Source organism: Peromyscus eremicus, chromosome 3 (assembly GCF_949786415.1).
Source record: "Peromyscus eremicus chromosome 3, PerEre_H2_v1, whole genome shotgun sequence".
NCBI lineage: Eukaryota > Metazoa > Chordata > Mammalia > Rodentia > Cricetidae > Peromyscus > Peromyscus eremicus.
In genome coordinates, this window is record NC_081418.1 from 149,747,691 (window position 1) to 149,819,779 (window position 72,089).

Consider the following 72,089-nt stretch of genomic DNA (forward strand, 5'->3'; position numbering starts at 1 on the left):
CACCACCAACTCTGGGAAAGCAGTGAATCTATGCCTCTATCAAACAGCATGTAGTCCAGAAATCTTTTTTTTTTTTTTGGCCTGTACTAGCATAAGCTAAATCCACCATGCAGCATGCTCCATGGCTTGAAGACACCTCAGTGTACCATAGCAGGATTCCACTATGCTATCTATGCTCAAGCTTGAATGCCACAGTGTCTCTGTCCTGTGGCCTTCATGAGAGACATGAACTAGAAAGCTGCAATTGGCTCCATTTTAGAGCCCTTTTTGTTAAAGCTTTCTCAGATTTTAGGTGAAAATTCTGCCCCATGTTGGAACACCATATGTAACTGGAAGCTTTCTTGTTTCCCACCCAGTCCCACAGACACTCAGTCCCAAGTAAACACATAGAGGCTTATATTAATTACAAGCTGCATGATCTATGGCTCAGAATCATTATTAACTAGCTCTTATAGCTTAATCCAACCCATTTCTATTAACCTATGTTTTGCCATTCTCATACGTCTCATATGCATTATTCATTAATTAGGTCTCCACACATCTGATAAATGGAAAATAAGGCCACCAAGAGTGAAGCATGAAGAATAAGCATCATCATGTCAATATATCTGTTGCTTTCCATACCTGCTGTAATGTGGGCAGTGGGGCAAATTTGTTAGTTATTGTATGTATTCAGCACTGTGAATGCTTTCCTCTGGCTCTTAAGATATGCATCATGAAAAAGAAGGTGCTTTTCCAAATGCTGGTGACAACTGATACATTTCCACCCAAATTAATCATTCTAGGAATCAGCACTCTATGTCTTCACTAATGGGACAGGTTCTCCCCATCCTTTATGCAATCATTTAAATACCAAAAACCAACACATGGTGGACTCAGTTCCATCCTCGTGAATACAGGGCTCTACTTATCATTAATCTTGTTTTTTATTTATGCATAATTCTTGACAAAATGTTTTTAATCATGTTTTATTTGTACTAAGGAAAAAAATCAAAGCACAAATTAAATTGAAAGAATAATGCCTAAAATTTTGTTCTTCCTGCTGAATTGGCCCAGATACAAGTACTTAAGATCTAGGAAGCTTTTCTTTGGTTCCTATGGTAGTGTACTCAACCATGCTAACAAACACATACTATGGAATATTAACATATCAAATTGAATTCCAAGCCATGAAATACCAGACACAATTATTGCCTCTCCCTTACTTTTCCATTTATTTTTCCAGCTTCTGTGTTTTTTAACATTGACTTAACTTCTTGTAACATTGGTTACATTGGAATTACAGCTAAACCAGTGACAAATTATTATGTATTTTGTTAGCTTTAGAAACATAACAATGTTAAATGGGAAACTGATTCACCTGCAGGCCTTCCTGCTTCTTCTCTCACTCCATATTATCTGTTGTGCTATGATCAAACCCTGATGAGAATAAAGCTCAGAAATAATATCCCATGTCGCCAGGCTTCCACCATGAGGAAACACCCATGAATTCCAATGCCTGTGTTTTCTGACTGTTTTTCCTACTAGTAAGTATCAGGAAACACCTGTGCTCTTACAGTGAATGACTACTTCCTTATCAAGAGGTGAGTCCTAGGTGCTGGGTATATGCATGTGAGCACAGGTACCTGGGAGGTCAGAGGCATCAGATCACCTAGAGCTTGGGTCACAGGTAGTTGTGAGTCTCTTGATGTGGGTGGTAGGAACCAAACTCAGACCCTGAGCAAGAGCAGCACATGCTCTTAACTGCTGAACTCTCTCTATCCCCATGAAACTTTCCTTTTATAAGACACATTCATTAATTCAGAAAATCGTAACAACATGAAGGTAACTACAGAAAACTCATCAGTTAGGTTATCTACTTTCTCTTTGCTGTTGTTTGTATTTGGACAATCCCTCAATGGCCAATGTGTTAAAATCTTAGTCTTCAGCAAGGTGCTGTTGGAAGGTGGTTGAGGCATTAAGAGGTGGGGCCTAGAAGGAGGAAGTTGGGTCCATGGTGGTAAGCCCTTGGAAGAGATACTTGGCTCCTAGCCCCTTCCATTCCTCTATTTTTGATTCCTAGCCTAAGTGAAGTCAGCAAATCCCTTCCTGTGAATTTCTTCCCCAATGTGCTGCATAGCACAGGTCCAAAGCAGCAGGGCTGAGTGATCATGGCAGGAGACCTCTGGAGCAAAATAAGGCTTTCCTTCTTGGAAGTGGATTGGCCTTAGTTTAAGTAACAGAAACTGTCAACTTAACTCTCCCATGAACATTCTGGCTCCCTTGAAGAGCTTTTAAGATTGTGGCTGCCTGCATTCTGCTCTAGCAGGTAGATGTTCTTTCTCACTTTACTATGCATAAATAACCACAGGATATTGACCTCCACCCCTCACCTTTCCTTTCTTCATCCTCCCCATCTTTAGGGATTTATGCCATTTTTATGTTTTGGACTTTCATTACCAAGGAAAGAAAAATGAGGAACAGAAAGAAAGAATTTTGATCATGCTATTATCGTGAACCATGGCTCTACAACAACACACAGGCTTGTTGTTCCTTAAAATCTCTTTATTCTTTATCATCCACAAAATAAGATGAGTTCGGTATCAGTTACTTTTCACTGTTGTGATAAAACCCCACAAAGCAACCTGTAGAAGAAAGAGTTTATTTTTGCTTATGATTCCAGAGGGATGGAAGTCCCTCATGGCAAGGAGGCATGACAGCCAGTAGCAGCCATGGTGACTGGGGCAGGAAGCTGAGATTTCACATCCTAAACCAAAGCACAAAGCAGAGAGTGAAGTGGAAGTAGGTGAGGCTTTTAACTCTCCCAACCCAGCCCAGTGACTCACTCCCTTGGTTAAGGATGCACCGCTAATTCTCTCCAAGCAGAGTTATCAACTGGAATCCAAATGTCCAAATTCCTGAGCCTAGGAGGAGCACTTCTTATTCAAACCACAACTTGATTTTGTTTTTAATGTGTACCTTTTATATTATTAATTCCAATTTTACAGCATAAGTCACTCTTTAAAACTTTATAAATTTTATCTGTTTATTTATTTGTTTGTTTGCTTACTTGTTTGCAGGTTGGGCATACACCACAGTACAGAAGTAGATGGAAAAAAACAACTTTTACCATGTTTGTCCCAGGGATCAAATCCATCTTATCAGGCTTGGTGGCAAACACCCCCTTCCATGGAGCCATCTAGCTGCCCCCTTTTCAAAGGTTTTACTCTAAGATTATTTTGAAAATTAATAGATATGTACTCTAAGGATACATGAGTAAAATGAACACTGGGCCAAAGAGTCTACCTAAATATGAGAAGTATTCTTTTGAGAACATCTGACACTTTATACATCCTTTATTTTATTTTATTATCCAGGGCTTCACACATACCATGCAAGCATTGTACCACTGACACACAAACCCATCTCTACAAAGGTCTTTGAAAGGACTGGCTTTCTCATATACTTGTTTTTAAGAATGAATTTCATGACGAGCTTTGAATTACTAGGGAAAAAAGTTCCAACCATTTTTGCTACATGGATTTTAAAAACCTAATTAAATTTGTCAGTGCTCTAAGTGATCAAATGTGTGGCTTGAGTAATGAAGACGGGATTGAAAACAACAGATGACACATTAATGAGAAGACTAATTTTGGAAGCATCATGTCTAGAATAAAAAAAAGAGTTAACAACTCCTATATAGATAAAGAGGTATTCAGGTATCTTACACAAAGAAAGAATAAATTTGAACAATGTAACACAATCAAGATGCAAATATTTAGCTCTAAATACCTCCAATATTGAAGCATAAATTCAATGAAATTGAATAGCGTTTGAAGAATGGGGAAGTTTTAAAGCTTTTTGAAGATAGGTGAGAAATACACATTTGCTTTGATTAAGTTAAAAAAGAAAATGCTGTTTGTAAATGAAGACAGCTTTAAAGTTCAGTGTGTGTGTGTGTGTGTGTGGGGGGGGGGCTCACCATAGTCTTCCCTGGGAAAATTTTAAGTGCTACACCAATGTTTTAAAAATGCTATCAGTAAATATTTTTACCATGATTAAAAATAATTTTTGAGGTCCTTAAGGATAAGAAAAGAGTTCCTATAGTACTTCTCACAATTCAAAAGAACCAAATGCACACTCTGTCATGGACTTGTGCAGGCCAATAGAAAATTCATTACAGTTTAGTTTTCAATTCTCCGTCATTCTCAACCTCAGGACTTCTGTGCACATCCATGCACTCATTTTCCTTCTCTGTGAGCTTCATCTCTGCAAGTTCAGTTTCTGAAGAGTCAATGTCCTCAGGGAGTTGGCGCTTTCTCATGAGTATTACAATGAAGAATGCTGGAAGATAGCTTAATCCTCTTAGTGCTACAGGCAAGCCAATGTAAATGTTCCTATGGAAAACAACTGATCTGTATTAAATCTTAACATGTTCAGTGAAAGCTAATTTTGTATATTCTTACAGATCATTTATTCTTCAAAGAAAAACACCAGGTGATTATTTTGCCCATATACTTTATATACTCTATTTTGTTGAGTTATTAGGTCTTTATTAGAATGTCAAAAATTTTCAACATAAAAGCTTAAATGTATTTTCTTCGTTTTGGTGATGGCTAGTTTCCATTGTCAACTTGATTGGATTTAAGATCATTATAGAAAGATATCTCTGGGTGTGTCCATGAGCATGCTTTCATAAATGTTTAGCTGAGGATGAAGTCCCATAATACCATGCACTGGGCTTCTAGCCCTCAGTGCTTCCTGACAGAACAGGCAAGGTGATGAGCTTCCTCACTCTCCTCCACCATACCTCCTCTGCCATTATCTCACACTAAGCCACTATGCTTCCCCTGCCATTATTACTTGTTTGTTTGTTTTTTTTAAATACTGAGATGATAACACCACACATCAGGTTAAGAGAACTCTTCTCTTTTGTTTGCTCAAATTTTGATCACACATGCATAAAATATCATAAAGTCACCTTTCAAGATTTATCTACTACTAAGAATTTGTATGCTGTGTTATACCAACAGATTTGCATGACATTAAAATCCTTGTATATCTAAAAAAAGTTCTGTTAGTAATTTTAATATATTAGTAGTTTTAATTTGTTAATTTCCATGCATAATTTTGCATGTATAGTGATCTTTTTATTATTTTAACTATGTATGTGTGTTGGGTCTCTGTGTGGATATGTGTTCAGGAGTCCTGGATACCTTGAAGATATTGCAACAAGAAGCTTTGAGCTGCACAATATGGGTTATGGGAATTGAACTCATGTGCTCTGCAAGAGAAATACATGCTCTTAACCCCTGAATCATCTCTTTAGCCCAAAATTATTTTGGGTTGCTGAACTTGTCTAGTTTAATCATGAAGACTGTAGAAACTTCATGAAATGTAATTTCTGAGAGTAACTTTTATACTATTCTAAGCATCTATTCTTTGTAAATTTGATAAAATGTGCCTTAAGGTTTCTGAATTTAATGTGTTTGGGAAACAGGTGTTTTGACAAGTACATTTTTGAATGACTATGAAAGCATTCTTTCATGTTCTCAATATTTATAGAAAAATCTGGTGTGATGCATAGTTCTGTCAACTTCATACAATCTAGAAACTCCTGGGAAGGAAGTTTCAGTGGATGCCTGTGTGGATTTTATTGGCCTGATGTTGATGTAACATTGATTACATTAATTGAGGTGAAAAGTCCCATCCCTTAGTGGGTGGCACCATTCCTTAGACAGTAAACCCTGGACCACAAAAGAATAGAGAAAATGATCATGCCTACTTCTGTAGTGGGAAAATATAAAAATAGTATATATGTGTAGATGCTTAAGACTTTAGCTATAACAGCCTGGAAAAACCATTGAAATTTTTTTACTAGAGGGATAATAGAGTAAAAAATATCTCAGGTATTTTTCTCTCACCACAATAAAAGAACCTGACAAAAATAAATTTAAAGGAAGAGGGAGTCAATTTGGCACACAATTCCAGGTTACATTCTACCATTGTTGGATATCAAGTCAACTGGAACTTTAACTCACACAGACACACTGACAGAAGAAACTGAATCCTTCTACACTGTTACTATGGACACATCAGGCTGGGAATGGTGTCTCAGCCAGTCACTTGAGGACAAGACAATGGCCACCATTTTTCTCTCCCAGAATTTTTCAGTATACTACTCACTCAGAAACAGAGGAATGGTTCTTGCCTACAGCTTTTTTGTTGTTGTTGAAGTGGTATAGGAACAAGTAGGAACACAGTGCAGTCTGTAGCAAACACAGTTTCTCTGTAGGCTTTTTTGGGCCTGCTGCCCTCAAAGGCCAGCAAGGAAACAGCTTAAGTCTGGCTCAAGATCAGCCTAACAAGACCCCTGGGTTTGGGTCAGCAGGGAACCCACAATTCTTTCCTATACTGTTAGTGACAGGGGCCTGTGTAGCACTGAGAGTGGTGGGAACCATGCAGGTAACTGCTTTTAGTCTAAACAGCAACATGAAAGCACACAACTGGATGGACCCAGATCTCAGAGGCCAGGCCCCCTGCTCTGCTGGTTCTTGAGGTTAATGGTTTCGGTTGTGTGTATGTGTGACAACATCCTCCCCCTCTGTGAAACTCTCAGCCGGTTTGTACCACAACCGCTCTACTGAGCCAGGTAATGTCCATGAGGCAGCCGACCACTAAGAACAGTGGAGCACCTATGGGTTCCCAGAGATGAGACCGTCAGTCAAATTCAGGGAGCAGCCCCTTCTCGAGGAGGCCCCTGGCAACAGCACCTGGCGTGCTGTTAAACTGCAAGGGCCGTCCACAGACTTGGGTTCTTATTATATCAGGCTGCAAGCATGAGAGGGCTGTGACCTTCCCAGGAGCTAGAACATCAGAATCCATGCTGCCTGAATGTGCTGAGACTGCCATACTGACCCCTGCAGAAGGGAGGAGTCCTTCTCTCTATTCATGGGTATGGGTATTTGTTACCACCTACTGCAAAATTGTCCCTAGTCTCTGGATTGTGCTGTCTGGTTTATCTCCAGTGTTCTTCCATGCTAGCTTGGCTCAAGATGTAGTTCTCCCCGTACTGATCCCTTTCTGAAGTACTTTGAAGGGTTAGGTTAGGAAGCCCATTCACACTTAAATGTATCAAGTACTTTAGAAATAATGGGAAAATATCAAAATATATAAATAAGGAAGTCATACCACTCATGTGCATTCTGAAAATGAAACCAAATATCATCATATCACTCAAGAAAATGTTAGGTATGAATGGGTGATTTTATGCACTAAAAGCACAGGTCACAAAAATTATCATTACCTGAATTCATTTATATCATACATCCTGCATGCCCCTGGCTCACCACATTTCATAATTCCCCAGTATAAACAGGTTCTGTCTACCAAGGCACCAAAGTAAATAGGTGCTGGAATGCCAGCTGCAGTGAGGAGAGAAAGAAAAACATTGAAAGGAAGAAAGGAAAGAGAGAAATGTGTTATTTTATTTGGAAGTACTTCAATATCCCTATTAAAAAATATAAAAATTATACAACAAAGTCTCTACATTTACTTTTAAGAATTATAAGTTAATGTAAAGTTTCTCAATCAAAACAAATGAAAATTATATATAAGATGCTAAGAAAATATCTATTGGGTCCATAACTGTGAACCTCATGTATTTTCTGAAATAACTTGTGCTGGTTTTTTTTTACATCTAACTAACAGAAACATTTTCCATCTTATTTTATTCCTGAATCTACTAAAATATCAAAGGCTTAATTAAATTTAGGTGTACTCTTTAAAGACAAGTGGAAACATTTATCATCTCTGCAGTTACCTCATTATCAGACTAATTACAAGTTGCCATTTCCAAACGCAAAGGCTTCTGAACTGGAGTTCAGGGTTATGTGGGCAGAGCACATGTATGTTAAAGATGCTACACAGTTGTTGGAACTTCCGGTGTGGACAGTTGGAATAGTACAGATCAAAACACAAACTATCTTTCTTTTGTATTGATTATGCATTGCCCCATCCCTGTATCTTACCTTACATCCATGTAACTATCACATGAAGCCTCTGTGGGATGTATTGACTGAACAGGTCTCTATCCTCCACTCACCAAAACACTAAGAATGCCATTAGATAGCATCTGTGCCTACAGAGCAGAAATCCATACTTTGCTGTAACCAACCTACTAGATATATTTGAGAAGTGCCATTTTCATGACTTCCTTTGTTCTCCAACTAAAAACATTACTAATTGTCACCATGTTGGAACTTGCTATTTGGATGACCTGAGTCTGTGTTCCCATCATGGTGACTCATGTTTGATTTCAAATGAAACCCTCTTTTGCCCTTTAAGGTTAGGGTTGTGTTTGGGTTAACAATATAATTGCTATGTTTTTCTTCCAAAAATATTAATTGGCTTACTAAACACTTGATATTGATCTGATATGTTGGGGAAATTGTTCATACCAAATACTCTCATGCAAAAGGCATGCAATCCAACTCCAAGGGATTTTTCTTCAGACTTGATACACCTGAGAAATACATATACATAAATAAAATTATGTCATGCAAACCCATATCTGTCCTAGCATCCTTCCAATGACAGTCATAGTTCATGATCCTAATTGTTAAGCTTTCCATCCTGGAGAGAGGATAATACAGCTCTACTATTAAGCACACACAGGGGAAGGAGACTATGGGCTTCTGAAAGCCGTCCTTTGACCTCCACACATCTAAAGTGTTAAAGGAGTGGAGCCCTTTAACAGTTAGATATTAGCTGCTAACCTAGATGAATAATTTTCTGGTTACCATGGTTATCACCATACTGTACCCAAAATAATGGACCCAAAGCTTTGAAACCACAAACCAAATAAATCTTTCTTCTCTTAAGTTGTTTGCCAGGCACTTTGCCATGTTGATAAAAAATCTAACACATGTTACATAAAAATTCAAGATATAGTAAAGGTGACCCCACATATAAACAGAGAAAGACTACATCATGTAGGCTATGACATTAAGAGAAAGCCTTTGTTATATAGAGTTAACAGTTTTAGACACTTATCTTTCTTGTACTGCCTACAAAATTAGACAAGATGGTTTTGAGAATTACATACAAAAGGGAGGCTTATGAAACAGGATAAAACCTGAAAAAATATTCTTAAATTAGGAATACAGAAGCCCTTTTAAAACATGGTCTTTCCCCACCAAATGCACCCTTGGATAATAAATGCAACTGTTGAGACTACATTTTGGAAATGATTCCATGAAAGAGTTCAAGAAAACACAACATACTAGAAGAGTAATAATAGTGTGCAAACAGTAGGACTGTGTCATCAATCATTTACATTGCAATCATCAATTCAGCAAAATGGAGCAAAGAAATATGAGAAAAATAATCTGAACATACCTTAACTCCATTACATCAAGAAATCACACATTAGGGCCTACAAGATAGCTCAGTGGGTAAAATTGCTTGCCACCAAGATTGACAAACTAAGTGTTCAATTCCTAGAACCTACATGGTGGCAAGAGAATCAACTCCTGCAAGACGTCCTCTCATTTCAATGTGCATCACACACACACACACACACACACACACACACACAGAATGCTTTTAAAAATCATACATTAAAACATCAACAAGCCACATTTTTTACACCCAACTGAAGAGTCAACTTCAGAAAGTACAATAAATGAGAATGTGAGTGAGACTTGGAAGTAGGAATAGGTGTGCAATAACATGCGAGTATCTCTTGAGAATGTTTGGAGGTTCCGCCAGAATAGTTGAGCTACTCGTAAACTCTTTATTTATGACCATCTCCTTCTAGATGAAAAATTTGTCCTTATCAATTGAGCATGCAGCTTTGGAATAGAGGCACCTAGAGTATTGAGAGAGAAAGGAGACACAGTGTAGCCACATCAACTGAATCAACCTGAAATGTGATGGGTTGACAGATGTCACAGTCAAATCTCCATTACTTGCAAGAACAAGTCTTAAGAACTAGCAACACTTGGTGCCTCTATCTGTCTATAAACCTACGAACTAAAACAAGGGATATATCACATCTATGTTTATGTGAATATAAAAATATAACATCTTACCATGGAAGATGAATATATAAGAACATGTATCTAGCCTATTCCACTGAATATCAATGGTGGGTAGAAGTAGAGGAAAGGAAGAACCAAGGGCAAGAAATGGAAAGGCAAGGAAGAGAGGTGAGGGGAGAGAGAAATAGGGAAGGGAAGAGGAGAGGAGAGGAGAGGAGAGGAGAGGAGAGGAGAGGAGAGGAGAAGAGAGGAGAGGAGGGGAGAGGAGAGGCATCAGGAGAGAAGAGGAGGAAAGTGAAGGAGAAGGAATGCGGAAAGGTATTTGGAGAAGCAGGATAAGGGTATGGAAAGGGAATGTGGGCAAGGGAACAAAAATGTACAGTTCCCCATAAGGGAGAAGTGAGAACCTTGGTTCAGTCTATGAGGGTAAAATGTTATGAATTACACATCATAGTTAGCTCAACTTTGCTTTTGAATTCCAATGAGACAAGAAAAGGAGTGTTGAACAGTTTTCTGATTGCTAGACTGGAAAGAATACTTGTAAAAAACAACAACAACAACAAAAAATTTGCAACTTTGTAATGGGTAGCTATTGTAGTCATGACCTTGATGCACCGCCCCTAGTGAGGTAGTAGGTAACTGTTACACCTGCTTATGACCTTGAAGAACATGCCCCTGGGGTGTGGCTGCTCAGGAGACTTAAGACCTAGGATACATGTACACGGTGGGTACTCTCTTCACTCCCTTGTTGTGTTGAATGCTGGGACTGACTAGGCAGATCTTGGAAGATCAGTGTGGGACACAGCTTGGCTTTCCCAGACCCTGCCATAAATACCTGTGCTATAATGAGTTACCCCTATTAATTTCCTTGTTCATTAAATAGACTCAGTAGATTTCTTGCCCCACTCAGCGGATATCTAGTACCCCATGTGGAAGCGTTGGTGGGCCATCCATGGGTTTTTACCCATGCAGATAGCTTCCCATCGATCCCTGCCCACAGGCTCCGTGAGTAGCCTGTGTGATCTGCCACATACTGGCAGCTCAGATGCCTGCTTTCTAACCATGCTCATCCCACTCCCTCTCCCCTCCCTCCCTCCCAAGTTGCATGTCTATGTCCCACGCACCATGACAGACAGACTTGCATCCATTCCCTAATTTGGGCTATTCCATGCATACGAGAGCTTACATGCTGCCTCCAGTCTGCATCACTTGCTCCCCATGGCTCATTCGAACTAGCACTAGCTGGAGTTCAAAAACCACATGCCCCATTGGGTCCCATACATGCTGCTGAGTACCTAAACAGCTCCCAGAGTAGACAGTTTATGCTGTTGCATTCTTTATTACTCGTGCTGCTTACACTTGTTGCGTGTGAATGTGAGAGTGAAGGAGTGCACCTCCATGACAGGTTGAGCCCCTGCCCTGCAGCTCTACTGGACTGCCACATGCAGTCTTCCCTGCCGCTCCCACAGGTGCCTGTATGCCCCAGTTGAGTTTGGCATGCTTCACTGCACAGCCAGTTGTGGTGGTGCACACCAGTAGGATTTGTTCAGTAGCTGTTTAAGCCCAATACAGGTCAAGGTCTTCAGAACACACTTCAGGACTTACTTCAGTGCTGCGTCTATGACACCTGCTAGCCAAATAGTGCTCAAAACCCATTGCAAGAACTGACACACCAGCTCTCAAGGACTTCATCTAAGGTAAAATTACTTGATAATTTTATACCTTAAACTGATTAATAAACAAGTTAATAAAGGTTTTATTCACAAATTTTGAATATTTCTCAAAAAATGGCAGAAAATATCACATCTCAGGAATTTAAAAACTGTCTTGTTTACATTATGAATGAAAATTTTACAGGACATATACGACCTTCCTGGAATGTATACCGATGTTCACTATAATGGCAATTAGCACAGTGATTTACATCATATCATTGAAAAAATGGCTTAACAATAACAGCAAAAATGGGACATTAATGGGACTGATGCAGGCCTTACAAGGTAGTAACAAAGACTTAAATAAAGGGATTCTTGCTTTGGAATCTGCTAACTTACCACAAGAACTTCAGTCCATTAATAATAACTAGATGACCAGATTTAATTCTATTGATAATAAATATGAATACATAATGGATGAAATAATAACTATTCAGAGCAATTTTAATGCTATTCAGATACTTTATAAGGAGGAAAGATAATTGCTAATTGATAGAATAAAGTCTATGGAATCCTATGTTTCAGAAGAACATAAAAAATTGTACGATCCCATGAAATCTCTAGAATCCTTTACAACAGAGGAGGTTCAAATGCTGCAACAGGTGGTAGTTAATGGATTTCTAGCTCTGGAGGAGTCTCTCAGCAAAGATAAAAAAGACACTAATAAGCAGAAAGGCAAGGTCATACAAGTCATAAAATCACCAGGTGGCATTTATAAAATGGCCTATCCTGTCATTTAGGTAGGCCAACCTAAGACAGGCACAGTCCAAATGCTCAGGGGGTCCCTGAAGTGGGGGACAACAAGATTAGCGGAAAGAACTCTAACTCCCACTAGCAGCTGCAAAATAAAAAAAAAATGGGTGATATGAGGCAGGTAAGGCAGAAGTACTGGGCCATGCCTTAAGCAAACAGTGACCTGTGACATGCACAGAGAGCACTCTCGCCAAAGGAAACCTGACCCATAAATTCCAAACCAAAAGGTGATAATGTGCAGCCCAGAGCCAACCAAGAAATGCCACAGCAGCTAGAAGCAAAAGCCTGCCAAAAACCATATATATATATATAAACTTCAGCACTTTGTTTAATAAAGGAGAGATTGCTTGAAAAGCTCCTGGAGTCTGTGTCGTTGACTCTGTGCCTACTCACCCCCTCCCCCCAGGTATCAGAGACAGTGAGATTCCAGCTACAGAGTCAGCAACAATTATGGATATTTGTAATTGTTTAGGGTGGTTAGTTACAAGTTGGTATTGGCAATGGTCAAGAAAAAGCTGAACAAAGGAGTTTAGATTCAGGTTTCTTGTTTTCTAAAGGAAAGAAAGAGGATATAGATATGATAGGACAAATTATTGAATCTACTCTGAAAAGAAAACAAGTGGGATATAGGTATGATAAGATAAAAAGATAGAATATTAAATGTACTTTTTAAAAGCAACTACTTGTTTTAAATATTTTACATTGATATGGATCTTTGTATATTGATACAAAGTTCAGATTAATTTTGTTAGAATATACTGTACATATATTTTTAACCTTGTTCAAAGTATTGTACCTATACAACTCTATTTAACAATATAATGCAAATTTCTAGTCCTTAAAAGTTATTATTACAAACTAATTAGGATATAAAGAAGTGGAAGTTAGTAGTTAGTCATTACAATCAATCTTGCAGTCATGTTAGGTATGTTTTCAAGGTCAAACAGAGATATATTTTAGATAAACAGGTTGTCTTCAAACACTTCAGAAATCTACAGAATATGGCATTTAAGATGTTTTAATAATACAGGTTCTTTGTTATTTTTTATGAAAATGAGATATGTCTGCTCTGTGCAGCACCAATCTACTTCAGAGAAGATGATGGGCATAGAAGAAAGTCTATATGGAGTTTACTATCTTTGTGGCAAAAGTTAGCCACTGGGCAAGAAAAGGCCCTTATCTTAACTGCTGACAGTATGCTGCCCAAATGGGAGAAGCAGGATACAAGAAAGGACTGTTGAACTTTGTGAAGACAAAGTAGGACAGCCCTTCAGAAAATCCTGCTTCACAGATAAGTCTGTCAGATATGCTACACCTGTAGGCTGAAGATGGATGCCCCAATATTACAGACAAACCTTGGGTGACTGTCCAGGTAGCCAGCTGTTTCTGTCATTTCTTGCACTTTTTGGAAGTTGCTTGCTTGCACTTCCTCATTATTCAAGTAATATTATTTCCTCCTCCAGTCTCTGATAGAGTTGAATACTTTATAGTTACAGTTATAGTTTTCCTTGTTACCAGATTCAGAAAAGAGATTCACCAAAAAGGTGCAAAATATATAAGGTTGAGAGACATTAAAAGATAATTTTGGTAATGAAAGTTAAAATAGGAATTGAATTAGGTACAAACTTTTGGACTCACCAAGATAGGATAAAAATGGAATATTTTCTCTGACTTTGTCAATTGTTAATGGACTAGACATTGTTGATGTATTTACTGCCTGTATATATTGTATATGGTTATTGTACTTATTGTATATAGTTTTTATTATATTAGTTATAATTTTTATTTTAGACAATAAAGGGGAAATGTGGTGATATTTTCTTTGTGTTCTAAGCTTGCCTGAAGGTCAGAGTACAGAGCTAAGCCACTATTTATCCATCGAGGCCAGGCAGTGGTGGCACACACCTTTAATCCCAGCATTGAGGAAGAGGAAGCAGGAAGATCAGGAGATTAAGGCCATCCTGGACTACACAAGATTTAATCTGTCTAAAAGAGAGCAGAGCTAAGTGGTGGTGGTAACTCACACCTTTAATTCCGTCACTAAGGAGGTGGAGACAGGAATATAAGGCAGGTAGAGACAGACTCTCAGCTCTCTTTCAGGATGAGGATTTCATAGATTTAAGAACTAGTGGCTGGCTGTTCTGTTTCTCTGATCATTCCAATTTCACCCTGATATCTGACTCCAGATTTTTATTAATAAGACCAATTAGGATTCATGCTACACATAAGGGGAGAAGATTGAAAAAGACAGGAAGAAAAGTTCCAGAAAACTTTAAATTACTGTTAAATTAAGCAATGCTCAGTATAAGAGTCTTGATAAAGGTATCTCAGATCATTGAAGTTCTGGGAACCATGACTTCAAGGGCCTTTCTTGGGAAAAGGAGTTTTAATAAGAGACCAAAAAAAAAATCTAAATGGCATTGGTGGGATGCTCTTTGTGTAAAAGTGCTTAACACAAAGTCTATATGACCCAAGCTTAATTCCCAGAACCCAGGAACATATGTAAGAGTAAATAAAATTTAAAAAGCCCAATTCAGTGGCATGCATCTATAATCCCAGCATTCCCATAGTGAAATATGAAAAAACAGAATTGTTTGGGAACTTGAAGGATAGTTGTGCTGAAGTACACAGCCAGCGTGGCAGCAGAAATAAGAGAGACCCTGCCTCAAAAACAAGGGAAACAGAGAGAACTGATTCCTCAATATTGTCTTCTGATCTTCCTGTGTTCTTAGTAGCACACAGGAACCCACACCACACCAGACACACACACACACACACACACACACACACACACACACACACACACACTCACACACACACACATGTATACTCACATATGCACACACTAAGAAGGAAAGAGAGAAAGGTAAATGAATGAATTACTTATACCTCAGAAGAACCATATACCCAGGTATGGCTGCTAGGGAGAAGATGAAACAGCCAATTATTGACACGATGAAATAGTACTGCAGCTTGATAGTACATTCAGGGCCTTTTTCACACAGCCCAAGGACTGCAGATGAGTTTCCTGAAGACTGAATGCAGCTGCAATTTTGAAACACCTGTCAACAAAAGTGTCTGTTTAAGGAAGAATAATATTGGACATAAACCTTCAGTATTTTCTACACAGCCAGTTAGATCAAAATAGAGAGTGTTGGGGCCAATAATATGACTCCAAGGAAGAGCACTCATCTAGCATGAATGAGGACCAAGTTGGAATACAAATATCATAAATTTTAAATACTAAGAGAGTAAGGTGAAGTTTCTTTTTCCCCTTTATTTCCATCTCTTTTTTTTAGTACCTCAGAATTCTATCATAAAATATAAAGGGGGAGATTTTCTAAAAATTAGTGGTTTTATTCCTAAATACTTGAAGTGAATTTGCAAAAATTTAATTATACTGAATGCACACTTAATTTTTGTATTTATTTGCTTGTTTGTTTCTTCTTGTATGTGTGTGTGCATATGTGTACATTTATGTGTGTGTGTGTGCCTATATATGTGTGTGTCTATGGGTGGACATAAGTATGCCATGGCATACATGTAGAAGTCAGGGGATAAGTTATGAGAGTTAGTTCTCTTTGTAGCAGGAATCTTAAATGGTCTTATTAATAAAAACAAACCTGGAGCCAGATATAGGGGTGAATGCTGGAAGATCAGAGAAGCAGAACAGGCCACAGCTTTCTCACCTGGCCAACTTCTCAGCTGATCCTATTTCCTCAGACTGGAAGCCTCTGTGTCCTCACCCGAATAGATCTCAGCTGAACTACTTCTCGAAAGCCTGAAGCTTAACCAGCCAGTTCCTGGTTTTCATGCCTTATATTCCTTTCTGCTTTCTGCCATCACTTCCTGGGATTAAGGGCTTACTTCATGGGATTAAAGGCATGAGTCACCATGCCTGACTGTTTCCAGTGTGGCCTTGAACCCACAGAGATCCAGATGGAGCTCTGCCTCCAGAAGACTAGAATTAAAGGTGTGAGTGCCACTATTTTCTGGCCTCTATGTCTGTCTAGTGGCTGTTCTGTTCTCTGACTTCAGATAAATTTATTAGAGTGCACAATATTTTGGGGAACACAATACCAGCACATCTCTTCTTCTCTCATGTGGGTCTCTAGGATGTGGTTCTAGTAGTAATATTTAGTGACAAACACCTTTACCCACTGAGCCAAATTTCTAGCCTGCACATAATTTTTAAAAATTAAATAAATACTGCTTTGTTTTGTTTTTACCCTCATAATAAGTACTAAAACAGCATGTGTTGCAGAATGCTGATGGAATAGTTAGGTGCTTACTAATAGTCATGTCCCCTAGAAAATGAGTTTATTTTAACAATAAAATAAAACAAGTCAAATCTTGTTTGAATTGTTATGTTTCTGAGTACGAATAAGAATTAAAATTTATATCTCATTTTGATTACCAACAAACTCTGTATTATAACATGTTTAAGGCAAGGAAAATGCTTAACTATTTCTTGCTAAACTATCATGAGGAGATGGCACAGTCTATAAAGTCCTGCACGAGCATGAGGACCCAAGTTCAGGTCCCAGCACACATGAGAAAGATGCACGTGTGGAGGATGTGCTCACAACACTGGTGCTCTGAAGATGGGAGTAGTGACTCCCTGGGGATCACTTGCCAGGCAGCCTAACAGAATCGGCAAATTCCAGGCCATGAGGTTCTGTCTCAAAAGCACAAAGTGGGCGGGACCTGAGAGTCAACAGCCAAGGTTGTCTTCTGACCTCCATGTGCACATGCACCTGCATACACACAAGCGCATTCACCCATAATAAATGAATAAGTAATGGAAAGAAGCTCACAATATGAAAAGATAAGTTTTCTGCCTGCCTCAACTATACAGCTAGTTGGAGGTCAGCCTGAGTTTCATGAGATCCTATCACAGAAAGGGCAGATTTTTTTAGAGTTTTAATTTTAACATTTATTTATGTATATGCTTCTCTGTCTGTGTGCATTCAAACATGTGCATGTGGGGTGCCTGAGGAAGGCAGAAGAAAGTATTAGATGGCCTGGAGCTGGAATTGGGAGATGCTCCATGTTGGTGTTCAGAACCAAAGAGTTCTACTGAAAGACTAGCTAGTGCCCTTAATAACTAAGCTAGCTCTCCAACTCATGCTGAGAATTTTAACTCCATTAACTTGATAATAATCTCAACTGCTTTGAAATTACAAAATAATTCTCAGACTCTGTCAAGGTTTTACACAATATCTAGGAACTGCAAGGTCAAATATAATGCATATACAAAATAAAGTGAGTGGTCCACAAAAATATATTAATTTATTTTAAGCATGCACTAATTTTTGCTTTTTAGCAGATATAGGCTTAGATCATAGCACATATTAGTGCGGCCCAGAAAACATCAGCTCAGATCACTGAAAGGGTTTTACCATGTTGATTCCTGTTCCTACAGACTTCTCACAGCCTGCAATGCAGGCTGACATGTATGCTAGGCCATTGTCTCCACACACTGGATCCCACGTTTTAGTTAAGCAGTTACACCTTGTGTTGCAGTCAGCAAGGACCTTATTCTCTGCATACAAAGGCTGCTGGATTCTGAAATGATTTTAAACAATGTTAGGGATACTGAAAAGCTACCCAAGCACCACTTTATTTTCTTCTCTTCTCTTCATCTCATCATACACACACACACACAGACACACACACACACACACACACACACACACACAGACACACACACACACACAGACACACCCACACATACACACACACACACAGACACACACACACACACACACACATATACACATACACACACAGACACACATACACACACACACACACACACACACATACATATACATACACATACAAAGAGAGACAGAGACGGAGAGAGAAACATTTCAGAAATCATCCAAATATCAATGTGTGGTCTCTGTACTATGCTTTGGGCACACAAGTTATCTGCTCTGGTGGTCACATAACTGCTTTTTCAATTACTTCAGAAACAAACATTAAGTGACTACCACATAGAAAAATAATATGAAGCTAAAAATGAAGATGGTAATCTTTCATTGATCTACATGATGGGAAATAATGAAAGAGGGCCAGGAACAAAATCTGCATTTCCATTGCTAAGATAGATGCTTCATTTAGCCTAGAAAACAGAGTGGTTTGCGTAACCAGACATGCTGTTCTGAGATATACTGTACCAAGGACAAGCTTTAAATGGGTTCTGGGGATCTGAACTCAGGTCCTTATACCTGATCAGCAAACACCTTACCACTGAGTCATTTCCCCAGGACTTCTAAAGGACCTTCCATGTATATGTTTTATTTTATTTTAACTGATTAGATGATTCTGTAACTGTGCCTTAAACTAAGTTTTAAATTTCACATGGTAATACAGAGTATGACCAGGCAACTCTTAAAATACAAAGTCTAATACTACAGAGTATATGAGATGTAACTATCCTGTATACTAAATTCAACTATGCTTAATTTGTGCCCATTTTAGAAACCTATGAAAGTTTGTTGGCCTGTATAGCTACCTTCTAAAGCTATCTGGAATATAAAATAAATAGATAATTTAAGCTACAAAGTTCTAGGCTATTTTCTTTATTATACATTAAATCAGACCACCAATATGTAGAGAGTCATAAATTTACTTTTTGGTGGTCCTCAGGACTCCACAGCTTGTGTGGGCTGGTATTGGATAGGTAGGTAGAAGAAAAATACAAGATAACCATAGATGACTGCCGTTAGTTGTAATAAATGATCTAGTCATACACAACACTTGAAGAAAATGGAATAGCAATTGTAAAAATATTATGATCCTCCTTAGGTAATAACATACCGTTCATGTTCGTAAGATGCAGTTAAGCCAGCAACTGGGAAATTGTCACAGGTCCACATAAAGTTTAAGGGAAATAAAAGGTACTCAGTCAAGGATAGGCAGAATGCTATGTATGCAGCTTTCTTGACAGTAATCTTGAACTTTTTCATAATCAATCCACCAATTAAATATCCAATGCATATTGGAGGTAAGCTATAAAGACCTATAAATGCAAATTAAATAGTATTTATAAAGACAGAAGAAAAATAATTATGTTATCAACTTTTTAAATACATTTTACTTAAGTTATTTAGCTCTAATATACATTGATCCTAACCCCTACTCACTCACATATTTCAATTGCCCTGTAATGTCACTGTAAAAGGACAATTAGCATTAGTTAATTATTTGAAGCAAGTTATAAACACCTTATAACCAACACACACACACATTAGATATCCATGTACTGCTTTCCACTATATTTATTGTAAATTTGACTCAGTCCCAGGTAATTTTGAAGGTCACGGCTGAATCCATGCTTATCAAATGAAACACATTCTGTGCATTGTTTATGTTGCCGCAAATTCTTCCTTCTTGACTGTACTTCCCCAGCCAAAAAAATCAAAGTAAAAAAAAAAAAGGGAAGAGAAAATCCTGGCTAGGTTGCATCCATACAACACCAGCCCCAGCCTTGGAATAATTTATCCATCCTTTATAGCTCCATGTTATTGCATTTAATTTTATAAATCTGAGGGTAGGGGCTAGGATTTGGACTTTCAGAGAACTCTAGATAATGTGGATGCTGGCAGCCTATGATTGTCAGTTTTCAAGAGTAAATGAACCAAGGAAAAATCCAAAGTTGGGTAGGATCCTGGGTTTTGTGATCTAACAAGAAAAGCAGAGTGTGGCTGCACCAACTCCTCAGATCACCAAGGAATCAAGCAAATGAATGAGGAATAATTAGTAAGGCAAGAATTGAAGCCCAGAAGTAAAATTTGAAAGTAAGATACAGAATCCCAGTGAGATAACTCTGCATTCCTCTTTGAATTAACATATTGCCTATCTGACAAGGGATTGTTATGAACATCACCAAATATTTCCATAACAATGATAACTTTCATTCTGGTTAGAGAGAGAACAGAGAGGGTATTTCTGGCCTCTTCCTTTCCCTATCCATTCTTGATTTCCCTGGAGACTAGAAAGAAGAAATTTACAAATATGCTAACAGATTTCAATTTCCTTGTAATTTCCTAGTCAGATTATCATACTGTTTAGTAAGTCCTTGGGGATACTGTTTATCATGTCCTTGTGGAAGGGAGAAGTGCTACTAAAGAAATAATGAGACTTCATACCTATGAGAAAGATTATCTCTGCAGTTGATTTTCCATACTGCTGTTCCAGGTATTTAGGCATGAAGGTAAATGAAATGATAAATGCATTAACCTGGAGCACACTTATAAGGCTGAAAAGAATGTAAATTGGATTGCAGAAGAGGCTCTTCATGAAAGGCAAGAAATCTGAAACAAGAGAGTGTTGAGACAATCAAGATAACCTGGCATTTTGTGTCCAGTGTTCTGAAATCTTCTCACAGATTCTGGGTGTAACACAAACGCATTTGATAAATCTTTACCCCTTGGGGCTAATGTCCTATATCATTGTTTAAGTAGCTTTTGGAAGTTAGTGATACAACTGGCTATATAAGAATCAGAACCCAATTGCCATCAAGCAAAACTATAAGGAGTTGGAACCACATCTATGACCACACAATTTCATTTCTTTTTCTCCTTTCTTTCTATTAATATCCTATATTCACTACAGAGTGACTAGTCTGTTCTCTGGATTCTGCAAAAGACTCTCTTTGATGAAATTTAAGTTCAGACACTGATGTTATCACTCCTTTGTCCAAGAACAGACAAGCTAAAAACTTAGGAAGGTTCCAGGAATCATGCTGCGGCTCAGCGAACCAAAGTATCACCACAGCACTTCACAACAGAACATTAGAAGCACATAGTGGTATTTTTAAACATCTCAACACAAAGATCTCACTGTGAGGAATGATGACTCATTTGGTGTTTAACAACCACCTTCTGACTAACTTAACCAGAATATCTTCCTGTTTAAAAAAACCGAGAGTTAAGTTTGTAGCCCATTTCTAGTAAATGGATTAGATCTCACAGAAGATAATGAACTTCACACTTAATTGTTACTTTGCTTTCCCTGTCTTCATTTTTCTGTCTTGATTTTCTAATTTTATACTATCCTTAATAAATTGTCTAAATTTTTTTTGAGAGTAAAGTATCAAGAAGAAATCACTTAGAAGTATAGTTAGAGCAAGTTAATAAAAAGAAGTGAACTCTAGTGGCCAAATCCACCTTTAGGAATGAGAGGGTTGCAGTCAGAATTCCCAGGAGCTTTTGAACTCACCCATATTTGCTGACATCTCTGTTCTCTTAAACGAATCTCCACAATTCACATTGATTTTATTTATGTCTTTACTATGCTAAGCTCTAACTTAGTTTTGAAAATCAGGTTGACCTGGCAGACCACACAGTCTCACATAACAATCAGTGTTAGCCCTTTCAAGAGAATCATTAACATGATCATGAGTCTAAGAATGTTGAAGCCTCTGAACTGGCTCCCAGTGTGACTGGCTCCCAGTGTGACTGCTCCCCAGCTATGGTCAATAATGTTTTAGGGAGATGTGTGATTATTCAGTGTGCAATGGTGTTAGAGGTTATGAGTGGAGGAAGAAATAGAGATATCATCAATAAAGTACTCCCCACAGTAGTCTGTACCAGAACAGCACAGAAACCTGAAAATATAATTTGCTGTTATACTTATTTTACATGTAAAGAAATAGCCCCTTCCTATCCTCCAAGTATACACTTTAAAAATTCCAGAGCTCCCTTGGTGGTGCACGCCTTTAATCCCAGCACTTGGGAGGCAGAGGCAGGTGGATCTCTGTGAGTTCAAGGCCAGCCTGGGCTACAGAGTAAGTTCCAGGAAAGGCACCAAAACTACACAGAGAAACCCTGTCTCAAAAAGCCAAAAAAAAAAAAAAAAAAAAAGAAAGAAAGAAAGAAAGAAAGAAAGAAAGAAAGAAAGAAAGAAAGAAAGAAAGAATTCCAGAGCTCAAGCCACATCCCCTTTGCACTAACTCAAATCTCCTGAGAATACTACAGGGGTCACCACACACACAACAGTAAAATTAGTGCCAAGGTTTAAGAACAGGCAGTCTTGAATACTCAGCTTCCCACCTTAGTCTCCCACAGAAGCGTTACTACTCTGCATCTTAGGTTAATAACATTCCTGCTTGTTTCACAACAGTCTATTTCTTAGGGAACAGTTCTCCTGTAAACTATCACATTATGTTACCTCTTATGTTTTCTCTTCCAGCCTTAACTTCGAGATGCTCATTGCTAAACTGATATTTTTATTATCAAACTACACTGTTGCCTTAGTGCGGATATTTCTCTCCCATTAACTTTAGCTTGAATTTCTGGTTATTCATGTTTTTTTAACTTGAACTAATATTTTGTATAAAATAGGCTTTTCAAAACAGATGAGGAAATTATATTTGGTTATTGAGTGTCCAGATTGACTTGAACTTTTCATAAATTCTAATCAAAGATAAGCTGGTTACAAATTACATCAATTGCTCCCAAGTAGTAACTTTGGAAGGAGTTTAACACATCTGAGTAGGGACCATTAGTATCTTAACTCAGCACAGCATGACAAACACTCCACTAACTTCAGACCCATCTAAACCAAATACAGGGTTTAAAGTTTTCCTGTTTGCCTTTAGTGATTCCACGTTTTTCCTTCTTGGCTTTTGCTCGATGTTTCTCTTCTCTGTCACTTTTAGTCACATCCACATTAACCTTTAGTCTTTCCTTTGGGAGTGTTTTAGGGAAAAAGAAAAAGGGAATGCTGGTCAGGACATTCACTCCTGCACAGATCAAAAAGCCAATCCACCAAGCACCGACCCAGCGTGTGTCAGTGGGAGTTATGGTCAGGTCATCTGTGAAGAAATACAGACATTTTATTAGCTTGCACCATTCCTTCCTGTGCAAACTGCAGAAAATTATTAAGGGTCCTAAGCCATCTAAACACAAAATTTGTATATTATTGTAAACTATTCCCTTGCTTGTTCTTGTTTGGGCTGTATACTGTGGTCCCAGCCTCTGCTTCCTAAATGCTAAGATTGCCGGTATCTGCCACCCTGCTGGGAGAATTCAGACCTTTAGAGAAAGTGTCTGAGGTTAATCAATTGGGTGAAATTAAAATTAACTAAGAAGAATAGGTTCTGGATTACTACATGGCATAATAGTTAAAGCTTCGTTTTAAAAAGACAGAAAAAGGATTTGAGACATATTTAAGGAACTGGGCTTAACCTGATGTAGTCATAACTCAAAACATCACAGTGGGTGAGGAAGGGGACTGGAGAGATAGCTCAGTGGCTAAGAGTTATTGCTGCTCTTGCAGAGGTCCTGAGTTCTCTTCCCGGCACCCCCATGGAAACTACTACTGTCTGCAACCCTGATTTTTAGAACATCTGAAATCCTCTTCTGACCTCAGCAGGCACTTACACACAATGCATACACACACACAGACATACACATATACATGAATTAAGATAATAAAACATCACATGGTACCCAATTATTTTTTTGTTTTGTGTATTCATTAAGAAAATTAACTAATTTGACCTAGCGGTATGTGTTGATATATTGCCAGTGGCCATGTCAGAGGGGCTGTAGACAGGAATGGATCTTATAGAATATAGCCCAGAGGATGACAAAGCTTCTTGTGTGCATCCTGGAGAGGCAGAGCCACTGGAGGACTGTCTCCAGAATACCCCTTGCTTCTGCCATGCTTCCTTCTGCTTGTTGCTGCCATGTTCCTGCTGTATGAGGCATGGTGTGATTACTATGTGAAGGGATCCCACTGTATCTAGTATAGTGTGATTATTTCTTGGGAAAATCCCACTCCTCACTGGGTAATTTACTTGTAGATCATAATGAAGATGATTTTTCTAAGAGCAATGATGCTTAGTTGAGTTAATGATTTAATTGGACTTTCCAAGCCTAAAAGATACAGGTGGTTAGGACAGTTAGTAAAGATGATTAGGGACATGATTTATGTTACTCTGCTAATTGCTCCAATAAGAGATACTAAAAAGGCAAATATAGGCAAAAAGTCACCTTCCCCAAATATGAGATTTACAGAGGATAGAACAAGGAAGTTTCATGTATTATAGGGCCATGATTTCTAACTGTGAAAAAACAGGCTGATGATTAAAGAATTATGTCCCTATACCCAATGTTAGGCCTGAGTTCCATGGTCATGTAACTTAAATAATTAATCACAGGCCCCAGTATTTGAAAAAACAAAATTGTGAAAGGAAATTAAATGACCCTATTATGTATAAAGAAAAATAAATGCTTAGCTGACCACGCATTTAAAGTTTCTCAGGAATATAAATGTGCTCTGCTGAAACTGCAAATAGCTCCCTGCCAGGACAAAAGGAACTGGCTGAATTATATTTAGCTTGCTTAAAACTTTGTTAATTGGTAATAAAAGAGTCATGGCTTTAGGATGAAGATGTTATGGTGGGAAAATTAATACAAAGGAAAATGTTTAACTGCTTGTGGGCTTCTAAGGAAAACATGTAACTTGTGATCTTAATACCATTTCTTCTTATGTAAAGATTTTAATTTCTTCTTGGAAAATACGTAACGTGGTTGTGAGGTAATCTTTTCTTGCACAGATATCTTTTTATTAGAGGAATAAGAGGACTAAGAAAAAATAAGAGATAGGAGAAGGAAAGATGTAGAAGGAAAAGTATCAGGAAGGAACAGAAGTGAACTGTCAGGGAAGAAGCAAATGGATAACACCAGCAAAGACGCAGAAGGATAACAGCTCGGAAGAGGAAGAGAAAAACAACAGCGTAAACGAACATAACAGAAAAGGACAGGGTAAGAACAGTCAGCAGATAGAAAAATAAAATGAGGAATTAAGCTTTGGCCCTCAGAGCCCATCTGTCCAGTAGTTCATCCACTCTGTCTCCTCTCCAGTTTCTCTGGCCTGCTGGGGGATGGGCCCCTTGGCAGCAATATATTTTCCAGCAGTGAATGGGTATTTCTGTCTGTCATGTAAAACTTTTTAACTGGTGCTTATCACATAACAGAAAGATCTGTTTCATTTTCCTCAGTGACTGCCTCATTGAGAAAAACCTGTGTGAGTAAATCTTTGAGACCAAAGGTGTGGCTGAACTGTGCTGGGAGAACGGTGGATTTTTGATCAGAAGGTGACATTTTATCCTTACTTCTGCTCCTCTTAGGTCTGCAGTCTGTAAGTGGTGATAGTATGCCTAAACGATAATTAAAGGAGGCAGTGGTATAACAGTCTGGAGCATTCTCCTATACTCTGGAGACTGGACTGTATAAATACAATGTATTTTACCTGTATTCACAGACCCAGTGTCTACATAAATGGTTGCACAGAAGGATGCCAATAAAAGTCCAATCAAAGGGCCAACAATCTTTCCTGTCTCCAAAATTCCTAGAAGTAAACAAAGACAGGAAGTTACACAACCACACAAAGATTTGCTTGCACAAAAAAAGCCTTTAGATTGAATTGTTTTTAATCTTAGAGTTCTTTTCTATCCTTTGCAGAGCTGGGTATCAATTTCAGTAGGCTAGGCAAGTGCTCTATAACTGAGCTACACCCCACTACCACTACCTCAGATATTCTTATATATTCAACATATAAAAAATTAAGCTTGTTATGCATATTATATGTACATATATATGTTACGTGTACATATGTGTCACATGTACATACATTTGCTTCTATAAATATTGAGAAAGAATTTCCCATTGTTTCAATATGGAATAACCCCCAGAAGTTCATGTATTACAGACTTGTTTCCCAGGGGATACCACGGGAGTCTGAATGAACCCTTCTGATGCAGGGCATGGTGGTGGGTATTCAGGTCATCTGGAGTAGAACCATAGCCCCTTCGGCATTCTGCTTTGCTTCCCAGTCATAAGATGAATGGTTTCACTCCACCCATCCTTCCACCATAATGAGCTGCCTCATGACAGGCCTCCAAACCACACAGTCCAGTGACATAGACCAAAACCTCCAAAGCAGCTTGTCTGGAGCTACCATTTAATTCCTCCATTGAACAATCTTATAACCAATGGTTCCATACCACTCTGCTTACCGTTCTGGAAACCACAATGTGTCCAAATCAATAACTAATTTCTACCCTCTCAGAACTTGCTATGCCAGTAATTATGCCAAGTCTGATTTTCAAACTTACCAATATATAAAGGGGAGTTTTCAGATTTGGCAAAATCTTCTATATAGGAAATACCCAAGGGCATGATTGGTGTTTCACCAATTCCACGGATAAGATTTCCTATCATTACATATATCCACATTAAGGATTTAATTTCTTTTATGCACTCTACATTAAAACAAGAGAAAATTGAATGAGCATTTTGACAATCAATTGTTACTGACACTTAATTCAAAATTTTCTTTAAGTGTTTCTGGGTCACAAGCCCATGATGACCATCAAGTAACTTATATAACTATGCTGGCTGTGAATCTGTGAATCATTCCTACTGTGTATTTGAAAGAATAATTAGCAATGGAGTGAAGTGCTGTGGTGGAGCCAATTACCACTTGGGTGAAAGAGAAGATGCTATAGATAGACACCTCTTCAGTGTGACAATACATTGGTTGTGAGAACTTACACCATTGAAATAGGCAAAAAGTAAAAACTAGGACTTTACCCTCACCTCCAGGGACTCAGTTTTCCATCAACCAGTGAACCCAGTTAGTTAATATGTGTACCACCTCACTCCTTTATAACTCTGAGGAAGGAAAAGGAAAAAGGAGCATGCACATATGTGCATGTGTATCTGACAATTCATGCTGTACTGACACAACACAGAGAAGATTAATGGAAGTTTGAATTCCTGACAGCTTCAATTACTTTGTAGAAACTAAATATTTAACTGAATAGTACAAAATAGTAAACATACACTTTTTCTATAGATTCCATCTTTTACTATCAACCAGCAGATTGAATAGCAGATAATCAGAGGAATAACACAAACTAGGCCAAATGGACTTGAAAGGCAAAAGGAGGCATCTTTGAAGGTTTATATGTACCTCCCAAGTTTGTTCTAAGCTAAATGAACTTCCACTCCCTAGGGAAGCTTGACATTGTGTTACCAGGGAAGTTAAGGACAATGTACCCTGAACTCTGGACTGGACAGGGGTTGCTCATAAATGTCCTAAGCACTACTGGGTCATGAGGTCTAATTCTTATTTACTCCTGGTTAAAGCAAACCCAGTTTCCATCTCTAGGAATTCAGTTTCTTATCTTCTATCAACATGATGATTTCTGTCTACAGATCACAGGGAGACTCTCAAACCTCTTCTAAGGCAGAACTGAACATATCAGACACTGGGAAGAATCAAATCCTTTGCTGGTGCTCTGCACATGGGGAGATTTTAACTTATCCACCAAAATGCAAAGAGCACAAGGGGAGGTTTTTCAAAGGTCAGTGCAGGAGGTGAGAACAGGCTAGTATTGAGGCCACTGTTTCTGGTTGCTTTGCTTAGAGGGTTTCTGTGGCTCAGAGCTTCAGAGATGGCTGTTCTTTGACTCTCAAGTTACTTTGATCTCCACTGACTCCCTAAGAATAGTGGCAGTCCAAGTCTTGGAGATTGCTGTAATTTCTTTGGCATGGATCTTGCATAAGATGGAGATGTTCTGGCCTGAGGTGATTCTGCTGAGAGAATTCCAAACTATGAGTTCAGGAAATGTGTTGGGCTGTTAGCATATGTGGCTTTAAAAATACTTTTAAAAATATGGATGCAAATGTGTGTACCTTCATGTGCATATGTGCACCTTATGTGTCCAGTTGCCCAAGAGGGCCAGAAGAGGGCACCCAATTCCCCAGAACTGGAATGACAGGGGGTTGTGAGCAACCTGATGTCAGTGCTGGGAACCAATCAGGCCCTCTGTAAGAATGTTGTGGTGCTCTGAGTGGAAATATCCCCCAGAGGTTCCAATATTAAATAGTTAGTCTCCAGGTGATGGTGCTATTTGGAGAGGTGGAGGAAGACTGTCACTGGAGATGAGCTTCAAGAGCTTGAAGCCTCACTCTACTTCCAGTTTGCTCTTTCTGCCTCATGCTTATAGTTGAGATGTGAGCTCCTAATTTCCTGCTCCTGCTGCCGTCCTCCCCGGCATGATTGATCCTCACTCCTCTAGAACAGCCATTCTCAACCTGTGGGTCACATCTCTTTTGGGGGTCATATGACCCTTTCACAGGGGTCACCTAAGACCATCTGAAAACATAGATATACACTATGATACATAACAGTAGCAAAATTACAGCTATGAAGGAGCAACAAAAACAATTTTATGATTGGGGGTCACCACAATATGAGGAACTGTATTAAAGGTTTCCAGCATTAGGAAGATTGAGAATCATTGCTCTAGAATCATAAGCACAAATATATTCTTTTGTGTATAAGTTCCCATGGCCATGGTATTGTATTAAAAGAAAAGTAATGAATATATGCAATAAGTAATTTTTCACATCTGGCTGTGTCTATGAGTTCATGTACAGAGCTCTACAAGTCCCCATGGCTTTGATCCAATCATTGACTTGATTTGTTCATGGAGTCATATTATCTGTTGATAGAGTGATAAGACTGGCAGTGTTGAGAAGTACTGAAAGGTAGGAGGTGGGCCTAATTGGAGCAAGTGGGACATGGGGGTGGCATGTCCAGAGGAGCTATATCTTACCATTTCCTGTATCTCATTTTCTATTCTTCCTGCACAAAAAGGAAGTGAAGAACAGCATCACTCAACACTCATGTCATCATGATATTCTATCCATAAACGTGGAGCCAAATGACCATGGCTGAACCCTCTAAAACAGTGAGTAAAAACAAACCTTTCCTCCCTTGAGTTGTTCTTTGGAGTCTTGATCAGAGTGATGGGAAAATTGCTAATACAGCATATGAAGGGCAGGAGCCAGGACCACAGTGCCTGGGCCCATAGAAAGTCAGGAAAGCACCACTATTTGGTTGAAATGTAAAGTAATGCCAAAGAGTGAAAAGGAGACCAATAGAGAAGTTCCTGGGTAATCAAGCAATTCTGAACTGACATAGTTATGTGCCTTCCCATGGTACATCAAGTGCACAGCACAGATCTGGGAATGTTTCTTTCTGTCTGTAATTCTTATTTGTATAATCATTGTGATGGTTATTTTTTGTCAACTTGAGACAAATCTAGACATACCTGAGAAGAAAGGATCTCAATTGTCTATGTGACATTTTCTTCTTGGCCAATTGATGTAAGGTTGAACAGACCACTTTGGATGGTACTATCCCTGATTAGCTGGGACTAGACTGTATAAGAGGTAGCTGAGCGAGCCAGAGGAGCTTTGCGACATTCCTCAGTGGTCTCTGCTTTGGTCTGTACCTCTAGGTTCCTACTTTGGCTTCCCTCATGGTGGACTACAATTTAAAAGCTAGATAACTCTTTCCTTCCTGAGTTAGTTGTAGTCAGTGTTTTATTACAGCAACAGAAAACCAAACTAGACTAATCACATAGATCTCATCATGAGTCTAAATCCATCCTTCTAAGCCATTTTCCCTTGTGGGACTAAATTCAGCAATGGTGCTGGAGTGGATATCTTTGGCTTATTTTTAAAACACCCACTTTAGGAAACAAAGGAGTCTTAATAAGTATAGTCAAACTCAGGAGGCAGAGCACTCTGTTATTAGATAACTTCCTTTCCTGAAGAGGGAATTAAAGTTTGTCCATTTGTCTTACATGCCTACTAAACCCAGTGTCATATTCAAAGCCCTTAATAAAAGTGTATTCTGTGGCCCAGTCTTGAGCAGAAAGCAATAAGAAGCATTAGTCAACCTTTTGGGTCTGTCATTGGTGTTAAAGTCTTGGTTCTGTCTCCCGAACACAAGAAGCTGTTTGAGGACAAGTTGCTTGCAGGTGAAATTGTTTTTTCATATTCATATCTGTGTGGACACAGGAAACATTGCTGTGAGGAACTGAGTGCAATGAGAGCATCTGTAGATTACTGACTCCTGTTTCCTGAACACATAACATCCAGAGTCTGTGCAGACACATTTCCACAGGAGTCGTTGTCATCATCATAAACCCTATTGCAAGGCCAGCAAGATGACTTAGCAGGTAAAGTACTTGCTGTACAAGCCTGATGACCTGACTTCAATCCTGGAAATCACATAAGATGGAAAGAGAGGAATGACTCCATAAAGTTGTTTTCTGATCGCTACACTTGAACACACACACACACACACACACACACACACACACACACACACACTAAACAAACAAACAAACAAACAAATAAATGAAAATAAATAAATAAATAAGTAGAAACAGAAATCTGTATCTTTAAGCTGGACATGTAGTTCTAGGGCTAAACTCCATAAACAGGTTATGGGAGTCCGTGCCTGTCACCTTAGCACTTTGGAGGTGGAGATAGGAGCATCAGAAGCTCAAGGTCACCCTCAGCTACGCAGCTATTTTGAGACCAGAGTGGGCTTTACAATAGCCTATCTCAAATAACAACAAAATAAACAAACAAAAAACAAAACCCCTCAAAATTTAAAAAACCTGAATGAATGAAAATAAGTAATAAATCATCAAAAGAACTCAATAATCACCAAAAATGTGCCCCTTCTTTACAGTTAGCTCTCATCTCTACATGTAGGTGACATGGCTTTCAGTTCTCTAAAATCAACTTCCTATGATATCTAAATGAATATTTCCTAGAAATCATTGGTGTGAGACAGAACAAAAACAAGAAAGAAAAAGAGACTCACTAAAGTAGAACTGAGAAGACAAAATTTTTAGAAAGACACAAAACAACACAACAAATCAAGACACCTGCTCTGTATTCTCTGAGCTGTGGTCCTATCCTTCTTTCTGAGAATTCAAACAATCAATCTCCTGTGTGTTCATTAACTCCAGCAGAAGAAAAAGTCCACATGTCCTAACAAGAGATGACATTACCCATCATCTGACCATGCAGTGTCATGGGGACAAATGTGCTAATAAACTGTGGTCATTTAACTCGATCAAATAGCCAAGGATCAGCTTGTCCTAGAAAGAAAATGACAGAATGCAACAGTAGAGGAGAATGTGTCAGGTAAGTCCCTCTCCATTGTAGGCATGCTGGATTTCACTTATTTATTTATTTGTTTCTTTCTTTCTTTATTTCTAAGTGTTTTTTTTTTAAGAGAGACAACCAGAGAAAACCATGGGCTGCTGAATTGTCCATGAATAGGGAGGTACGCTTCCCCAAATTCTAATTTCTATGCTGCATACTATAACACAGAAGTAAGGATTACTTCCTCTTAGAACAACTGACTGATGTCCCCACATAGTTTGCCAGTGAAGTGTGGACAAGAGCCTATGTCTCTCTTCTCATGACCCAGTGAGGATAGATCAGCTTCAAAGAATTATCACTCTTTGAAGAAGGTAGGAAAACATAATAATTGTCAAATATTTCTTAACATTAACATGAATAGAATAGAAAGTAAAAAATAATTTTAAAATTCCATTCACATATTTTCAGTTCCCTGCAAAAACACAGAGGCTAAAATATCCTTCCTTTCGTTTATTATCCACTTAAAATTTGGTTGTCTACTCAAGGTCCATTTATTCCCCAAATGACAATAAAATGGCAGAAAAAAGGTATCAAAATAGAAAAGAGGAATGGCCATTTCCTCACAAATAAAGACATTTAGATATGAAGATGTAACTTAATTGGTACATTGGTGCCTGGCAAATACCAATCCTGGGTTTGAACCTGAGCACGAAATAAAAGCAAGTATCCTAGCACTCAGGAGATAGAGACAAGAGGATCAGAGTTCATGATTATCCTTAACTACAGAGTAAATTCAAAGCCAGCCTGAGCTACAGGAGACTTGATTTCAAAAAATAAAGAAAGAAACAAACAAAAACAAAAGTCTTGTGAGATACCAGGTGCCTCCATGTGTACAGGTGCTTGTGTACAAGCCTGACAACCTAGATTGCATTCCAGGACCTACAGAGTGGGCAGAGAGAACGTACTCCTGAGAGTTGTTTCCTGACCTCACACAAAAGCACACACACTCCACCACCACAACAGATACAACAAAATAGATAAAAATAAAAAACTGTAAATAAGAGATTGAAAGTGTGGGCAACTTAAACTCAATCAAATCTTGAGATTGGGATGTGGATGTCAGAATGACCACCGAATCAGAAGGTAAGGGGAATATAACCATCATGCTTCAGGTACCAACAGGGTATGTTCCAGGTCTCCACTGAAAGCTGCATGATGAAGCTCCCAATTCAGGGCCTGGCTGGACACACAAAGCAAAATCTAAAGTGTGGGTTTAAGTGCACATAAGGAATAGGTAGATCCTCAGACTCATCCTCCATCTCTCCAAGTGGAAATGCTCACAGACAGGAGAGGAGCCAAACTGGTACAATGAGGACACAGGACAAAAAGGAGGAACACTAGGTTGTAAAACTCCACACACTAAAAGATGATGTTCTCATTCCTTTCTGGATGGTAGTCAGTTTCTACCTCTTTAGCAAGTGCAGAGAATTCCTACCTAGGATCACAAGTTACACATATTTCTGAGATAGCTCAAAATCAGCTAGTCCAGCTCAGTCACCACCCAGTGCAGCTCAATTACCACCCAGCCTAGCTTAGTTACTGTCCAGTCCAGCTCAATCATCAGCCAGTCCAGCTTACTCACCATCAGTCCAGCTTAGTCATCAGCCAGTCCGGATAATTCACAAGCCAGTCCAGCTTAATCACCATCCAGTCCAGCTTAATCACCATCCAGTCCAGCTCATTTACCATCCAGTCCAGATAAATCACCAGCCATTCCAGCTTAATCACCACCGGTCCAGCTCATTTACCATCCAGTTCAGATAAATCACCAACCAGTCCAGATTAACCACCAGCCACTCCAGCTCAATCACCAGCCAGTCCTGTCTCAACCACCTGTTGACTCATCCTACTGAAAAAGCCAAAAGACTCCCATTAACCAAGTCTATACTTGTATACAGAATTTCTAGTTAGCTTTCTGTTGTTATTCTTTCTTATATGTGAACAAATAACCAAGTGTCATCTACAGGGGACACTCTATTATAGTAAGTCAAAGACAAATAATAGGTACACTCGAAGGGGCCAGAGACATGCAGACAGATGAAGAGAGTCACACAGGAAAAGACATTGAATTCAAAAATAACAAGATGTCCCCTCAGAAGAGATATTTGAGGTAGAGAGGAGTTCTTGAAAATAAAAATTCAGAAATATGCTAATACCAGTTACAAGCCCATTGAAGAGCCTGGATGACAAAGATAAATCTCCCAGGAAGTACCCAAGATATGAGAAGACATCAAGTTAGAATGATGGCAAGATATGAATGAAATCTAGGATGCCAGTGCTCAAATAGGAGCTGAAGAAGAGGGTGAGAAGGAAGAAGGTATCTTCAAGGAGAAGAGGAAAAAAAGTACAAAAACTTTACAGACTGTCCTGACTGAAGGCACCCGATGGAGGTGCAAAGATCATAAACCAATTGTCATCAATGTCAGACAGTGGAGCTAAAAGAGAAACCAGTCACAGGAGTTAGAACACTAATTCTAATTCCAAAACACACAAACTTTGAGGCAATGTCTCCAAAGGCTGTAGGGATTTTTTTTTCTGTACAGAAAGAAGTGAGGGAGAGTAAAGAGGGAAACAGAGTAGGATGCTCTTTCAGTGACTGTGTAAGAGCAAGAAAGAGGTGAAACAAGGTAGTTGTGGGGGCTCATCCTTGTAGTACCAACACTTGGAGGGCTGAAACAGGAGGATCACCAAGACTTTGAGGACAGCCTGAGCTACATAGTGAATTCCAGCCCGGGCTATATAGCAAGACCCTGTCACAAAAACAAATCAGGACTGGAGAGATGGCTCAGTGGTTAGTAGCCCTTGTTCTTGAAGAGGATCTGGGTTCATTTTCTAGCACCTACATGGTAGCAGACAACCATCTCTAACTCCACTTTCTGGGGAAATGACACCCTTCTGATCTCTGTGGGCCCCAGCCGCACACATGGTTCACATGTATACATGCAGGGAAAACACTGACACACATCAAATTGATGAAAGATTTTAAAAACAAAAGGAAAGACAGAAGAAGAAAATAATGAAGAAGAGTAGGGGGAGGAAGGAGGAAGAAGAAGAGGAGGGAAGAAGTCAGACAAATTCATAAGGAAAGAATGACGGGGAATTACAAGGAAATGGCACTGAGCTGGCCTAGAGGTTTGCAGTTCAGAGGCAGGTGGAGAAGAGCAGACACCAGCGAGAGGCACGCCCCGGACAACCATGCAGCCCTAACCTGTACTGAGGGATGTTCACCCTGCCAGTCTGTGAGGGCTAGGGAGACAGTGAGAGACTCAGAGAGTCAATCTAATGGGGACATGAGCTAAGTATTCAGTCTAGATAAAGAATTGAGCTCCATAACAAAGAATAGCATGACTCTGTGGTAGATAACACTATTTTTATATCATTTAATATTAAAGTATCAAAAATTAACAAGACACACAGGCAAAAAGAAGAAAGAACTGAAACTCTCTTCAGAAAGCAGAAAAGAGAGTAAGAGACAGCATAATTTAACTTTTATAATTTACTGTGTAAGACAATCTGGTAAGCATGAAAATAAAAATCAATATTCACATTGGTCTATCTCTTGCCAACCTGTGATTATGTCAAACAGTAGACCCCTTGTAACTGGAGTGTCTAATAACCCTGATGAAGGACTCAGCACAAGCTTTGGCAGATTCAGAGAATCTGTTCAGGTGTCTCAACTTCATGAAAGCAATGTCTCAAATTCCCACTTCACAATTGACTGGATTGGACCTTAAAAAACAGACCCCATGTTACAACATACACAAATCATACAGGCAGAGCAGAGACCATGTCTTCTAAATTCCATATTAGCATTCTGTACCTTGTGTGAGCATTGCTACTTCCAGGGAAGAAATTCTGAGCCTCATTTCCTTTAGGGAAAATATTGAACCTAAAATTTAATCAAAGACTGGAGTACTCACCGGCCCATCAGGAAATGAGGTAGCGATATTAAGAAACACCCGAGGCCCATAACTGCACATCCAACACCAATCACAATAGGTCTGTGCAATTTTGTTCCAAAATAACTCACGAATATAACCAACAAAAGGTTTCCTAGGAGAGGAGAATGAGAATGTTTGTTTCAGTAAAGTAATAGCAGATCTTAGTCAACAGCCTCTCCAGCATTTGGACTCTAGAGTAAATTTTTAACAACTACCTTAAGGATACAGGATGGGTGCTTGGGAGCTTTGGGCATTGTTTAATATATATATATATATAAATTTAATATATATATATATATATCAATATATATAATATATATATATCAATTGTGACCCTGAGGGAGGGTTCTGCTCCATTTTTGGAGAATATTAAGGGCTTTTTCGGGATTATCCAGCCCTTGGGAATGGATACAAAAGCAGGTGTCAGCCTACACATCACCTCTGACCTCTCCTCTCATGTCTGCTCTATGCAGAGTCAAATGGATTCATGGTTTTTAACTTAATAATTAAAAACCCCTTTATACTCAACATGGCCAGGCTGGATATCTGCTTCTATTGTCACATCTTCCTTAGACCAGGTAATAGTGTTAACAGAGAGAAAGTCAGAGTCCTAACCCTCCAACTGGGACTTAGGTCTAGATTGCAGGAGTCCATCTCTGTGGTTTAGGAGAAAGCTTAGGTTTAAAGAAACTCAGTGGGAAACACTATTCTGACAGAGAGGCCTTTGATAAAGATGTTAAGAGATGAAAGAGCCAGTGTGGCCTGGTGGCACAGACCTGTTACAGGGAGGATAAGAGAAGACTACAAGATCAAAGTCAGCCTGGTCCGCAGAGTGCATTCAAGACCAGCCTGGGCATCTTACTGAGAACTTCCTCAAAATAAAGAGTAAATAAAGGGGCTGGAGATAGAGTGATAGAACGTTTGCCTCATGTGTGGGAGGCCCTAGGCCCAATCATCAGTATTATTTACAGAAAGAAAAGGGGAACTGAAATAAGCAAATATAAGTAAGCTTTCCACAAAATACATATTTTTAGTTTAATGAAGAATATTTACCCTGCTTATACTGTACATAAAGGAAAGATCAGAAAATTCAAACACACTTCTTTAATGACAGCAAATCTCTCAGTGATCTTAAATATTTCAAAGATATTTGAAGACTGTTTTTCTTCCAATTCTATTTCTCTCTAGTCTGCTTTCTATGTAGAAGAGATGGTGCATTATTTTGAATGGTATGTGCCCCACCTCTGCATGCTTATTACCCCATCTCTCTCCTAAGTCCCTGTCATTGAGGTCATCATTCAGAAGGTAATGTCTCAGGATACTCATTGTTTGAAGTCTCTGGGTATATTTCTAATCTATTGCTGCACAACAAGAACACACAGAATCTTGTCTGAAATCGCTATTGTTTGAGAGAAAAAGCATCCCTTCCTCATATTAGGCTTAGATTGCCTTTTACATTGACTTTTACATGGCTGTGTCCCTCAAATAATTGGTAGGAAGGTGTTGGGAGAGAGGTAAGGTGTTTTCCAGGCTAGGAGAATGTTGCTTGCAAAACTACCTGGGTAAAAGCCTACTGAATGCTGCATTCACTGGCCAATGTGAATTACTTCTTCTCACAAATATTTCAATATAAGACTTCCCCTTAAGTCACCTGGCACAGCCAGTAGTGGTATTGTTACTATTTTTTACTTTAAATAGGACTTTTTAACCTTTAGTTTAAAACCCACAGAGTTCACAGAAATTAGAGTTTTCCATGGACTTGAGTGAGAATTATTTTAAATTATCATTAACTGGGCATTTGTGTTTCTGTTCATGGTAGTGTAGGAAGCAGTAGTGATATGAGGAGCCATGATTCTGTCACCAATAGACATATAAATGGTGGCTTCTGACATTGTGGTTGTTGTAAAGGGCCATGCAACCAATAATTACTTGAAAATCAGATGTAGATAATTTTTGCCTTATTAAAAAGCACAAATATTCCTTCCAAACAAGATGTTTAAATGTTCTGATAATTATACTTCAGTGTAACTGCATTCCTTTTTACCTATATAGTTTCCTTTTGAACAGCTAAAGTATTATCCAGAAATCAGATGTCATTGAGTTTTCAGTATGAGTCCTCAGCATAGAAAGGTCAATACCCTCTTCCAATCCCATACCTGCTCACTGCCACCTGAGGAATAAAAGACACACTCCAGAACAAGCCACAGTCTTTACACATTTCTCATCCCTGCAACATCTCTCCAGGATCATGTTCTAACACATTTCACCTTCCCATAATACAGGGCTGGCTACATCCCCTTACACACCATTTGATGGTTCATCCTCCATACAAATCTCCCCTTCACATTTACCTGTCCACTTCTCCACCTGGAAAAACTTTACTTCTTCAGGAGACTGACCTCCCTAGCACAATGTGTTCTGTAAGACCTTGGATAACCAATGGGCTGCACTTGCTGCATCTAACACACAAGAACATGACTGAATCTGTGAAAGGTCTATGGAAGGCGTTCATCCTGACTGCACTGTGAAGTCCAAGGACACAGGGGGCAGAGCAAGCACTAAGGAGATTGATCCTGAAGACAGGAGGGAGCATCCTCAGTGTGGGTTCGCTACTTCACAGTCCTGGTTCTCTATTCTGTTTGGATTAAATACATTAAAGACAATTTCACCTTGAAGGAAGTAAATAAGAAGAATAAGAGGCTTCCAGGTCACTTTGTCTAAAGAGGGCATCTTTCCCTCCTTCACCCTTTATACTCTCATATCCCAGTTCTTTACACAAATTCAGGGGCTAAAGTTCATTCACTCTTCTTAGCAATTGTGTCTGACACAATTCAAACACAGGAAAGCACCCTCATCTTACAAGTGACTAGGAGTGGAGAGCTGCCAACCTCACCGACACAGTGGGGGAAGAGAAGCGCTTGCTCCCTTCTTCAGTTTCTCCAGGCTCCTACAGCAACCTTGTAAAATGCCAAAGAAAAGCCCTGAGCTTCTCTTTTGATTCAACAAATGATAGAATTAGATATTAACACTCTAAATCTTATGTCAGTTGTCAGAAAAAAAAGGGACCATATCAGGGTATATGGCAAAAATTAGGTGCTATCCTGGGGATATTTAAATAATGGTTTCTTCACACCCAAGCTAAGCTATTCAATCACATCAGGAAGCATGTAACTCAGTTAAATCAAATAGTCTAAGGCAGGAAATGAGGAGAGAATGTTAATATATAATAATAAGTAAATATAAAAATAACTCACCAATTTCAAAGCTCCCATTGATCAATCCAACTATAGATGTGGGGATATTGAATTGTCTCTCTATTTGTGTGAGCATGGAATTCATGTAAGCTCCTGATAGTGATTTGGCTACATATGCCATTGTTAATGAAAACAGAAACACCTAGGAAGAAAAACGTTTCAGAAAAAGTGAGGACTTTGTTTTCTAATTATATATCTTCTATCTACTGACAAAAAGGCCTCTACCATGAAATATAGGATTGTATGCAACTTAAACAGACCTTGAACATGGAAGAAGCCTTAAAGTGTAATCTCTGCTCTATCACTGTCCTAACTCTGGTGTAGTGGTATTTGTTCCACCCATGACCTTGGTCTATAGGGCCCAAAGGAGGTGGTGCTTCTTGCCCTTGTACATGACCTCTTAAAAAGAGATGAGAGAGGGACCATGTCGTCCTGAGAGAGGTGGCTCAGAGGTTAAGGACACTGACTAATGCTCCAGAGGAACCAAGTTCAATTCCCAGGTCGTTGGGAGTCCGATCATGCCAGGATAAATAAATAAAAGGAAGAAGGGACCACATGACCCCTCTCATCTCTTCTTAAGAGGTCATGTGCAAGGGCAAGAAGCACTGCCTCCTTCAGGCCCTATAGCCCAAGGCCATGGGTGGAGCAAATACCACTACACTCTGGAAAAGCAGGGTTAGAATAGCTGGTTAGCAGTGATGAGTTTTGTGGGTGGATATGGTTTTGCTCATGTATCAGTGTACCTTATTCACACAGAAAGACATGGAGTTATTCTATGTAAGATGCAGCTATTGACGGCTATATACTATTTATGCAGGACAAATGTTGTCCACTTTACGGAAGGGAAGTAACAGAACACAGAATTACACCATGGCATTATTTCTGCAGCAAGCCTACTATGTTCCATCTGCAGGAATGACTGGTTTCTGGATATCTTTGGTCAGTTCAACACCTTGACTTCTTTATGTTCTTGAGAACAAGCTACATTCTCACTGCTGGAGGCAATATGACCTGTTTTATTTTTCTTCCTGGGGCAATATGCCCTATAACCCTTTATCTCAGTAGTCCAAGTTGTGTTCATGGCATGTAAACACAGGTCAGAACATTTTGGGGGTCTCTTGGGTTCAGGATGAAATGTGGCTGTGTCCTGATAATACTCCTCCCTACCTGCCTTTTACTAATGAACTCACTTGGAGTGATATAGTAAACAAGATCCCTGTTTCCCTTATCTTCCAGTAGCTGGTTGATGGCAAATGTCATCATCCCAGCTTCTGGAACTTCTGTGTTATCTCTTCTGAAATAATAGGTAAATTATACTGTGTTAGATGAGTATTTACTGCTTGGAATATTTTGTCATAAGAACCAATTAATATGGATTAACCTATGCAGAAAAGTACACAAAAAATAAATAAAATGGCAAATGTGAACACCAAGTTCCATATAGCTTAAAAGTATTCTAGAAGTTTGTCTTTTGACACTAAATGGCATTAGCAGAGATGTTCTCTCTTCCCACTACAGATCTTTCATAGGGTGTGATTGACACTTGATAATTTAAACATAAGTTTTATAACTCAGGTCCTATACTTAAGCACACAGTCTATTAAATTTTTAAAAATTAAACTTTGGAAGATCATTTATTCAATTTGTTTTTGAAGAAGAAATCTAAGCAGGTACTGAGCACACTACTCCTTCTCTAAAGCATTTGGTTCTGGGGAGAAAGTGAAAGAAACCAGTGTCCATGCTGATTCAGGTCCACTGCTCCCCAACATCTGTATTTACAAACCCAGTCCTGCTGACTGTTCACCTCAGCACTCTAGAGTCTGAAGCAAACTCCTTTAAAGCAGACTTTTCATTCTTCCTAAGGGAGCTCTCTTTTTTCTTTTTTTCTTTCATCCTTTCTTTTTTTGTGTATGTGTGTGCATGTTAGTGTAGGATGAGTTTATGTGTGAATATGCACATGGAGAGACAGAAGACAGCCACAGGTGTAATATCTCAAGATTTATACATTTTTTTAATAACAAGGATTCTCACCTGCCTAGAATTAGCCCAGGAGGCAAAGCTGGGTGTCTGTGAGCACCAAGTATCTGCTGACTCCATGTCCCCCACACTGGGATTGTAGTTAGTGTCACTATGCCTAGTTTCTATGTAGGCTTGGGAACTGAACTCAGTCCTCCTGCTTCCATGGCAAGTATTTTACTGATTGAGATATCTCCTGCCCCCTTGAGAAATTTTCCATTCTTTTCTTTAGTAAATTTTATTAACTGAATTTACTCATTGGTGATTTCATACATACATGGCATCTCTGATTATTACTTTCTTCCTCTCTTCTCCCCCTCTCTTCCCCATCAACACCTTAGTTCCTACAAGTTCTTTTCCAAGGTTCATGAGTTTTGGTTTAGGTTTTTTTTTTGTTCCATGTAGCTTAACTGGGCCATCTGTGTAGGCACTGGGTTAGAACTAACCAGTGGTGCCTGGTGAAGTCATCAGTGCATGCATGACTGAAGGTCATTAAGACCATCATTCCCCCTGTCCTGGGACACTTTTCTTAAAAATTATATTTCTAAACTTAAGAAGCAGGAGCTTCAGTCTGGCACTGTAGAGAATTTGACCACCCTAACATTTTAAATAGTTCTAAATTCAGAGCAGTCTAATTTATTTTTAAACAATTACTTCTAAATTTTGACTTGTAAACTCATGGTTTTAACATTTTCCCATAACATCCACACCAATATCTACTATTGCTAAACTCCAAAGTATCTGTGGTGGTTTGAATAGGAATGGTCCCTATAAACTCAGATTTGAATGCTTGGCCACGAGGTAGTGGCACTATTAGGAGCTGTGGCCTTGTTGGAGGAAGTGGGTCAATGAGGGTGGGCTTTCAGGTTTCAGAAGCTCTAGCCAGGTCCGGTGTCACTCTCTTCCTGCTGCCTGCCAATCTGCATGTAGAACTCTTGGGTCCTTCTCTAGAACCACATCTCCCTTGGGCCCCCATACTTCCCACCATTACAATTATGAACTAAACTTCTGAACCTGGAAGCCAGCCCCAATTAAATGTTTCCCTTTATGAATTGCAGTGGTCATGGTGTCTCTTCACAGCAATAGAAACCCTAATAAGACAGTAACCACAGACAAACTTTGAGAAGTAGTATTCATAATGATAGATGATGATATTTCTCAATAAATGCTATTAATGTTAGTAACTAATAATCATTATACTAAGCTTTGAAGTTGAAGATGTGGCTCAGCAGTTAAGATCACTGGCTGCTCTTGCTGTGGACCTGGGTTCAGTTCCTAGCACCCACATTGTGGTTTATAAGCACCTGTAACTCCAGTTCCAGGTTATCCAACACCTTCTTCTGGCCTTTAAGGACACCAGACATACAAGTGGTGTACCAATATACATGAGGGTAAAATGTCCCTATACATACAATAAAACATAAATTTAAAGTAATTAACATATTTTACAGTGGAGAAGGAGGTATAGATCAGTGATAGAGGAGCTGTGTGTGTGAGCATCTGGGTCTAATCGATCATACCACCAGTATAGGATGGCACTGAAGGGTAAGAACTCACGCACATACCAAGACAGACACACACATACAGATACACATAACACACACACACACACACACACACACACACACACACACACACACACACACACACATGAGTCTCAGAATGATATTTTTATCTAACATGTAGGGCTACCATTACCCTTTTCAGATGAAATACACTTAAGTATACACAATCTGCACCAACTGTACAAAGTGACACATCTAGTATGCATCTGGCAAAGGTCATGAATCAGGGGACCTGGGCTCCTCAGAATAATGTGATAACTTGAGAGGGTTGGTTTTCAATAATTCATGCATCACTACAGGTAAAAACACTTTCCAGGGCTGTGTCTGAGGCCTCCTTATCTTTTACATTAATGAATGGAGTCCACTACATGTGACTAAGGTAAAGGAGCTTGTGATGGGATGACTGAGGAGGCAGAAGCTTAGAGAGGAACCTATGAAGGACCAGTGCTCAGATTCCTTGGGTTAATACAAGTTCACATTTGGTGATGCAAAGATGACTTTGGAACTAATAGAAGGACAATTATCTCTAAACTACTGAAAACCACCAAAACAGTGAACAGAGTAGACATTTTTCTTACAAAACAATGATTGTAGTATTGCCAAACCTTGAAGAAAATATTTGTCTGACTAGATCATGAAGTCAACATAGCACTTCTGTTGGGGAACTATTTCCCAGATATTACCCCTGACCTTCTGTCAAGAACCCCTGATGGCTGAGTACTAGGTAGACCTCTGAGCTCAGACTAAATTGTAACACAACATAATACACACCTAAAACACTTTAAACCCCATCCTCCATTAAGACCCTCTAAATCAATGATTCTCAACTGTCCTAATGCTGTGCACTTTAGTACAGTTCTTCATGTTCTGTTGATTCCAACCGTAAAATTATTTTTATTTGCTAATTCAAAACTGTAATTTTCCTACTGTTAGGAATTGTAACGTGAAGATCTCTGTTTTCCAATGGTCTTAAGTGACCCCTGTGAAAGAGTCTTCAACCCCCTAAAGGGTCATGACTCACAGATTGAGAATCTCTCCTCTAAATTAGTCTGATAAATCTTCCTGGATGAATAATCCTGGTTAGACATCCATTAATTATAAAACCAACTTCTTTACATCAATAAATTAACAACACATTAGGCAAAATGGCTTTTATGTTGGAAAATTTCATATAAGCTGAGCAACATTACAAGGACTTTCAATGCTTGTTTTAAAAGATTCTCATGCATACATCTAAATAATACATACCTTCATCGTGGAAAAGCATCCTCCCCCATGGGTTACAACCCTTTTCTTGGTTTCTCCCATGTTCTTCTGATTGTTTCCAGATGTTTTTGCTTACCGCTGTCTTTTCCAAAAAAATCAAACAGTTATTAAATAAATTATATACTGAACTGTAATGAGCCATTCTCATAAAAGGGGAAAAAAAACCTTTCTTAGGTGTCTTAGTCATGCTTTCTCTTGCTGTGATAAAATACCAGGACCAAAAGCAACTTAGAGGGGAAAGGGTTTATTTTAGCTCACAGTTCTACCTCACAGTTTGTCACTGATGAAAGTCAGGGAAGGAATTCATGGCAGCAACCTGGATGTAGGAGCAGATGCCAGGGTCATGGAGGAATGTTGCTTATTGCTTTGTTCCTCATACCTTGTTCAGCCTGCTTTCTTAAACAACTCAGGACTGCCTACCTAGGGATGGTCCCACCCACAGTGAGCTGGGCCCTCCCATATCAAATTTTAACTGAGAAAATGCAATCAGGCTATCTCTTGGGACATTTTCTCAATCGAGGTTCCTTCCTCCCAAATGATCCTAGCCTATGTCAAGCACAACTGTGGAGGTGGATCAGCGGATAACAAGTTCGGTTCCTAAGTTTGAGGATCTCAATTTGAATTTTTAGCAACCAAGTAAAACCAGGACTTCCTCTGCACCTACCTATAACCCCAACACTGGGAGGACCTAGACAGCAGAATCACTGCAGCATGCCAACCTAGCACTCTAACCAAATGAACAACAGACAAGTTCAGTGAGTAGACTTCATTAAAAAACCTAATGTGGAGCATTCTAGAGGAAGACATTCAGCATTGACTTGTGGTCTCCATAATATGCACACCTGTATATGTGCACCTGCACCTGCACACATACTTATGTATATACACAAACCATACATACATATTCACTACATACACACACAGGCTCTCACACACAAAATCTCTTGAATAGGAACAATTTAACCAATACCTTGAATATTATAAAATGTTTCTAGGAAGATTTTTATCCTGACTAACCTAGAAAATAATTCCATAGGGGAAGATTGGTTTGTTTGATTTCTATTGAAAAATGGTGATATTAAAGCTAGCCTCAGAGCTTATTAGGCTCTGACCTCAGGCTAATGACAACATGATTAAAATAAAGCTTTTCAATTCTTTAGCAAAGCAAATTAGATCCAGGTGATGCCCTTTGAACTCACTTGAAGGCTGCAGCCTTTAAGAACTCAAAGACATCCACTGTGTTTGTTCTCAATCTCTGCCTCACTGAGCTCACAAAGGCCCTTTAACCAGGCTTCCTTCTTGAGGTCTTTGCATTCCAAGACTTCCCTGGAGTCTCAAGAGGATAAACAATTTCTGGGGTACTGTTGACTCACATAACCTGGGGAGAAAATAACCTAAGTAAAAACAACAAATAAATCTATGATCTGGGGACAAATTTAAAACTTCCAGATTTAAAAATGTAAGGTTTAGGGAAAGACCAGACACCTAAATAGACATCCATACATGGTTATTTATGACCTACATATTATGTATGGACAAACATATATCTCTATGTATAGGTGTTAAACAGATACAAGTATTTATATGCAACACAGAAAGGTTATTTGAACTCTATTCAACTGTACTAGCCTCATCAAACTATTTTGTGTCTTGAAAGTAGGTATTTTCATCACTATCTAAGTATTTTAATTTTATATTTATTCTAAAAAATCTATTTCAGCATACCAGTATTATTTCTCAGCACTATCCACAGCACTAATTTATGAATATCCTCTGATTAACATTCGTTCAACATGTAATTTAGAATAGTTCTAAGTTTATAAAACACTTAATCCATTTACCAGAGTTTCAAATTCCAGTCACAACTGAGGGATTATGTATGACCTTAGTTCTATTTACTACCTTGCAGTTACAGTGAATACTTATTAAACACCTACTATGAGCATGAAGCATCAAGACTGAACAAAGAACAAGATAATCTTGCTGTTTTATAGAGAAGTGAAATTGTTTGAGACACCTCACTCACCAGAGAAAGTTGCTTGTTTCAAATCCCTACGAACATAATCTTTTTCTGGGAAAGATATAATTTCTTTAAAATAAATAAAGGTACACTGGGATAAAATGGGGCCTTGTACATTGAGGTACAACTTCCATATTGTGGAAATAAGGAAGAAAATTCATAAAATATGGATGAAAATAATAGTGACTGTCTTGGTTTTGAACAGACCTAAGTATGAAACCTCTGAGACTCAAGGCTCCCACATAAAACTTCAAGTCACTTAACTTCCTGAGAGGACCTAATACTGATTTTGGAAAGAATGGTAGAACGGAGCAATTTCCAGTAGAGAGAAAACTCATGATTTAAATTGACACCAAATATAGATGAAACATCAACCTCTCAACTCTCCTCATCTGCTTCTCTTTTCCTCATCTGTAGCAAATCTCTCAGCAGCCTTTTCTTTCTTCTCTTTCTCCTTGTACATTTCTGAGCCTGGGATGGTTTCCCTACCCACCACTAAGAGAACTTATTCTTCTCTCATATCAAAGCTGTCTTCACTTTCCTTAGTGGCTTAAAATATAACCATCGTCAATATCTACTTTTCATTTTTTAGCCAAGTGAAACTGGAGTTAACATCCAGAAGATCACTGGATGGTTCTTCCCATACACACTAAGTGATCATCTGAGTAGTTTTTACCACCACCTTGAAGATTTCTTTCAAAACACTTTTACTATGTCAGAGCAGTTTTACAAACAAGTGTCTTGACTGTAAATAAAGCCTATAAATCCAAGCACTTGAAAACAGATTCAATGTTACTAAACTAACCTGCACCTTCCTCTAATGTGCCAACACTTTCTGTGAAAAACATTATATCTTTTCAGATGCATTTTAAATATGTCCACTGAGGAGAAGAGACAAAGCAACATCTGTCATTGATTCAACAAATCCTTTGTAACCCAATGCTGAATCATGTCACATTCCCTTGCTGAGCACTTTGAACCTAAATGAGAAATGAGCACAGAGTAAGTGGCAGCCACATGAATAGTGTCCCTTTGTTAGCACGGCATTGTTTAAACAATGACTTCTGTTCCCAGGATCACACAGTATCACAGACAAATGTACATCAGTCATCAATGCTCATGAAAACAGGACATTACACTTTCATTAAGGAGACAACACTCTCACATCTCCCCCTCTTTTGCATCCACATGAGGAGTGGGAACATACCATTCTCATTCTCGAGCAAGAGTCCACAACTCTGAACCATTTACATTGTTTGTGTTATTGTAAAGATGTATGATGGAACGTCAGCTCTCTCAAACTTTTTAAGAATACAGTGCAGAATTTCTAAGTAGTTAGGTGAGAATACTACAAAGCAAATCTCTAGAACAGTAACTACCTTGCAGTATTGGCACTCTAGACACACTGAGCAGAAACCCTGGAGGGGGGACCCTTTGGTTGATGGTCCTTAACAACATCTCAATCACAGGAGAATACAACTCTTTACAAAGTCAAGAAACACACTCACTCATGCTCAGTAACCACACAGTTTGTGATTATCAGAAAATGCATGCTGTTCATTCCACCTTACTCTGTATTATTGAATTAATGAAACAAAGGCTTTGCTTTACCATGGCCAAGCGAATAATACATACATGAAGAAGCCTGAGGAGACGATCCTCTACCTGGTGAGGGAAAGCAAAAGTCTTATGAAAGCACCTTTCCCCAGAATCCTCAATTTGCCTGCAACTGCTAGAGACAGCCTATTGGGTGCTGGCCAGCTGAAACACTTTCAACCAATACCAAGCCAAGAAAGGACATGTGTAGCTGAAGTTTTCCTGGTCCTGCCTGGCTCACAGTCAGGAGGTCAGGACAAATCTCTCACCTGCCAGTACCGAAGCCACTCAGACTCAACCATGTAAACACACAGAGACTTATATTGCTTACAAACTGTATGGCCGTGGCAGGCTTCTTGCTAATTGTTCTTATATCTTAAATTAACCCATTTCTATTAATCTATAGGTTGCCACGTGGCTCGTGGCTTACTGGTATCTTAACATGTTGCTTCTCATCACAGCGGCTGGCAGCATCTCTGACTCAGCCTTTCTGTTACCAGAATTCTCTTCTCTCCTTGTCCTGCCTATACCTCCTGCCTGGCTACTGGTCAGTCAGTATTTTATTTATACAGAGGGATATCCATAGCAGACATGGAGAATCAACAATGGCTTGTTTGATTCCTAGAAAATTGTTTTACTTTGGTCAGATTTTTCCAGTCAAAAATAAAAGGAAACAATACTGAATTCCAATTATTGTCTGACATATTTAGGTACACTTTTATATCCTACATTCAAGGTACCTGGAATTTGCTGCTCTTGGGAGAATTTAACCAGACATCAAGAACACTACCCATTCCTGTGGTTTCACCATGCAAAACAAGACTGGAACCTGGACAAAACCCTTACCAGAAATCTAGTCAGTTTGCGACTTAGGATGTGTTCTCAGTCTAGAGTGAGAAGAAGAATTGGAAATTTGAAACATAAGTTATGCCTATAATGGAGCCAGCTCTGAACGTCATCAATGTTGCTTCCTGTACCAAACATATCTAGAGAATGAAGGGGTGATTGCAGGAAGTCCAGTTCCCACACTTGAGACACTAGCTTTGACCTAGTTCTCACCAGGCAGCATTAAGCTCTCTAATGCATAGTCCTGTGGAACCTAGTGCTTTCCACTTAAAGCAGGAAACAGGCCAAGCCAGTGTGGAGAGTGCTCAATATTTGTTTATTTCCACATCACATTTTTATTGATTCTTTGGGAGTTTCACATTATGTACCCCAATCACAATCCCTTACCAGTCCTCCCATGTCCACACCCTCTCTTATGATACCTCCAAAAAGAAGTAAAAAGCAAGAATAAGAAAAAAGTTCACTTTGTGTAATATATATAATAGTATAATAGTACTTACACTCAGTGGAGCATGGTCAAATTTGTAGTAGCCTACCCCTTAAATAGAACTGAGTCCTTCCCCTCCCACACCTCCAACAGAATCTAGCAATTGTGCAGAGCTACTCTTCAGCATTCCCATCACACTTTTAAGAGTTCCTTTTGGCGCTTCCTATCTAAGCTGCTGCAGCTTTAGGGGGTTAGGGTTTGTCACAGAAGCCTTCCATGTCTCTCCCTCTCAACTGTGCATCTGCAGTCATCAATATCATGCAAAGGTAGCCTCCTTACTCTTCACTCAGTGGGAACACAGATCATGGGCCTCCACTTGGTTTATGGCTATAGCACAAATCATAAACACAGCCCTTTGCTGCAGTAAGACCTTAGACCCAGACAAGGCACCGGAAAGCTGCCCAGACCATGGACATCAATATGACCGCAGGTGGCAGAGCAGCCCCCCACGTGGCAGCATGTCCTATGGGCATCAACAAGGATTCAGACTGTAGCACAGACCACGGACATGATGGCAACACAGGCCATGGACATAAACACAGCCTCCAGCCCAGTAGGACCACAGACCCAGACAAAACTCTCTGTGGCAGCACAGCCCCAGACATCACCATGGCCTCAGGTGGCAGCGAAGGTCACTCAGATCAGTATGACCCTTGGTGGCAGAGTGGCCCACAGACATCTACGTGCAATCAGACTACAGCACTGACTACTACATCTGCCTAGCCCTTGGTGGTAGCATGTGCCACAAACATCAAAGCAGCCCCCATCAGGGCACAACAGGGTGTGGTGTGGGAGGTCATGAGCCCTGGCTCTTCCATCATATACCCTGTACCCAGTTGCTTCAAGGTTTGATCCGTTTCTGCTTCCCCTCATCATTGCCAGAAAGAATTGTCAGGCTGGCTTAGCTAGCACTAGAACAGCTGGCATGCTGTTTCCTCTTGAGAACATCCCCCACCCTCCTGGTCTGTAAGTCCCCACTGATCTCCCCTGCACCCTGAACCTCACCCTGTCTAGACTGAAGCATTATCAGCAGTTGCTGCAGTTCCTGAAGAAAGCGTGCCTTACTCCACCCACTATCCAATACTTGTTTTTCTCAGGGAGCAATACAATGAGAATTATAAGTTCTTCAGTTTGTCTCAATTATTTCCTTCCTTTTATCTGTACAGGCATAGTTTGAGGGACAATAGTAGGTAGCTCTAATTAATCTCATGGAAGAAAATAGTTGAACTCCTTTTTTCTCATAGAAGAGTATACTTCCTTCCAATGTACTGCTCATACCTGGAAATCCAAAAAAATCCCAGCACTTTCCCCTAATCCATTATGTATGCATTTTCTTATTCTCATAGTAAAAAGAAGGAGACAGCTGGAGAGTGTCAGGTGTGAGACATCATTCTGACTTTATTCCCAGATGAGCTGACTTGTGTATATGGGCTTTTAGCCTGTTTATATTAAAAGCCAGGAATCTTTATGTCTATCATGCAAGACTGTTATGAAGACTGAACTATAAAACTGTCAACAGCACCCTCACATGGGGCTGGAATGAAACAGTCACCCTGTCATGGCAGTGAATATTATTCATTTATTCCACAATTATTTATTAAGGCTTTACTGAATTCCAAACACAGTAGTAGATGTGAGGGATATGAAGATAAATAGCTTTTGCTTGCTCTCAAGAGATTTCAGAAGCTATTGAGAGAGACAGATCATTAATTGGTAATGGGTAGCTATTGCCATGATGCAATCAATGTCAAAGGGAACAGATTAATGAAAACTATTCTCATGCCTGTGTCATTTGGGTGCAGTATAATAGTTTATAGAGTAAGCACAAGTTTGAAGATTTGTTTGCAAACTATCTGCATGCTTTTGAACAGGTCATTCAGCTTCTCTATCTACAAATGAAAACATCACCTACTGTTATTGAAGTACAGGTAAGAAAATAGAGTTCATGACAGATGCCAGAAGAATTTAATGTGGGGAAACAGTCACAAATGCACATGAAGAGTTAGAAAGCCAAGCTGGGAAGCAGGGTAAAGGCTGTATCAGAAAGGGAAAGAGCTGAGATGCACAGGCTGGGGTTCTCAAGATCATAAAGCCACCACTGGAAGCTAGGAAAGCCCTAGTATTTTCCCATTTCTCCACAATCCCAATGTCACACAAATATTTCCCAATAACACAACCTAAAAATGTCTGATGAACAGGGAACCTTAGTCTTCAGATGTCAGTCTCTGAGATATAGAATGGGTAGAGCATGGGAGAGAATGTATGTGAGACCAGATGAACATCGACCAAGACGACCGTAATCCTCACTGCAGAATTAAATATGATTAATACATATTACAAAATGGGTGCACAAGCAACATCCAACCAATGGTAGCTAATTGTTGCTGCAGAATAGACTTAAAGTCCTTAGTGCTGTTCCAGCTGGATCAGGAGACAGGTCTTTACATACATCAGCAGCTCTCATTTCCTATACTCACATCTCTGAACCACACTAAACACAAGGTTTGCCATCAAGTCAACTGGTTTTTTTTTTTTTTTTATTGACTTGAATGTATGGACTCATCTCTTCTGCATCACTGCAAAAAGAGCCATAGTCACCAGGTCTTCACAGAGCATGGTGTGTCCACAAGGAAAAGACTAACTGTTTGGAGGATTACTTCCCAAAAATCCACTTCCCAACAGAAACAAGCCACCACATTCCGAAACACCAGATTATTTAGTGCTCAAAGTGATATTTTAGACTCTATGTGTGATGTGTGTTGTTCAGTTGAGTGACTAACACATAAGAAAAGTGTAAAAGAGTCTTTGTTCCTGAATAACCACTGCTACATTGGAAAGATACAGCTCTGATCCCATTTAGATAACACATTATCCTGAAAAAGCTGGACATCATGGGAGATTACAGATAATAAATAATAAACATCAACCTGGCTTACTCTTCACATATTTTAAGCATTATTCTGGAAACTTTGGCACATCAGTGCATTCAGTTATCATAAAGCCCTGTGGCATGAGTACTGCCATCCCAACTTTAAAGGTACAGGATTTAAAGCACAGAGGGGTCAAACAACTGTCTGAGGTCACACAGGTCATACGTGGTAAAGTCAATGTTTACCCCTGGAGACTATTACCAACTGCAGCAAGCTGTCCCTTCTAAAGTGCATGTGTCTGTGTATAAGACATAAGAATCATCTGAATGGGTTTACAATGTAATTTTTTTTTTCATTCTCCTTTGGGAATTTCTATGCTGTTTTCTGTAAGTATTGGAGCTTTTTTTTTTTTTCCTAGTCAAAAATGGTAGAGAGCTACCTGTAGCATGAACCTTAGAGGTCTTATTAATAAAAGCAAACCTGAGACCAGTTATTGGGGTGAATGCTGGAAGATCAGAGAAGCAGAACAAGCCACAGCTACCTCACCTCGCCAGTTCCTCAGCTGATCCTGTTTCCTCAGACTGGAAGCTTCTGAGTCCTTATCCAAATGAATCTCAGCTGAACTGCTTCTCGAAAGCCTGAATGCTTAACTAGCCTAGTTCCTGGTTTTCACGCCTTATATACCTTTCTGCTTTCTACCATCACTTCCTGGAATTAAAGCTCATTTTCTGGGATTAAAGGCATGAATCACCATGCCTGGCTGTTTCCAATGTGGCCTTGAACTCACAGAGATCCAGATAGATTTCTGTCTCTGGAATGCTAGGATTAAAGGCCACCATTTTCTAGCCTTTGTATCTAGTGGCTGTTCTGTTCTCTGACCCCAGATAAGTTTATTAGGGTGTACAATATTTTGGGGAACACAATACCACCACAGCTACTAATTAGGAGCACTTGCTGCTTGGCTAGAGGACTGTACATTGGACCCTAGCACCCACATCAGGTAATTCTCAAACCCCTGGAGCTCTAGTAAGGGATGCTGAAATACCAAGTACTGGCTATAACTTCACCAAATATGTTCATGTGGCTTTTATACTAATGTCTTTTCTTCATCTTTGTTATTTGTGTGTGTGTGTGTGTGTGTGTGTGTGTGTGTGTCTGCATGAATGTACATGTGTGTGTGAGTACATGTATATATGTGGGTTTATGTTATGTGTGTGTGCATGTATAGATGAATTTCTAAATGGTCTTATTAAATACAAATCTTGGAGCCAGAAATTGGGGTTAAAGCCTGGGAGAAATCAGAGGAATAGGAACAGCCACAGCTAACCTTACCTCACCAACTCAGCAGCTTCTCAAGGCAAGATACTTCCTGTCTACCCATGCCTATATGCCTTGTTGTTCTGCCATCTGATTTGCTCTCTCTGTCCAGCTACATCACTTCCTCTTCCTGCCCAGCTCTGTCACTTCTTGTCTGTCTGTACAGACCTCCAGACCTCCATGGTTAACTAGTGTTGGAATTTAAGGCATGTGCCACCACATCTGGCTCTGTTTCTAGTGTGGCCTTGAACTCGCAGAGATTCTGACAGATTGCTGCTTGAAAAGTGATAGGATTAAGGACGTGTGCTACCATTGCCCGACTTCTTTGATTACTTAAAATGGCTTGCTTTTTCCTCTGATCTCCAGGCAAGCTTTATTTATCAAAGCACAAATAAAATTTCACCACATTTCAGCACAAATAAAACACCACCACATGCATGCATAAATGTGTGTGCCTGTGCATGTGTGTTTGTGCTTGCCTGTGTGTGTTTACAAATACGCACACATGCAAATGCACACACCCATGTATACAGGTATACATGTGGAGGGCAGAGGACAACCTCAGGTTTGGTCCTCACCTTCCACTTGATTGAGACGGTCTCTTCTCTTTGCTACTCCATTCTGAGGTAAGCTATCCTGTGAGTTTCCCAGGATTCTCCTGTCACTGCCTCCCATCTCTCTGTGGAAATGCTAGATTACAGACACATCCAGCTATACTTGGGTTCTGGTAATTTGAACTCAGAACTTTATGCTTTCATGGCAAGCACTCTGCTCAAAAGGAGTCTCCCGTCTTAGAGCTTCTTGCTGCAGGGGTTCATATGCTATATTGAAAAACACAGCATCAGGGCTGTTTTTCCTATGGAAAATAATGTCTCTGTTGCTGGAACACCATTACCAGATGGTAGCTAGCCTCCAGAGCTCCACTGTGGATAGCATAGGGGATGAATGTATCTGCCCCTCTCCATTTTACAATCACCACAGTTCTGAGATTCTTTAATATATTACTAATTTGTGGGACATTTCTACTCAGGTGTCCCTGGTGATGATTTTCTCTCTGCTGTTAACGTAATAAATAGGTTTTTGGTAGACTCTAATCCATCTGAGTTCATATGATATTCATATGAGTTCATATGCATTTCGTATCATGAAAGCATGATGTGTATGTGAGTACTGTTGATTAATTTTGTGATTCTGGAGTCTTTCCTCGTGTTTAATTACAAGATATTCAATCAGCAGGAGCAACAGTCTCATCTCAATGCATACTCACCACATATTTGAAGTCCAAAATCCAAGTTCTCTGTTCCTTTGGAAGCTACCCCAAAACAAGAACCCACATGCCAGTACTTTGAATGACCTCAGAGGCACAAGGTTGAAAGTAAAACATTAATCAGTGGACTCAGTGCATCTAGCTCTTTTGGAATGGCAAGCTTTAAGAAGGGCTTATCAGTCAAAAGGAATTGACAGTGTTGGTCCAACTACAACCTCATTTAGTGACCAATACTATAGTAGTTCTTCCACACAGAGGCCTCCTAGAGCACCCCAACACACACATTGAAAACTAAAATTCCTGTAGCTTTTAGCAGATGCATATATTCACTATCTAGCTGCTTGCTTGCCTCCTGCTTGTTTATATAAGACAACCTACCACAGATAACTTTGTAAACACAGGGTTTTTATAAAGAGCTCTATTTAAACTGTTTAGGCACCAGTGTTGTTTGGTATTTTTTTTATCCTGATATAACCAAAACACTGATCATTAAAATATAAGATTTAACATTGATTCAACATCAAATACATGATATACTTTTTATATTCCAATTATGCCCATTGTCTTAAAAATTCTCTTTATAGGTTTTAGAAAAAATAATTACACTTATTTATTTGGTGTGTGTGCATATGTGCATGTGTGTGTGTGTGTGTGTGTGTGTGTGTGTGTGTGCTTTGAATGTATGCTATGACAAGCATGTGTAGGTTAGAGGAAAACTTGCAGGAGTCAGTTCCCTCCTTCTACCACATGGGTTCTGGGGATCTGCTTCAGGTACACATACTTGGCAGCAAGTGACATTTACCTATTAAGCCACAACAAAGGCTTTTTAAAAGTTTTTTTTTTCACTATTGTTCCAAGACCAAATCCAATCTCAGACATTGTGTGTAGGTGATTATCTATAGTTTCTTTAGATAAGAACTAGTGTCTCAGCCTTTTATTGGGAAGAGGGAGATTCTTGACTATTTACAGAGAATATCATGAGCTGAGAGATAGTATTTTGGTTGATAGCACTTGCTGCTCTTCCTAGAACACACATCAGGTGGTTCAGAACCACCTGTAACTCCAGTTCCAAGAAATCCAACACCCTCTTCTAGCATCCATTGGCACCAGACATACATACTCACATACATAAATGTTTTAATTAAAATTTTCTAGGAATGCTAGCTGTTCAAAATACCTCTTAATACAAATCTGTCTGAAGCTCCTTCATGATAAGGTTCTCATTACACTGTTAGAGTGGGAATACTATGTGAATGATATGATACCTTCCAAACATGCCTAGACACATGTTGCTCATTGGTCCCAATATTGGTAAGGTGAGCTTTGGTTATGTGGTCCATCTGTATCTTATAATTCACTTATTATCAAGGTATTTTCCCCATTTTAATCATAGGATGATTGTGTGGAGTTCTGTAGCTCATACAGTCTCTTTTCTATCCTTAGTTTACTAGCTTTAACACCCAATGGCAATTTAAAACCCATTATTTGTGGTAAATGCAGCATCTGGTTTTCTGTGCTAGGATAGGCTTCCCCTATCTCTCAATATTTATTAATTTAAATTAGTAGGAACTTACAGATTTTTACTCTACTAAATGGGTTACAGTCTTCTCTCTTGATCATTGCATTAGTCACCTTTTCCATTTCTGAGACAAACTACCTGACAGAATGTTGTGGAATATTACTTCAACTATGTAAAGATGTGTGTTGTATTTGTTTATCCTGCATTTATTTAACTATGTAAAGATGTGTTACATTTGTTTATGCTACATTTGTGTAACAATGTAAAACGTGTTTCTTTGCCTGCCTAGGCTACCTGATTGGCCTAATAAAAAGCTGAACAGCCAATAGCTAGGCAGTAGAGGGATAGGTGGGGCTGGTAGTCAGAAAGAATAAATAGGAGGAGGAATCTAAACATGAGAGGAGAGAACTAGGGAGAAAGAGTGAGATGTCCTGGGCCAGTCAGGCACACAGTCAGCTACCGGCCAGACAGACATGGAGGAAGCAGGGGAATAGGACATACAGAATGAAAGAAAAACAAAATGCCCCAAGGCAAAACATAGATGAAGAGAAACAAGTTAATATAAATTATAAGAGCTAATAGGACAAGCATAAAGTAAGGCCAAGCATTCATAACTAATAACTCTCCATGTCATGATTTGGGGGCTGACAGTCTGAGAAAGTCAGCTACATTTGGTACCCAACATAGAGCCTGAATTTCCACATAGGGCATGAGAAAGGTGAAAAAAGAAAGAAAAACCTGGATACAGCTCATTTAAGAGGATCTGCTATGAAGCAAGCACTTGAGCAGCTGGCACTTAAGTAGAAACAGTAAACTAAGTTAAAATGCCTGCCACAGGTGAGTACCAGCATCCTAGAGCTAAATGAAGTTCCTGGTTAGAAGCAGCTCTCACCTGAATGCAATTCTGGGGTGGGATGGAGCTAGCCTCCAGCACAAAGCTGTGCTGTTTAGGTTTGGCTCATACAGTCAGAAAAGGCTAGAGACATACAGTAAAGACTGGTCCATATGGGAAAAAACCTCTAAATAGGTTACAGTGTATTTAAAAAAATGTGTATAAGCTTAAAAAAAAGAATTTTGGTGTACATGGTCATAGGGAAAAATAAATAATTTAAAAATAATAAAGTCTTTAAAGAGAGAGTAAAGTAATATAAAGGAAAAAAAGCCATGGGAAATACATGGCAAGTCTGGATCCTGTATGGTGTTGTGCTGACTTTGAATTTTTTGAATGCTGATGAGTAAATGACAAGTGCTGAGAGACATAGGATTGTAAAAGGGACTGCTGAATTAAACTGGCCTAGATACTTTAAGGATGTCTTAACTTTAGAATGTAATTCAGAAAATGTATTGTGTTGGGAAGAGAAGTTCAATGTGGATTCCTTCAATGTTAATAGAGATCAGATTTGATTTGAGGAGACCTCCTGAAAATCTTGACTAGACACATAAAGAAATAAATCAAGAAAAACTACAAGACAGGTGACATATATACTGATCCCTCTGCATGGGAAGAGTTCTGAGACTGGAAAAGAAATGTTACAGCTAATTTCCCAGGATTTGACCATTGTCTCAATTTTCTCAGGGTCTCCTGGAGATGCTGTTGCCCCCAGACAACAGGAAGCGGTCTAGAGAACACAATGCCCACATTCCCATGAGATGATATGGGTGGTTTGGGGGCATTCAGTGGGTTATGGATGTTTGTCATCATTTAGGGGTCATATAGAAATATAGGATAAAAAGACAACTATTAACCTCAAATATTTTACATTGGTATGAATTTTTTGTATATTGATACAAATTTAAAGTTATTTTTATTATACTGTATGTATTTTACTACTGTTGTTTGAATATTGTGCTTATGCAGCTCATTTAAAAATGTAATATATAATTAGGAAATGTAGGTTAGTAGTAAGTCATCTATAATAATCAAATTTGTATTCATATTAGGTATGTTTTCAAGATTAAACAGATATATTTTAAATAGATAGGTGATCTTCAAATGCTTCAGAGACCTATAGAATATTGCATTTAAAATGTTTAATAATATAAACCTTTTCATGACAGTGAGAAATATTTGCTCCTGGAAGCACCAATCTACTTCATAAAAGGATGGTGGGCCTCTAAAAACCTCCATATGGAGTTTGCTTTCATTTAAGAGGCTCTGCTATCCATTTGGTCAAGAAACTGTTCTAGCCTTGACTGCTGAGAGAATGCTTTGTAAACTGGACAATCAGGACACAAAGAAAAAGGACTACCAAACTTTGCCAAGACAAGACAGGACAGTCCTCCAAAATTCTTGTTTCATAGAAAAGTCTACCAGATATGTTAGGGCTGTGTGCCAAAGATGGATGCCCCAAGATTGCAGAGAAAACCTGGGTGACTCTCCAGACAGCCAGATGTCTCTGTCATTTCTGTAGTTTTGGAAGTGGCTTGCACTGTACTTCCTGTTTACTCAGGTCTGGAGTCTTTGATGGGGTTGAAGATAGATAGTTATAATTACAGTTTTCCTTAGTTATGATAGAAGGTAAATTAGGTACAAAATTTTGGACTCATCAAGATAGGATAATGAGGTATTTTCTCTGAACTTGCCAAATACAGATGGACTAGATACTGTAAATTTAATTCTTACTTCATAATTATTCTTACTGTATATTGTTTTAATATGTTAAGTTAAAATCTTTCTTTTTATTTAGACTAAAAGAAGGTAATGTTGTGGAATATTACTTTAACTATGTAAAGATATGTTGAATTTGTTTATGCTGCATTTGTTTATCACTGAAAAGATGTGTTATATTTGTTTATGCTCCATTTGTTTAACGATGTAAATATGTATTCCTTTGTCTGCCTAAGGCACCTGATTGGTGTAATAAGAAGCTGGATGGTCAATAGCTAGGCTGTAGAGGGATACGTGGGGTTGGTGGGCAGAGAAAATAAGTAGGGGTGAAATTTAGGTCAAAAGAGAAATAAGAATGAGGAAGAAAGACACCTGGGGTCAGCCAGCTAGGCAGCCACAGAAGAAGCAGAAAAAGTAGGACATGCAGAATAAAAGAAAGGTACAAAGTCCTGAGGCAAAAAATAGATGAAAAGAAATGTGTTAATATAAGTTATAAGAGCTAGTGGGACAAACATATGATAAAGTTGAACATTAATAACTAATAAGTCTCTGTGTCATGATAAGGGCATGGGCAGTCCAAGAAAGCCTGCTACAACAGAAGTTATATAAGGAAGAAATTTTTTTGGCTCACACCCTGAGGGTGTAGTTCATCATGGCAGAGAGGAGATAGTAAGAGGGTTGAGAGGTGTCTCATTTCACTGTATCCACTGTCAGGAAGCTAGTGTTCAGCTCATTTTCTCCTTTTTACTCAGTCTGAGAACCCCTAGCCCATAATATGGTACCACCCACACTCTTCCCACCTCAGTTAAACTTTCTGGATATTGCCCCATTGGTTCATGTTTGCATGGACATTCTAAATGTAGTCAAACTGACAATGATAATTAACCATTGCTATGTCAAAGTCATGTTCATTTTTTTGCAGTAGAAGTTATTTCAATTTAATTCCTGCATGTAAAGTTTAGGGCCCTGGCTCCCCATTTTGTGTAGCTGTTGCCTTGCTTGCTGACCTTGACCAGATGTCCTCCCTATGCTGATTCCCTGCTGTTTTCCTTCTTACTGAACTCTCACCAGAGGTTCTTTGTTTGTGTATCCTGCATTTGGTGTAAACAGCTTACATGCAAGAATGTAGAACATTGGTAGCAAACTTCTGCCCTCTGGGGTTCTCCCATTGTGCTGTAAGCCTGTATTTAAGGCCTCCTCCCTCCTTCAATAAATGGCATTCAGCATTCTGCTGGGGCAAATGACCTGCTGTCTTTTGTCTCTGTTTTTTGATCCACAGCCTCTCGCTCAGACATGGTGAACAGGTGGTGGTAGCACGGGTGTTACTGCAACATAAAGAAGCCCTGTGACAGAAGCTGTCTCTTCAAACATTCTTATAGCCCTTTGAAAGTCCCCATTATTGGCCACTTGTTTATTCTCTGGCCACATTGGTGGCTACTTCATCCTCTTTGTCCCTATCACTGGCCACGTTTGAAGAGTAAATCTAATTAATCTTATCAATAAAAACCAGGAGTCAGATATCAGAGTAAAACCTGAAAGATTAGGAAAGCAGGAAAGCATCCACAGTCACTTCCTTCCTCTTCTATTCCTCCAGTCCAAAAGGGCCAAGACCCTGTCTCTGCCCTGCCTTATCATTCCTGTTCCTCTCTGTACAGACCCCAGACCTCTATGGTTAACTAGTGGGTAGCTCTACCTTCTGACTCCAAGCAAGCTTGATTTGTCAGAACATAAAAAAATATCACACAGCATACTTCTTTACTTCATAGTGTTAGATGATCTAGGTTTATTAATTAATTAATTAATTAATTTATTTATTTATTTATTTGTTCTACTTTCCCCAGCAAAGCTCTCAAGTCAACCTTTCCTCCAAGAAATTGATTCCTATCACTACAAAATAATATGTAGGAACCAAGACATAGACAGAGACATAAAGATGCTCATACACAGATAGGAAATATGTGTATGTATGTTCCTATGTATTTACATAAACATAAAGATAATATAAATGAGGACACACTGATACTTCCAGTTCTGGTCCAGGAGTGGTCCCTCTTTCTATATTTGTAGACTTTACTTTCATACCTGCAAATAGATTACCATTATCCTAATTCTATTTGTTTATTTACTACAGCCTAGAATACATAGGTAATAATTTTCAGAATTGTTAGTAAACAACATCTTGACTAGCCAACTTACTAAGATGAATTCAATATTTGTTTATAGCTTATCCCATAATGAAACACAAATTGTTAAGTATAGGATCCAATCAAATACACCTGCGCAACTCACAGTCCTCTCAAGGTATAGAACATTTACCTCCTGACAGACAGATTTCTTGTAGACAATCTGGTTTTGAATATTAACATCATTGGACACCTTAGTGCAGATTTTAAATAATATGTAAGAGTGAATTTCCTATATTTTTTTAAAAAGGCAAAAATAAGCTAAAAATGACAGAATATGGGGTTATGATCTGAGTTTGATCCCCAGAACCCACATAAAGGTGACATGAGAGAATTCACTCCAAATGTTTATCCCCCCAACACACATACACATACACTCACTCACACCATGCATCACATACCATGTAACATACCACATATCACATACTGTACATGTCAGTACCCTCAAACACAATAAATAGAATAAATATTTAAAAGAAAGGCACAACATACCACAAAGTATACATCCAATTAGCTATAGACAGTTTACAACAAGATTAAGATGTTAATTCTACAGAAAAGAGTAAAATATGAAAGAAGAGCTAAGACCTTAGCCAGCACAACTTGAGATATTTATTTTGTTTGGTCCTCATGGACCATGGCTCTCAGCTTGTTTCACTTACCTATCTTCCTCCATAACTCACACTGATCTGCACTCAGATAATATTTTTTTATTACAAAAATTTTCTATTTATTATCAAATTTGGGTGGCTTTTTAAAACTTGGCTTATTTCAATATTTGGCTTTCCTCTAATATGTTTGACTGAAATATAAAACAGTGCTATATTATTGTTGTTTGAGTCTATCAATAAGTATGTGGCTTCGCTGAATTCATTGAAGTAAAACTGAACTTCTGACTGAATTTTTGCCATGTTTATATTAATCATTAACCAAGGGCAGCACTTATCTGTATTTGTGATTGCCTTGGGGTTTGATTCTGTTTATCTCCTCTGAGCCCTTTGCCCTCTGGCTGCTTGTTTCTGAGTTCACTAGACTATAGCAAAGGAAAAATATCTTTTAACTTATTGCATGATGCTGTTTTGCTTTTTTTTTTTTTTGTCATTTGCTTTTGGCCAGAACTTTAGCTATATTGAGTTCAATAAAACACTGCCTTTCCACATAGTAGAAACATGGAGACTCTTAAATCCTATCCCAGCTATTCAACACTCTTTTTGAGAACACACATGGATGGCTTGCTGTTTTTCTCTTCTACTTGTTAGTAAGATATGTTAAAAAATATACATCTCTTTATTGGTTTGTATGCATAGTCCTTATATAAGAAGGTTTAGTATGGTATATCAGAGAAAGGAGAGGTGGGGGCTAGAGAGATGACTCAGTGGTTAAGAGCTTGCCTGTGCTTGTGGGAGATACATGTTCAATTCCCAATACAGCAACTAATAATCACCCTTAACTCCAGTTCTGTGGATCCAGCACCCTCTTCTGGCCTCTTAGGTCACTATACACACAAAGCACATAGACATAAAAGCAGGCCAAACAATCACACATATAAAATAAATAAATTTTTTTAATTTAATTTAATTTTATTTTACAATACAATTCAGTTCTACATATCAGCCACGGATTCCCTTGTTCTCCCCCCCCGCCCCCTCCCCTTCCCCCCCACCTAACCCCCTATTCCCACCTCCTCCAGGGCAAAGCCTCCCTTGAGGACTGAGATCAACCTGGTAGACTCAGTCCAGGGAGGTCCAGTCCCCTCCTCCCAGGCCGAGCCAAGTGACCCTGCATAGGCCCCAGGTTTCAAACAGCCAACTCATGCAATGAGCACAGGACCCGGTCCCACTGCCTGGATGCCTCCCAAACAGATCAAGCCAATCGACTATCTCACCCATTCAGAGGGCCTGATCCAGTTGAGGGCCCCTCAGCCATTGGTCCAATTAGGGAGAAAGAGGAGGGTTTATATGAGCAAGAATTGTTGAGATCAAGGTTGGATAAAGCACAGGGACAATTAGCCAAACAAATGGAAATAATAATTTTTTTAAAGAACAGTAAGGGTAAACTGAAGAAATTTTGAAGTAAAGGCATGTAATAGAACATGTATATGGCTATCATTCTTTCACTGAAGGGAACAAAGGGACATACAGAAATCAAAGTGATCAAGGCATCATGGACTGCCCAAGTAGAATAAAACACTAAACATCATCACAATGAAGATTAAAAACAGAAGTTATATAGAAGTGAGTGAGGAATGATTGGATCCAACCAATTTTCTATTCTGAGCATATGAATGAGGGGTGTTTGCAAAGAAGTTAATCAAGAGCACTAGAAGTGTGCAAAAAGTACTTGGTTGGCTGGAACACAAATGCAGGTGTCACCCCAAATGACAAAGTGACAGTTCTGCTTTAAAACGGACACATGGCATGAAAGAATCTTTATATGGGTCCAGTCAGAAAACTCTCAAAACATGGATGATGAAGTCAACTGTTAATGCAGAAAGGAAAGAAGATTCAAAGAAGTTACAGGAAAAAGCACAGGGAAGGCACATGTTGAGTGACATAATACATATGAGAAGCTGATTACTTAATAATGTTAATGAATTGCATTAGGTCCACCTGCTGGCCAATCAAGATTATTATACCTACAACAATTTTCCGAGGATTTTAACTGAAATATATTGCTTGATAACTTTAAATGTTAGACAAATATATAAATAAGTTTACAATTTGTAAACCCTTTCCATGCCAATAGTGGAAATATCTCTGTGCAGGCAATTAGGTCCCTGCTCATTTCTAATATGGTTGAGATACTAGAAGAGATAAGCAAACTAGCTGGGATGAATACATTTTTAGCTATAATTGCTATTAGTCTGGCAATTATTTTTTATGTTTAAAAATGGTTTGGCAATTATTTTTTATGTTTAAAAATGGTTTGATAACAATGCCAAAAAATGAGAAACTGACTAAAATGATATGGACTTTGGAATATCATTATGAGAAATTGGCAAAATTAACATTAGCTTTGGAAGGTAATATTCATGCCTTACAGATATTTACTAGGGAAGACAAGCATGCCTTATCAGATAAGATAAAATCTTCAGAGGTATTTACAAAGACTATAGAGAATGGTTATGAGAAACTGTCAGAAAGAACACTAGCTTTGGAAGGTAATGTGCAAGCTATACAGATAGTCTCTAAGGAAGATAAGGCAGCTGGACAAATAAGATAAGAGCCTTAGATATATATGTATATAAATGACAAGAACAAAAAACTGACTGATTTAATGAAGGCTTCAGGAGCACTCACTGTTCAGGAGGTTCAGACTCTACAAAAGGCAACTACTAATAGATTCCAAGACTTAGAAGAACTTATTAAGACTGATTAAAAAAAAGTGATGAGACATACACAAAAGAAGTTAGAGGGGAGTCAATCTCACCATTACCCTACAGAGTAAGAGATTAGCTGCCTAGGGTTGTTAGCACACCTGGCATGATTTATCCTGTTACTGTTTAGGAAAGGCCAGCAAGTAATAATCATCCCAAAAGATATGCAGACAGAAAATGGGAACCTATACATACAAAAGATTTAAAAAATATTATGCTGTGGGATGTTGTTCTGTATGCTGTGAATATGTGTTGCTCTGATTGGTTGATAAATAAAACGCTGATTGGCCAGTAGCCAGACAGGCAGTATAGGCAGGCAAGCAGATGAGGAGAATTCTGGGAAGAAGAAGGACAGAGTCAGGAGTCTGACTGTGTCTTTCCAGCCAGATACAGAGGAGGAAGGCAACAAGCAGAGAAAAGGTACCAAGCCACGTAGCTAAACATAAATAAGAATTATGGGTTAATTTAAGTGTAAGAGCTAGTAAGTAATAAGCCTGAGATAATGGCAGAGCAGTTATAGTTAATATAAGCCTCTGTGTATTTAATTGGGTCCAAGTGGCTGCAGGACTGGGTAGGACACAGGAAAACTTCCAACTACATTTGGTGTATCAATGTGGGGTTTTCAGATTTCCATAAGGCCTAAAAGAGTTTAAAAGGTGCTTATAAACACACAATAATGGAGCCAAAACAGCTTTCTACTTCACGTCTCATGTGGGTTGAAATATTAGAGATGCCAATGTATAGAGACACCATGGTGTACGGACTTGAGCTACAGTATGGCGGATTGATGACGTATGGGCTTGATTGCAGCATGGTGATTCCTGTCACTGTATGCAGTGGCATCTGAAAGCCATGCAGCATGGTGCATGGTGGATATAGCTTTTGCTAGTACAGACAAAAAAAAAGGAAAGAAAGAAAAGGTTTTTGAGCTACATGCTGCTGGATGGAAGCATAGACCCACTGCTTCACAGAGTCAGTGATGAGCATGCTTCCCTCAGAGCTGGCCATAAATGTAGTTCTGTCATGTTGGAAATCTGAGGTGGACAGAGCCAGCAGCCAAACCTGCCATTTCAATCCTTGTAATACTGCAATTTAAAGCAATAGATGCACAATAAAACAGATTCAGATAGGATAAACCCTAAACAGTTTACAATGTATGTAAAAAATGTATGTAGGCTTGGAAGAGAGAGGAGAAGGAATAGAGATAGTTATATAGAGAAATAGAAAAGTCTTTAAAGAGAAAGTAAAAGTATATAAAAAATAAGCAACATAAAGATGGAAATCACACAGAGTCAGGATTATATTGTCTTTGGGATTTTTAATTGCAGAAAGACATTTGATTATAAAGGCTACTGAGTTAAATATCTCTCTCTCTCTCTCTCTCTCTCTCTCTCTATATATATATATATATATATATATATATATATATATATATAAGTTATCTTGACTTCAAAATTTATGTCTAAGGATATGTTCCTTTGGAAAAGAGGTTCTGCTTTTGTTTCCACAGAAGATGAGAACCTATGGATTTGTTCCAGGTTAAGATGGATCAGATTTGATCAAGCTAGACCTCCTGAACCTTAACAGATGGTACCTATCAACAAAATTTATAGCCAGTAGTCTCAGGACTTGACCATTGTCTTGAATTTTCTCAGGATCCCCATAAGACTACTGGCACCCCCTATCAGCAGGAAGTAGCCTAGAACACTACACTCACATGCCCAAGAAATGGATTATGGATATTTGTCTTTGTTAGAGATTGGTTACAAATTGTTATTGGTCATAGTCAATATCTTTCTAAAAGAGAAAAAAAGAGGGATAGGATATAGATATGATAGGATAAAAGGGTAGATTATTGAATCTGCTTTTAAAGAGCAGCTTGTTTAAAATGTTTTACATTGCTATAGATTTTAGTTTATTACAAATTTAAAGTTAATTTTGTTATACTGTATGTATATTTCTACTCTTGTTTAAAGTATTTTGTTTGTGCAACTCATTTGAAATTGTATAGTTGATAAATACAGATTAATAATTAGTCCTCTTTGATAATCAAACTTATAGTCATGTTAGTTAAGTTTTCTAGGTATACATAGATATATTTCAATTAGGTATGTAATCTTCAAACACTTCAAAGACCTACAGAATATGGCATTTAAAATGTTTTAAAAACTTAAACTTTCCTGGACAATGAGACAAGTCAGCTTCTGGCAGCATCAATTTACTTCAAAGAGGAAGATGGGTATCAAAGACACTCCATATGGAATTTATCTTTCTCTTGTCAAAGTAGCCATTTGGGCAAGAAACTGTTCTTGCCTGGACTGCTTGACAAAATGTTTTATTGACTGGACATGCAGGACTCATACGAAGGTGACCACTGAACTTTGCATGGAGAGATGGTCCTTCAGGTTCCTGCTTCATGGAAGAAACTGCCAGATATTCTACAGGACACAGAGAGAAGCAACTGAGAGACTCTGGGCCTATAGGCTGAAGATGGATGCCCCAACGTTGCTGAGGAAGTTTGGATGACTGTCCAGGCGGGTAGCTGTCTCTGTAATTTCCAGAATTTTGGAAGTTGCTTGCAATGCATTTCCTGTTTACTAAGGTAATATTCTATCCTTTTAGGGTCTTTGATGTAGTTGAAGACTAGATAGTTATAGTTATAATTTTTTTTGGTTATGATAAAAGATAAGTTAGATATGAAACTTTAGACTCACAAATATAGAATAGATAGAATTGAGGCAGAAATCTTTAAAGGTCTTATTAATAAAATCAAACCTGAATCCAGGTATTGGGGTGAATGCTGGAAGATCAGAGAAGCAGAACAAGCCACAGCCACCTCACCTCACTAATTCCTCAGCTGATCCTGTTTCCTCAGACTGGAAGCCTCTGAGTCCTCATCAAGAATGAATCTCAGCTGAACTGCTTCTAAAAGCCTAAAAGCTTAACCAGGCTCTAGTTCCTGGTCCTCACACCTTATATACCTTTCTGCCATCACTTCCTGGGATTAAAGGCATGTGTCACCATGCCTTGCTGTTTCCAGTGTGACTTTGAACTCACAGAGATCCAGATTGATCTCTGCTTCCTGAATGCTAGAATTAAAGGCATGTGTGTCAACATTTTCTGACCTCTATGTCTGTCTAGTGGCTGTTCTGTTCACTGACCCCAGATAAGTTCATTATGGTGCACAATATATTGGGGAACACAATATCACCATATAGAATATTTTCTTTAATTTTGTCAAATACAAATAGACTAGATATTGTAACTGTAATTCTTGTTTGATAACTATTCTATTATACGTAATTTTACTATGTTAAAGTTACAATCTTCCTTTTTGATTAGACAGAAAAGGGGAAGTGCTGTGGGATGTCATTCTGTATGCTGTGAATATGAGTTGCTCTGCTTGGTCGATAAATAAAACGCTAATTGGCCAGTAGCTGGGCAGGAAGTATAAGCAGACAAGCAGATGAGAATTCTGGGAAGAGGAAGGACAGAGTCAGGAGTCACCAGCCAAACACAGAGGAGGCAAAATGACAAAGCAGAACTGAGAAAAGGTACCAAGCCACATGGCTAAACATAGATAAGAACTTATGGGGTAATTTAAGTGTAAGAGCTAGTCAGTAATAAGCCTGAGTTAATGGCTGAGCAGTTATAATGAATATATGCCTCTGTGTATTTAATTGGGTCCAAGTGGCTGTGGAACTGGGTGGGACCCAGGAAAACTTCCAACTACAATATTAAGGAAGCAATAGTTTCCTATGGTAGGTATTCAGCATATGTGAGGCAGATGCTGAATACATGATCCTCTAGAAACAGAATTACTCCAAATGACAGGAATCAATTAGTCTGAGCAGTATTAGAATATAGTCCTCAGTAAGAATGGAAAAGCTGGTTGAGAGAAGAAGCTAAGGCCATTGAACAGCAAGGTAAGAGGTTTTGAGGTGTCTCAAGAGCAAACTTGGCAAGGGCTGTAATGCCCATGTAAATAATCAGGATATATTTGATGAACACACCTTTCCTTAAATTCTTGGGACATGATTCAAAAGCCAGGCAATGGTGGCATGTAGATGTAATTCAGTGTAGATGTAGCCAACGGTTTTATCAGACAGAAAACACAGAGCCGATTCAGAGAAGAAAGCCAAGAGGTCAGAGCCAAGAGCCTCACCCTTCCTGATTCAGGGATCCTCCTCAGCCAAGAGAGCTCTCTGAAAAAGGAGTCCTCCTTCCTGTGTGTCTGTCTCTATAGTCTCTCTGTTCTGGCTTCTGATTGGTTGTAAACCCAATCATGTGACTGCCTCGTCACTGCCTGTATGTACCGCCCTCCAGGTCCTTAAAGGCATACACCACCACTGCCACGCACTTGCTATGGCTCTAATAGCTCTGACCCCAGGCAAATTTATTTATTAACATAAAATACCACCACAGTGGCACATGCCTTTAATCCCTGCACTCAGGAGGCAGAGGCAGGAAGATCTCTGTGAGTTTGAGGTCAGCCTGATCTACAGCATGAGTTCCAGGACAGGCTCCAAAGCTCCACAGGGAAAACCTGTCTCAAAAAGGAAAAAAAAAACTGAGCCATTTACTAAAGTTATACAAGGCTCAAAAGAACCCTTCACTGACTTTTGCAAAAATTGACTAAAGCTGTAAATAGAATGATATAAAATCCAGGAGTTAGACTAATACTAATTGAAACTTTGGCTTTTGAAAATGCTAACTTAGAATGCAAAAAAGAAAAATTGAACTCAAAAGGTCAGATCAACACCCATAGATGAATAGATCTAACACATAGTTAATATTGAATCTCTTAACTATAGTGATAAGGCTTGGATAGGAGAGGCAATTTCCAAAGGCCTGAAGAGACACCAAAATGTCAAATGTTTTAATTGTGGTAAACCAGACCATTTAAGAGGAAATTGTAGACAGAGAATTCCTAGATACAATGTTTTTTCTAGGAATAACCCAAATAGAAGGCCCCAACCTTCTGGATTATGCAGAAGATGCAACAAAGGCCAACATTGGACAAATGATTGCAGATCAATAAGAGACCTATGAGGCAACCTTTTGCCATCAGGAAACACATTGGGAGGCATCTTGCAGACCCCAATGTCAAATGTGGTCCAGTAATTCCTAGTAACTCTGGAGGAAACTGCTCCCCAGAACAATTAGAGGATGAGTGCACAACATAAAAAAAAACATACTGCTCTGGATGATGAATCAAAAATTCCAGGAGAAACCATAAAATAAATATTTTGGCAGACTTCTATAAATGGTCAAAGACCAAAGTTTAGGGTATGTAGAAATGGCACTGTAATTGAAGGTCTGTTGGACACAGGGGCAGGTGTAACTATAATTACACCAGAATCATGGTGTCCAAATTGCCCTCTTCAGGAGGTTGATGTTCAGTTCTTAGGGACTGGAACCCTATCTCAGGTAAAATGAAGCATGAGATAGGTTGAATGTATAGGGCCAGAAGGACAGAGAGGAAAATTGAGACCATATGTGGCTAATGTAGCAGTGAATCTATGGGGTCTTGATCAGTTGCAGCAATGGAATACCCAAATTAATATTCCTCCAATCTCAGAAATGGACCATAAACAAGCTCATGTTTGCTATGGGATGGTCTGTAAGTCAAATGCTCTGATTGGTCAATAAATAAAACACTGATTGGCCAGTGGCCAGGCAGGAAGTATAGGCGGGACTAACAGAAAGGAGAACTGAGAGAACAGGAAGGTGGGAGGAGACACTTCCAGCTTCCGCCATGACAAGCAGCATGTGAAGATGCCAGTAAGCCACGAGCCACGTGGCAAGGTATAGATTTATAGAAATGGATTAATTCAAAATATAAGAACAGTTAGCAAGAAGCCTGGCACAGCCATACAGTTTGTAAGCAATATAAGTCTCTGTGTTTACTTAGTTGGGTCTGAGCAGCTGTGGGACTGGTGGGTGTCAGAGATTTGTCCTGACTGTGGGCCAGGAAGGAAAACTCTAGCTACACATGTTTCTGGGAAGAATAATATAAGGCACTATAAAAAACAGTCACCAACCATTCAGGCTGTACAAAAACAGAACTCAAATGCTGTTGAGCTCTCAGAGGTACCAACAATTCTACCTTTAAAATGGTTAATTGGCAAACCTGTATGGGTTTGGCAATGTCCTATGACATCACAGAAACTACAGGCCTTAGAACAGCTGGTTCAAGAGAAGCTAAATGCTCAACATATTGAGGAATCAACCAGCCCTTGAAATTCTCCTGTATTTGTTATTAAAAAGAAATCTGGAAAATGGATAATGTTGACAGATTTGAGAACCTTAGATAAAGTAATTCAACCAATGGGCTCTCTACAGCCTGGAGTGCCTTTGCCTTCTTGGTTACCTAAATGATGGCCTATTATAGTCATTGATTTAAAAGACTGTTTCTTCACTATACCCTTACAAAAAAAGGATAGGGAAAAATTTGCCTTCACAGTGCCTACTTACAGTACTTCTCAACTTGTTAAGAGCTATCAATGGGAGGTTACCCAACAGCGAATGTTAAATAGTGCCACCATGTGCCAATATCTTGTGCAACAGCCACTGGAAATAATTCATGGACAATTTTCACAATCTATAATTTGCCGTTATAAGGACAATATCTTATTAGCTGATTCAAAGGCAGATACTTTAGAAAAAAAATGTTTGATGAACTAAAGAACATTTTTGTCTCACTGGGGATTATAAATTGCTCCTGAAAGGGAATTGGCTTTGGTGGAAAAGAAATTAGAGGATGCACATATGGATTATGTGAATCCAGAGTGTGACTGCATTCTGGTTATATTACCCTCTAGGCAATCCCCTACAGGGATTTTGATGCAGAGAGAATGTATTATATTGGAAATGATATTTCTACCATATAAATACAGTAAGAAATCAAAAACATGTGGAAAAGATTACTGTTACAATTTTAAAAGGAAAATTAAGATTTCATTGATTGACAGGAATGGACCCAAAAGAAATTTTAGTACCTTTTACTAATGAGGAAATTTCCTCTTTATGGGCAGAAAATGAATATTGACAAAGAGCTTGCAGTAATTTTTTGGAGAGATTAACAGCAGTTATCCCAAAAGCAATAGACTTAAATACATAAAAAAGAACCTTCCTCACATTGTACAGGGAATAGCAATCTCTGGAGCCCCTACATTCCATACTGATGCAAATGAATCAGAAAAGGCAGGTTACAAATCTGGAAACTTAAATAAAGTGGTTCAAAGCCCCATGATTCTATGTAAATGTCAGAATTGTATGCCATTTTCATGGTACTAATAGATTTTTTTCAGAAACTTTTAATATAGTTACTGACTCTCAATATGCAGAAAGAGTTGTTTTACACATTGCAACCACTGAACATATTCCTGATGAAACATAATTAGCTTCATTATTTATACAATTACAGGAAATAGTCAGGAATAGGAATCATCATATATATAATTAAATCAGCCTACGTACTTTAAAGATGTATTGACCTCAGAATGGAAACCTGGATATATGTTAAGTTGGGAAAGATTTTTGCTTTTGTTTCCACAGGAGAAAAAAAAGCTATGGATACCATCAAAACTAATAAAGATTCTATTCAAACAGGAGAGATCTCTTAATAAAGAGAGGTGATAGTTCATCCACTGATGTTACAATTCTATAAATAAAAAAGAAAACTCACCAAATAAAGAGTCAGGGCAGGGTTCTTCAAGAAGTCAAAGGACCTTGGACATCTAGACATCTAAAGAAAAAGGAAAAACTATCCAGAAAAATTACCAAACAAAAAAAACTGACCTAATTGTACCAATATTCTCTACTACTTTCTCACTACTTAAAATGTAAAATCTCTTCATTTCTGTAAAATTTTGTAGTCCCAACTCAATTAAAGCTTACAGCTGGCTTTGGAGTTGGAGTGTGACTTTCTCCTTCTCTAAATCTAAGCGTGTTGTTAAAAGAAAAGTTTAGAGTTTCTGTCTCATATCAGAAGAGCCACCTGGTATGAGGCAGAAGAACTCAAAACCTAGGACTATTGTCACAAATCTCTTTCTTCTCAAACTTATTTTTGACTCTTTAGAACTTTTCTTTAGATATATTACTATCTTAAACTTTAAGCTTTCTGTTTTGATATTAATAATGTTTATGTTTTCCACAGTGAACAATATGTTTTCCTAATAGCAATATCTGAAGTCTCAAAAAAGATGGTGGGGCCTCACAACAACAAGCCTACCTGGTTTGTATTAATGGCACTAAGCCAATAAACACCACTCAAAATCAGCTTTTGACTACAAACTGCTTAGGACAGTTCCAAGGTGGGTAGCTGAGATGGTTCACCTTCTTACATCACTTTAGCCAGAACTTCAGATAAGCCTTACCCATTAGTCTGAGACTGGGTACA

General features: G+C 38.8%; 1 protein-coding gene across 3 annotated transcripts; it reads right to left on the reverse strand.

Moving 5' to 3' along the window:
• Positions 1-3,955: 3,955 nt before the first annotated feature.
• LOC131907491 (solute carrier organic anion transporter family member 1A5-like) lies at positions 3,956-43,638 on the reverse strand. 3 transcript variants are annotated; one of them, XM_059258744.1, is made up of 14 exons: positions 43,579-43,638; positions 38,750-38,891; positions 35,475-35,607; positions 30,270-30,376; positions 26,628-26,774; positions 25,763-25,861; positions 23,097-23,318; positions 20,650-20,814; positions 19,319-19,520; positions 17,893-18,058; positions 15,380-15,552; positions 8,439-8,503; positions 7,286-7,403; positions 3,956-4,376 (listed from the first exon to the last, which is right to left on the reverse strand). In XM_059258744.1, the coding sequence occupies exons 1-14, from the start codon at positions 43,636-43,638 to the stop codon at positions 4,157-4,159; spliced, it is 2,019 nt and encodes a 672-aa protein (XP_059114727.1). In that variant the 3' UTR covers positions 3,956-4,156. The 3 variants fall into 3 exon arrangements, with proteins under 3 accessions (XP_059114727.1, XP_059114728.1, XP_059114729.1); XM_059258745.1 differs by having other exon boundaries at positions 17,893-18,048; positions 19,315-19,520; XM_059258746.1 differs by lacking the exons at positions 30,270-30,376; positions 35,475-35,607; positions 43,579-43,638 and having other exon boundaries at positions 38,750-38,885.
• Between the last annotated feature and the right edge of the window lie 28,451 nt (positions 43,639-72,089).

Coding starts and splice junctions, on each gene's coding strand:
- LOC131907491 (XM_059258744.1), bottom strand. CDS start 43,638: ATGGGAGAAACCAAGAAAAGGGTTGTAACCCATGGGGGAGGATGCTTT. Junction 30,377..35,474: donor CCTCATTTCCTGATGGGCCG/GTGAGTACTCCA, acceptor GTGTCCACACAG/ATATGAATATGAAAAAACAA. Junction 20,815..23,096: donor AAAACGTGGAATCACTAAAG/GCAAACAGGAAA, acceptor CTCTTGTTTCAG/ATTTCTTGCCTTTCATGAAG.